The sequence below is a fragment of the Helianthus annuus genome, chromosome 10 (assembly GCF_002127325.2).
Source record: "Helianthus annuus cultivar XRQ/B chromosome 10, HanXRQr2.0-SUNRISE, whole genome shotgun sequence".
Classification (NCBI taxonomy): domain Eukaryota; kingdom Viridiplantae; phylum Streptophyta; class Magnoliopsida; order Asterales; family Asteraceae; genus Helianthus; species Helianthus annuus.
In genome coordinates this window covers 16,761,675-16,833,763 of record NC_035442.2, presented here as the reverse complement: position 1 = coordinate 16,833,763, position 72,089 = coordinate 16,761,675, and the positions used below count along the sequence as shown (strand labels likewise).

The window sequence follows — 72,089 nt, the reverse complement described above, 5'->3', positions numbered from 1 at the left end:
TTTTTTATTTGATGATGATTTGATAAACAAATGTTGGGTTTTATGTTGTATCCCCAATTTGGTATTATGTGTTCTAAAGAATTTGTATCAGTTTGAGTTTAAGGGTATTGAATGAACAGGGTGTAAGAGCTCGGCTTGAAAGAGTATATATTATATCAGGGTCGTCTCCGAAAATCATAAAAAAAAAAAAAAAATATTGGCCCTGTTTGAGATAAAAAAATTTGGGTCTTATTCGCAAATCTTCATATAATATAAACTCATCAATTATTCAATCAATATATAAGGGAATACTAAAAACTTATAATACTACGATAATTGTTATGAAATAGATAAAACAAATTTGGGTTCCATTCGCTAATCTTCTCACTGCTGCCGTGCTGCGACTCAATCACTGAAAGTCTGAATCACTGCGAAATTCCCTGATCTGATCGAATGATTATCGACGTTTTGTTTCCAGTTTCCCTCGTCCCAATTCCCTGTACGATATACTATACTGTCTGCGACAGTGCGACGTTTTGTTCCCTTTTCCTGATCTAGCAGGCCCTTATTTTTGTTTAGACTAGTCAGTTGGGCTTGTTAATTGGGCCATTTTTTTAAAACTTTTAAATGGGCCCTTATTTAAAAACTTTGGATCTTTTAACAGGCCCTTATTTATACAAACATCCAGAATATATATATATATATATATATATATATATATATATATATAATATATATTTTAAAAATCTTTCGGGCCATATATTGATTTGGGCCTGATCGCAGGCACCTCCTGCACCCCCTGATAGACGACCCTGATTATATGTATTACTCCCTCCGTCCCATTTTAAATGTCAAAATTTCCACTTTTGGTTGTCCCAATTTAATTGTCATTTCCAAAAATGTAAATATAATTTCCAGTTTTGCCCTTACCATTACAAACTTCCATTTTTTGTTGTCCCAATTTAATTGTCATTTCTAAGGACATTATTGTCATTTTACAACTCAAAAAATAAAATACTCAAATATTTCTTAAATTGTGTGAATGTGGGTCCCATGACATCTAAAATGGGACGGAGGGAGTATTTTTTTACAAGTTTCAAAGGTGATTCTTTAACGAATAAGTTTTAACTTAGATTTAGAGTTAAATGCCTGGTTGGTTCTATGTTGTTTGAAGAAATTGCACACTTGGTCCTAAGGCTTCAAGCTATATCTATAGATCCCGCCATCCCGAAGTTATAACATTACTATACAAGTATGATAACGTAAAAACAAAAAATAAATAAATAAAAAATTAATTTAGACTTGTGTATTATTTTTGTGTTTTCTTATTTTTAAAGATAGAAGAGCATATAAAAAATATTATATGTATTATTTTTGTTTTTTTTTTCATAATTTTTATATATTAGTTAATCAATTAAACTTAAAACGGTAACACTATCTCCTCCAACATATTTTAAATTTTGAACACCTCTATGTAAGGTTAAGATGCTTGTTGCAAACTCATGTTTACACTTTATAGGATACTAAGTAATTGAAATTTTATGAAAATATTTGCATTATGAAAATGTATTTCTATGAAAATATTTGCATTATGAAATGTTTGCATATGGGATACTAGGTAATTGAAATTTCTATGAAAATATTTGCAAGGTATCTTAATGGCTAGTGTATATATTGATATGTATGATTAAACAATTTCTATGAAAATGTTTGCAACTTGCAAGGTATCTTAATGGCTAGTATATACATTGATATGCATGATTAAACAATTTCTATGAAAATGTTTGCACATCAATGTAACACATAGTTAACGATGATAATTATCTATTTATTGGTTGGATTGTCTATCCTAAAGACAAAATTAAGGTGTATTTTCTGATGGGAACATATAAACTTAGAAAGCTTTTTGACCAAAAAAAACCACTTTTGATGCTCGATTTAAATACTTAGCGTCCTTATTTAAGAAAATACAAGAACTAATAATGAGACTATTATAATTAGGTTCAAAATCATTAAGAAATGATGAACTGATGGTAATTTACTCGTGATAAAGTAAGCTATTGATGATGGTTGGTGCTGACAAGAGTTGTAAGCTAAGTGCTAATGTGAGATTGTTGTTGATGAGTATATGTCGCTAATGGGTGTTGTCGTTGACAACCGACTTACTACCGACATACAGTGGCGGACCTAGGATTTTTTTTCAATGGGGTCCACTTTTTTCGGTGTTCAAACTTTTGACAAACAAAAGTTTAAATTTTCGGGTCATCGTCGTTTGGGTCGGGTCGGACATAAGGCACATAACACTCAGCAATTGGGACAAAGGTCGGTTAGTGCATGTACCCTTTTGTCTTTTGGTTATCAACACCACCACATGATGCATGATTTACCGTCGTCGCTTTTAACATTATTTTCACGAAATTAGTAAAATAACGTTAAAATTAGTGCACGTATCTTTTTGTCTTTTAACTAACATATTCACAAACAATGTGAAAATCAATAATATGATCATGAGATTCATACGATGATGATACGAATAAGAGTAATGTGATTCTAAGTAAAAAGTCAAAGTTGATTGGAAAATATTTGCTGTCAAAATTTACAAAGATAAAGCCAGTGACAAATTAAAATTACCTTATGTGTGGATGATAAAACTTGTTCCAAGTAAATGATTTAAAATGAGATTAGATGTTAACCTGACTATATCTCACCTTTAACATAATCAATCTAACTATATCTTATTTATGCGGTTAAACTTAAAAAACAATGTTCATTCATATACTATATATGTTGTATGCAAGCAACACTGGTAATGGTTAAAACAATTTATTGTATTCGTTAATTTTTTTCTTTTTTTATAGCAGCACAGGTTCTAGTTTATTTATTTCGCAATACCAAATATGACTCCATCCTTCAACACAATTAACTTAATTCTCATACGGTAACCACTACATTAAAGCCCTAGAAACACCATCTTTATCACTATCATCTTTAATTATTTGATTAAAACTATCCAGCATCGGATAATCTTTATAGTAACCTAATACAAACCTTTATAACATCGAATACAGATTTCAATATCACAGAAATACATCAATTACCTTGTGCCCTAATTGAAGGTATATACAAAGCTTCATAGCAAAAATAGCAAACCTTAAAAGACTAGATATATACCAAAATTGAACTTACCAGTGGAGGCGGATAGCCGGAGGAGACGGCCGGAGGCGGAGGAAGGAGGGAGGCCGGCGCCGGAGGAGAAGGAGGCCGGAAGCGGAGAAGGTGAGGGTTTCTTGATTATGGTGCGAAGGAGAGAAAACATCGCAGTGCGTTCTTTTGAAAGGGTATTAAAATACCCAGAATTTAAAAAAAAAAAAACAAAAAACGGAGCAAATAGGTTTCGAACCCAGGATGTTTTGTGTGGAAACAAGGGGTTTTACCATTGCACCAAACTCACTCTCATTATTATGGGGTCCAACTAAATTATTTTATGGGGTCCATAGAAAATTTTATATACCGCTTCTACTACTTTTTAAAAAAAGATTGGGGTCCGGGAACCCCGTTCTGCTTAACGTAGATCCGCCCCTGCCGACATAGTAATTTGCTACTAATGACAAGTTACCTCTAAAGAACACTTGTCATTGATGAAGATGATCTAGTGCTTATGAAGATTACCAATTAAGATGTTGCCACTAAATTAAAAAAAAAAAAGAAACTAAAGAATCCAAGGAGCTAATACAAGTTGTTACTAAGTAGTATTAAGGGCCCCTACGTTGCGGCGGGGGCATAGACCGTGTCAAGTAGCACTAATGCTACACAATACCATCAATCAACAACACTGGAAAAGCTTGTAAAAAATAAATAAAAAGGAAAAAAACACCGAAGAAAAAACACACGTAAAATCGTTGAACCACGTATGCCCGTTGCGACATGTTAATGCGAAAAAGTTAGACTGAAATGTAAAAATAGAAAAGACTAACTAAGTCGATCTAAGACCACGCATGTTGCGACGAACCTGTCTAACATTGAAAAATAGACGCGTTGTGTCCTATCAAACAGGAAAAAATAGTCGAAAAACTTTGAAACCCACACGTACGTTACGGCGTGTTTACTTGCAAAATTAGAACGAAATGTAAAACGAAAAATTTGCAAAAGATGAACAATACGTAGATCAAACTTGAAAATAAAAATGTATTGGGGTTAAATTGCAAAAGATGAAAAGTTTTGGTTTTAAAGTAAAAAACAAAAGGGTTAAAATGCAAAGAATAAAACTGTGGAACCGTCTAATTATAATGAAGCTGCTAAGGATCCTAGGTGGGTAGAAGCTATAAATAAGGAGATGGAAGCGTTAGAAATAACACTTGGACTCTTGTTGATCTACCACCTGGTAGAAAACCTATAGGCTGTAAGTGGGTGTATAAAGTTAAGTACAAGTCTAGTGGGGAGGTTGAAAGATTCAAGGCTAGACTTGTAGCAAAAAGGTTCAACCAAAGGGAAGGTTTGGACTTTGGTGAGACATTTTCACCTGTCGTGAAAATGGTGACAGTTAGATGTATTGTTGCACTTGCTGTTCAAAATGAATGGTCTTTATTCCAACTTGACATTAATAATGCTTTTTTATATGGCACTATTAATGAAGATGTTTACATGAGTCTACCACAAGGGTATTATTCACAAGATGAGTCTAAAGTCTGCAAGTTAGTTAGGTCTTTATATGGCCTAAAACAGGCCCCTAGAAAATGGAATGAAAAACTAACTGGTGTGTTGGTTGATTATGGATTTATGCAGAGTAGATGTGATCATTCTATGTATGTGTTGTCTAGAAATAATGTGTTTGTGATTTTATTAGTTTATGTTGATGATATTGTGGTCACTGAAAACAGGGTTGAAGAAATTGATAGAGTTAAAATGCTTTTAAATACCAATTTTCAAATTAAAGACTTAGCAAAATTGAAATATTTTTTAGTTATTGAAGTTTTATATGATAATTGATAAGTCTGGAATTTGTATGAATCAAAGGAAGTATTGTTTGGAGTTGTTAAGTGAGTTTGGGTACTTAGGTTGTAAACCAGTTTATACTCCGATTGAACAAAGTTATCTTGTAACTGCTAAGATAATTAAGGATCAAAAGCCTTTAAAAAACATTACAGGTTTTCAGAAATTGATTGGTAAACTAACTTATATGTCTCTGAGCAGACCTGACACCAGTTATGATGTGCAGTTTTTGAGTCAGTTTACGCACAGCCCAACTGAAATACATTTACAAATTGCCTTAACATTGTTAAGGTATCTTAAGTCTTGTCCTGAAGTGGGTTGTTGTTTAAGAAAAGTGATAAGTATGGTTTAGTTGGGTTTGTGTACTCAGACTAGGAAAAATGTCTGTCCACAAGAAAGTCAGTGACTGGTTATTGTATTTACCTTGGTGATTCCCTTATTTCTTGGAAGAGCAAGAAACAAAGTACCGTTTCTAGATCTACTGCTGAGGCTGAGTATCGTGCTATGTGCTCAGCAACCTGTGAGCAATGTTGTAGAAGGCGCCAGGCGCTAGTCGGGCGGTGGGGTACCGCCTAGGGATTAATCGGGATTAATAGGGATTAATCGGATTGAGTTTTCTATGTATAAAATTATATATAAAAACATTAGTTTTATACTTTCTATCTACAAAATTGAAAGTTTAGGGACCAAGTGTAAACTAGTGAAAATAGAGAGGGGCTAAATGTTAAAACTCCTAAACATTATTAAACCTAATCCCACCATCTTTCTTCATACGCCGTCTCCCCTGTCCATTGTTCATCAGACCTCCGATGAATGTTGCAGTCCGGTCAGAGAAGACGACTCAAGGTCCCGTCATTCCGACGTTGGCGATGGACGGCGGTCGAATTTATAAGTGTCGGACATTGATTTAGGTAAGTTTCTTTAGAATCTTGACTGCTGAATAAATTAGGGTTATAACTTATAGCGTGTAACCCTTTAAAACCATCGATCGGATTTTAAAATCAGCTTAAATGAGAAAAAATTCCAGGTCCGATTAGTCCGATTTCACCCGATTAACTCCGACTAGGTCCGCCTTGGTCCGATTTTGACCGAATTTGACCAGGACCGATTTTTTTGGCCGATTTGTCATTTTTAGGCGACAAGTAACCTATTAGCGCCTAGGCGCCGATTGTCACACCCCAACCGATGGCGGAATCATCGGGGCATGGCACTGAGCGAAACAGATTGTCCAGAAGTTTCCATAACAATTATCATCACTATTTAGTTTAAATTAACACGTCCCATACCGTGTCCCAAATAACAAACAAATTATTACAGATAACAACTAGTCAAATATTCTGTTCCGACAACTCAGATTTAAATAAGATAAATAAATATTGTTTAAATGCTCCTAGAGACCCAGCCTGACAAGATCTACAGACAACTATGCTCTAGTTGCTCTTTCCTGACAGACAACTATTTGTTGGGGGCCTCTAGAGCTTTATTCTAGCCTCGCTTTCCTAGCAAGCAAACATCTTAAACACCTGTCACATACGTTAAAATAAGGTCAATACATATAATGTAAAGGTGAGCATACAAGTTTGATAATAGCATATAGAGTTCGAAATAGTTTACGCATAACCAGCACGTACACAGAGGAAAACGAAGCATGTTAATTATCGACATAGACCTATCGATACCAATGACTGCGGGTTGACCGTCCGAGACGGTTCGCAATACATGATTACCACTGTAATCCATGCAAGTAATTGTCCTTAACAACCCCCGTGTGAACGGGTGCTGAGTCCAAACTATAGTACTACGTCGTTAAGGCAGGTAAACAGCATTCCACGTGTAAACACAATCAACAAGCATTCATTTAGTCACGTAATACATGTGATTCGGTTAGCGTTCGAATAATTGAGTAGTGTGTTCGATAGTGATTTTGATAAGTAACGTATGTAACACCCAAAAGTGCTAAAAGCAAAAAGGGATCGAGTATATTCACAGCGATTGATTGATGGATTGAAGGGAGCGCTTGGGAGTAGGGTTAGCCTGAACAGTTTGATAGCATAACGATGAATAACACGTAGAATGGAAACAAGTGTAAGTGGGTTGGACAGCCTGGTCGATCGAACAGTTGGTTCGATCGAGTGGGTTGCTCGTTCGGCTGGAAGATCCGTTCGGACAGCCTGTTCGATCGGATCCATAAAAACCGCGGGTGCGTTGGTTAGACCAAAGGGCATAACAACGAATTCGTAGTGGCCGTATCGAGTGCGAAAGGCTGTTTTAGGTATATTTTCCTCTTGTATGCGCAACTGATGATAGCTTGAACGTAGATTGATCTTCGAGAAACACTTGGCACCTTGCAGCTGATCAAATAAGTCATCGATTCGAGGCAAAGGGTAACGGTTCTTGATGGTCAGCTTATTCAATTCCCGATAGTCGATGCACATCCTGAACGACCCATCCTTCTTTTTGACGAAAAGGACTGGCGCGCCCCAAGGAGAGGTGCTCGGGCGAATAAAGCCTTTTTCAAGTAACTCCTGGAGTTGGTTTGAGAGTTCCCTCATTTCGGATGGCGCGAGTCGATAAGGGGCTTTAGCAACAGGGTTAGCTCCAGGAATAAGGTCGATACGAAAGTCGATATCACGACTTGGCGGTAGTCCAGGAAGATCATCAGGGAACACCTGAGGAAATTCACGAACCACTGGGACGTCTTTGACTTCAACCTTCTTTTTCTTTTCCTTCTCCGTTACTACAATGTTGGCCAAGAAAGCACTGTATTCCTTGCGGAGATACTTGCTAGCTTGGATGCATGACATGAGTTTAAGACCCTTCGAAGCTGTTTCACCGTACACACATAATAGATCACCGTTCGCGAGCGAGAATCAAATCATCTTTTCAAAACACACAACTTCAGCATGGTTTTCGCGAAGAAAGTCCATGCCTACTATGACGTCAAAACTTCTGAGTTGCATGGGAATAAGGTCGATTGGAAAGATGTGATTGTTGAGCTCTAGGGTACTATCATGAAGAACAGAGTTAACAGCGACGGTTCTTCCAGTAGCAACTTCGACTTCGAATGACGAGGGGAGATAAGAGCGCTTACGACTAAGGAGCTTCTCGAATTCAAACGACGCAAAGCAGTTATCGGCTCCAGTATCAAACAAACATGATGCATAAATACCATTCACAAGGAACGTACCATTAACCACGTTGTTGTCAGCCTGGGCTTGACGGGCATTGATGTTAAAGGTTTTGGCACGGGCTGCTTGTTGTTGCTGCTGAGGCTGTTGCTACTGCTGCTGCTGGGATTCTTGTTTCACAACCCTGTTCGGGCACATGTTTGCAAAGTGGTTAGGGTCACCACATGCAAAGCAGACTCGAGCATTGACCGCGGGTGCTTGAGCTGTTGGTTGGCCTTGAGGGGCTGGAAGTAGAGCTTGATGAGCGGCGGCTTGAACTGAGGCTTGACGGGGACCATAGCGACAATTCGCAGTGAAATGTCCGTAAAGGTTGCAGTGGGCGCAGAAACGACAGGCGATTCCCACCGGATGATGGTATGAGCATGTCGGGCAGAGCGGGTGGGGACCTGTGTAAGCGCGCTTAGCTGGCGGCGCATTGATCACTGGAGCTTGCCGGTGGTGAGACTGCTGCTGAGCCGGTATGGCTTGCAGAGGGGCAGCAGTCGTTGTCACGGCACAGTTCTTGTTGCTGGAGCTGTTGTTGTTATGCTTCTTCTTTCTTCTTGACGACTTGGAGGGTTGAGCAGTGGTGGTGTCGACGGTTGACGTGGCGGTGGCTTGGTGCAGAGACTTGGTATGCTTATCCCAAACTCCAGACTTTACCCGCTTGTCATTGATCTCAGCGGCAAGCAAGTAGGTCTCTTCAATCGATGATGGCTTGGCGGCATGAACGAAATCGGCAACACAATCGGGTAGAGCTCGAATATACTTCTTGATGGCCATGTCTGACGTCTTGACTTGATCGGGACAGATGATGCTGAGCTGTTTAAAGCGTGCAGTTAAAGCAGCGTTGTCTCCATCCTTCTGCTTGATGTTCCAAAACTCGTCCTCCAGCTTTTGGCGTTCATGGGGAGGGCAAAATTCGTCCATCATAATTGCCTTTAACTCCTCCCAAGTCATCTCATAAGCTGCATCATTTCCGCGCTTGTTTCGTTCGGCCGTCCACCAGTCTAGAGCTCGGGCCTGGAAGACGCCTGTAGCATTGAGGGTGCGGAGATTCTCAGGACAGCCGCTTTGGCGCAGAGTGACTTCAACTGAATCGAACCATTGAAACATGGCGGTAGGGCCATCTTCTCCGGTGAATTCTTTGGGTCCGCATGCTTTAAACTGTTTGAAGCTGAAACCAGTCTTGTTGGCATCCTTAGGAGCATCGATTCGCGACTCTTCAGACGACTTGCTGGCGTTTTCAAAGACATCGCTCACAGCTTTTGCCACACTCTTGGCAATGATAGTAGCGAGACGCCTGTCTCTCTTCTCTTGGCGAGTGAGTGGGGTTCGGTGTCCAGATGACAACATGGTCTGCAACAGACATCGTCGTATGTCTCAGACACAACAAATCGAATCTCACCTCACACGTCTACTACTTACTAAAGCTTAGGAATACGTCGAAACACGCATCACATAAACATGTAGGCACATAACCACAGATTCACGTAATCACAGAAGCACATAAGCACGTAAAGCACAGAGACACGTAAGCACAGAAGCACATACACATTTAAACACAGAAGCAGTCAGAATACAGAAACCTATCATTCCAAGTTCGCATGTCGTTCGTATAGCATAACGTGTAGTATCGCATAATCGTATAGCATGTCGAGTATAGTATAGTATAGCGTATATCCTAACATAGTATCGTCTAGGATTGCAGCGACTTGTTACCGTTTTGAGATAGAAGAGCAATACGAGTCGTGTGTGTCGATCGATGTGATAGCAAAAATCGAACGAATCATCAAAATAAAACACATAAACAGGTAATCACACATAAAACACATAAAATCAACGAATCATCAGAGTCTGCGGTTGCGGGCTCGGAATCGAAACACATAAAATCGAGAAATAGATTGTCTGCGGCTACTAGACATTGACTACCCAAAGCGATTCGACTATTCACGATAGACTTGTCGTCACTTTCCAACTTTCGGGATCGCGTTTCTGCCTCGATTCTTGGGCATTCAACACGTATTCCCTAAGTCATACTCGTGAGTTCAGGTTGTTGGAGTCCGTCGAGGCTTTGGTGAGATGAGTAAAAGTTGGAATAAGTTGCCAAGGTTCGGGTTTCACCCCTGGCTTAGCAATTTCTTCCTTGTTTTAGTAAAATTTGAGGGGATTATTCATCAAAATATGGATTTCACTCCTGATTTGGTATAGTTCTCCCCGTTTGTTATCGAAAATAATGAGAAATTCATCGGTCAAACAATTTAGTCGAGAGTTTGCGGCTTTCACACCTAATCCCGACCAAATCGCTTGACTCTATTTGGAAATTCGGGTGCAGTGATAGCGAGGAATATCAGAATAGGGCACATAAGCTTGGTCTGTTGGTTCCTAACTATAGTCTAGGTCTCTAAGACAGCGACCCGAACTAGGTCGTGTCCTGCCTAATTCCCTATAGTTATGGCTCTGATACCAATCTGTCACACCCCAACCGATGGCGGAATCATCGGGGCATAGCACTGAGCGAAACAGATTGTCCAGAAGTTTCCATAACAATTATCATCACTATTTAGTTTAAATTAACACGTCCTATACCGTGTCCCAAATAACAAACAAATTATTACAGATAACAACTAGTCAAGTATTCTGTTCCGACAACTCAGATTTAAATAAGATAAATAAATATTGTTTAAATGCTCCTAGAGACCCAGCCTGACAAGATCTACAGACAACTATGCTCTAGTTGCTCTTTCCTGACAGACAACTATTTGTTGGGGGCCTCTAGAGCTTTATTCTAGCCTCGCTTTCCTAGCAAGCAAACATCTTAAACACCTGTCACATACGTTAAAATAAGGTCAATACATATAATGTAAAGGTGAGCATACAAGTTTGATAATAGCATATAGAGTTCGAAATAGTTTACGCATAACCAGCACGTACATAGAGGAAAACGAAGCATGTTAATTATCGACATGGACCTATCGATACCAATGACTGCGGGTTGACCGTCCGAGACGGTTCGCAATACATGATTACCACTGTAATCCATGCAAGTAATTGTCCTTAACAACCCCCGTGTGAACGGGTGCTGAGTCCAAACTATAGTACTACGTCGTTAAGGCAGGTAAACAGCATTCCACGTGTAAACACAATCAACAAGCATTCATTTAGTCACGTAATACATGTGATTCGGTTAGCGTTCGAATAATTGAGTAGTGTGTTCGATAGTGATTTTGATAAGTAACGTATGTAACACCCAAAAGTGCTAAAAGCAAAAAGGGATCGAGTATACTCACAGCGATTGATTGATGGATTGAAGGGAGCGCTTGGGAGTAGGGTTAACCTGAACAGTTTGATAGCATAACGATGAATAACACGTAGAATGGAAACAAGTGTAAGTGGGTTGGACAGCCTGGTCGATCGAACAGTTGGTTCGATCGAGTGGGTTGCTCGTTCGGCTGGAAGATCCGTTCGGACAGCCTGTTCGATCGGCTGGTAGGCTCGATCGGTTGGACTGTTCGAGTGGATTGTTTCTTCCTTTGTGAAGGATGTGTTTGTGTATGATGGCTTGTCCTTTTGAAGTTTTCGTTGTAGTATTTGAGAACACTGAAGTGTTCTTACCTTTCAGGTCGATCGATCGAACGATTAGTTCGATCGGTCGGCATAACCGATCGGTTAGGAACTTCAGTAGTAGTCCTCATCAGGATGTCACTCGATCGAACAGCCTACTCGATCGAATAGCATGCTCGATCGGGTGACATTCCTATACGACAAACGAATTGAAAATCGACTAAGTGTTGAAGCATAGTATCTAATGATCCGAGGAGTAATGTTGACGAATAGTACCTCGTTCAATACCATACTTCATGAAATTGTCAAAGTTGTGGGGCCATATGCTAGTCGATCGGCTGGCCCGGTCGATCGGCTGGAATGTCCGATCGGTTGGGCTGCTCGTTCGAACAGCCTAACCGTTCGGCCAGCATCCTGACCTGGTCGGCCTGTCCGTCTAACATTTGACTGTTCTGATTATTTGACGTTATATTAAGGTAGTTTGACAACGAGCTTAACCAGGGAACCTTCGTTCTTACTTGTTTCTCCTGCTCGGACAGGAGTCACCCAAATCCGGTCAGTGAACGGTTCGGAATGGTGATTTGACGTTTAACCCGGTGTCGGTGAACCTCGTGGATAGAATCCAAATCTTGAACCGCACAACCATTAGAGTGTTTGGTGAGTTGGCTCAAGCTCCGTTTCTACCGGTTTGAAGGCATTGAGTGTAAAAGAGTTGAAAGAAAGTTGGAATTCCTTCTTTCAATCCTTCACCTCGTGTAAATGTTTAGATCTTCAGTAGATCTTAGCTTGTTTATGTGGAAATCGGTTAGATCCAAGCTATTCATGGTGGATTGAAGTCAGAACATGGTGTTCTTCAAGAACACCATGATGACATCACCCAAGAATGCCTAAATCTTGGTGATTTCACGGTTAGAAATCAAAAATTGAAAGAAAGAAAGGTGCGGGAGCATGTTTTGATCAAGAAAGTACAAGATTTAGGATGGAAACTTACCGGAATCGGAAGAAATCTGAGAAAAGAAGGGGGAGCACGAGCTGGTCGGTCAGAGCTTTCCAAAAGTGGTAAAGAGTGACAATGACAGCCCTATTTATAGGCTCCAAAAGAGGAAAGGACTGGTCGATCGGCTGGCATCCCGATCGGACAGCCGGCTCGATCGAACAGTCTGTTCGATCGGCTGGGCTGTTCGATCGGCTGACAGCCTGATCGATTAGCAGCCTGGTTCGAGTGTTCGGTGCGACGATTTTCAATATTTTGATTTCGATTGAAGACGATACGAGTACGATAGAGTTTCCTATTCAAATTACTTTCAGTCCCGACTACTATATCCAACATACAATCATCTATACTTCGCCCTATCCCACTTAGACCTTATTGGCCATTAATAATCCCACCTCAGAATATTCCCCCCACCAGCCCCACCTTTCACATATTTTTCCTACAATGGTCCCCCGTTAAAAAAACTTAACGGAGTTAAGCTTTTTTCCAAATTACAAACAGAATTTTTAGGGCTTTTCATAAGAACGGCAATACGAGTCCATTGATGTAAAACTTGCCTCGAAACGATGCTCCAAACAAAGAAAATGGCGCTTCAATTCGGGTGTTTAAATTTCCAGTTAACCAAAATCAAGTCACTTGAAGCACCATTTCGAAGTATGTTTTACATCAATGGACTCGTATCATCGTTCCGATCAAAAGCCCTAAAAAATCTGTTTGTGATTTGGAAAAAAGCTTAACTCCGTTAAGTTTTTTTAACGGGGGACCATTGTAGGAAAAATATGTGAAAGGTGGGACTGGTGGGGGGAATATTCTGAGGTGGGATTATTGATGGCCAATAAGGTCTAGGTGGGATTATTACAGGCCAATTCCCCAAATATAAAAAAGTGTGGCTAAAAACAAAATATAAAAAGTTTATTATAGTTAATGATGTGTTTTAATATATAGTATAATTTCTATATTATTGACAAATAAAGCTTAATTTTTTCGGAAAAAAAAGAAAGATGTTATGCACTGTTTTCCAAAGTACTAAATAAAAAAAAAAAAAATAGTTATCACTCGAGTAAAAGAATCATCACTAGTGCTTCAGTGGTGGCTATTTAAGTTCCACCTATAGTGGATCTGATGAGTTTTTCCCTCTAGATTACGGGTTTAAGTTTGGATGATAGGGGTTTAAATTAAGGATCTATTATATGAGAGGGCTCTCTAGCACAGATCCAATTAAAACAACATATAATAGATCTCTCGATATTTACGAATAATTACACCTTTCAAAAGAAACAAATAAATAACTCAAGTGACAGGAATAGATGGTTAATAATTTGCATAGTATGGAAGAGTACATTTACCAACTACTTTTGCTTAATTCATAAAATTATATTATATTATATTATATACTGTATAATTTTCAACATTTTGTTGAATTAAATCTTTTACATCAACTTTTTAGACGTATTATGCATCTTATAGTTGTGCCCAATATGAGCTTAAAGCTTTGAGCCACAAGAGAGTACACGTGATTATTGCGTAGGGTGCCCCATGATAACGTGTGAGTCTGTAGCAAGCATAAGACCATGTATAGTAGGGCTTGAACTTCAAGCTCCTCACTCAGGCATTATCCAACATGTGGTTCCTAGTATAGATATAATTTGTAACACTTGTTGTATGCATTAAGCTATTGTATATCATCTTTTACATTTTAACCTCACACTTTTTTACTTTCAACTTTGGTCCTCTATACTTTTCATTTTTCGCAAAATTTTCGCTTTACGTTCCGTTCTAAATTTTGCGAGTTAACACGGCGCAACGTGCGTGTGTGTTAAACATTTTTACGTTGTTTATTTTTTTCCGTTTGACAAGTTCATCGTAACGTGCGATCGACTTAGTTATTCTTTTATATGTTTTACATTTCGGTTTAATTTCTTCGCATTAAAACACCGCAACTTTAGTGTTGGTGGTCGTTGAAAGTAGTGTGACATTGTTGTTAGCCCCCGCCGCAACGCGGGGGTTCTTAATCCTAGTTTATATACTATTAATTTGAAAGATGTTTGTGCATAGTGGGTTTCTTTTATATGTTTTACATTTCGGTTTAATTTCTTCGCATTAAAACGCCGCAACTTTAGTGTTGGTGGTCGTTGAAAGTAGTGTGACATTGTTGTTAGCCCCCGCCGCAACGCGGGGGTGCTTAATCCAAGTTTATATACTATTAATTTGAAAGATGTTTGTGCATAGTGGGTTTGTACATGATGCTTAATGAGTTTTTTGTGCATAGTTGTGTTGTACATGATGCTTAGTGGTGTTGTACCCCATGTTTTGGGATTTTTCAAAAAAAAAAATGATGTTTCACTTTAAATCCAAAACTACTTGATTTTGTAGTTTTAACCCAAAAGTTTTTAGTTTTTCCAATTTAACCTCACAACCTTTTTACTTTCAACTTTGATCCCCGATGTTTTTCATACTTTGCAAAATTTTTCGTTTTATGTTTAGATATAAATTTTGCGACTTTACACGGCACAATGTGTGTGAGGTTCAACGATTTTACGTTTTGTTATACGCTTCGTTCTAAATTTTGCGAGTTAACATGTGGCAACACACATGTGTGGTTCAGTGTGTTTACGTCATCTATTTTTTCCCGTTTAATAAGTTTGTCACAACGTGCGAGTCCAAAATCGAGTTAGTTATTATTTTCTCTTTTTATATGTCGGTCTAATTTTCCACGTTAAGACGCCGAAACTTCAATGTTGGTGACCTTTGGCTATAGTGCGGCATTGGTGCTATTTGTCATGGTTTTACACCCCCGCCGCAACGCGGGGAGCTTAATACGATAGGTTATTTATATGGATACAAGTCATGTAACGTAGTAATTACGATACCATTAATTGTATTGAGATTATATGGTGAATTACTTATTTGTATAAGATAGTAAGACTGCATGGTGTGGGAGCCCGGCTTGGATCGTCCCCCACCGACGCTGGTCCCCTCTCCATGTCACCCCACCCCAAGCGGCGTCCTTGTCACACCCCAACCGATGGCGGAAACATCGGGGTGAGGCATTGAGCGAAACAGATTGTCCAAGAGATTCCATAACAACTATTTTTACCAAATATTTAATCATTACGTCCCATACCGTAACATATAAATTAACAGAGTTATTACAGACAAATGTTCTCAAAGACAGATAAAACTGTTCCGACAACTCATAAATTGTTTATTTCGGTTTCTAGACTCCCCTAGTCTTGATTCCACAAGCAAGCAAGACACAATCATCCTAAACACCTGTCACATACGTTAAAATAAAAGTCAATACACATAGTGTAAAAGGTGAGCATACAAGTTTGATAGTATAATAGATAGCGAAAGCGGTTTACGCATAACCAGCATGTAACACATAGTAATGTGAAGCAAGTAGGTTATCGACAATGAAATATGCACAGACATGACTGCGAGTTATAGAATATGCAACACATATCACCACTGTGACACGTGAAGAAATACCCTTAACAACCCCTGTCCACGACAGGTGCTGAGTCCAAACTATAGTACTATCGTTGCTAAGGTGTTAAGCAACAATCACTGTGTAAACATAACATACAAGCATTCATCGAATAACACGTATAACATGCAGAGACGGTTAGTGTATAAAAGTGTTTGCTTTGTCTGATCGATGTGATTTGATATAGGTAACGTATGTAACACCCAAAACTGCGTAAAGCAAAAAGGGATCGAGTATACTCACAGATCGTGTTTAACGAATAAACACAGTCTTGGATTGAAGGGAGCGCTGAGAGATTTGCCTGAACAAGGTACGACAGTATAAGCGTTGAACGGCGCGTAAAACGGTGCGTTGGAGTGACGTGGGATGGATTGTGATCCGATCGGATGACCTTCCGAACGGATGGTCATCTGGACGGATGGCCATTCCCTCGGAGGGTTGTCCGTTTGGGATGGATGTGTTTGTGTATGATGTGACTTTGAAGTTTTCGTTGTAGCATTTTTTAAATTGAGAAATGTTTCTGCAATTCAGGTCATCCGGTCGGATGGTCATCCAGACGGATGACCGTTCGGTCGGACGACCTTTCGTCTGAAACTGATCTCCTTTGAATTTCTGTGAAAATGTTCAAGTGAAAAGTCACAAGTCATCCGGTCGGATTGTCGTTCGATCGGATGGCTATCCGATCGGACGGCAGTCCGTTCAGCAACTTGTTCGTCTTTGAAACTTGTAAAAATTCGTTAAGCTGTGAGGTTTGGCGTTTGAACCGAGACGATATGACAACGTGTCAACAACGGGAACTCCACCAAGTCCAAGTCATTCGATCGGATGGGAACCACCCCGCCCGATTAGTTAACTGTTCTTGACGGTTGTTCGTGTTCAACCCGTGTATCGGCTGTCTCTTTGATAGAAACCCGTTCTCAGACCGGCACTTCACTAGGGAATGAGTAGAAGGCCCGAACGAGGTCAGATTCTATCGGTTTTTGGAATGAAAAGTTAAGAACATTGAAGAAAAGTGGAAATCAGTTGGAAAATGTTCAGCTTATGACGAAATCAGTGTTTAAACATGTCGAAATCTCTTAGATTTGAGTTGTTCTTGGTGGAATGAGGTCACACTTTGAAGTTCATGAGAACCCGTGATGACATCACCCTAGAACAGCCCAAATCAACTGATTTCATGGTAAAAAGTTAAGATTTGATGGTGAAATGATGAGAAAGTGTGTGTAGATGATATAAGTACAAGGTTTGAGTTGAAACTTACAAGAATCGCGAGAAATCGAGAGAAAATAGCCCAAGTGCGTCCTAGTCGGAGGAGGAGCTGTCACATCACATGAACAGTGATGTGACAGATGCTATTTATAGGTGAGAGGAGAAGAAGCGGTGCAAAAGTGACAGATCGGAGGGCCTTCCGATCGGATGGCCATCCGGACGGATGACCATTCGATCGAATGGTCCTTCGATCAGATGGTTTAAGTGGGTTGGTTTCCGAATTTTTCGTTTCGTGCGTTGAGCGTTGCGATGCGTTGCGAGTAAGCGATGCGATAGTATTAAACAATACTTACACAAATAACCTAACTAACATACAACCACATAAGTAACCTTGTGTTTCGAGTTCGCGATGAGATTGCGTTGCGATAGTGTTGCGATTGCGTTTGCGAATAATCACCACAAAACAAATATAATCATGCACAAGTAACACACATAAATAGAAGACACACGTAAAACAATATCCATAACATGCGATTCGAGTTGCGATGCGATAGCGGTGAGATAGCGTTAAGTAGATTAGCGATAAACTGCGGTTATTGCATTTACTCCACATAATACAACTGAAGTAACATAAACTAGAGTGTCGATTGTCAAGTCAAAGAGTACAATCAATAATTAAGCAAGGAATGACAGATCGAATTAGCAATCTTTTCTTCCTTTGACTTTAACTTTGACTTGTACTTTGACTTCAAAAAGTCGGTTTGTTACAGTCCTCACCGTCCACCTGCGGACGTTTCCGACGGGCCACAAAAAGACAAAAAACAGCCCTCATCCTCTCTCACACACCTATACACACAATATATATATACATTTTAGGTCCATCCCCCTATTTCCATACGTCCATCCTCTTTGTCTCATCCTCATACCCATCCTACGGGGCGGATCATCCTCCAAAGGAGGACCATCACCATACCGCATAGCCTAATACAGACTTAACCGATAAAAACATCTTTAACACATTGTAAATATGAATCTGATCAACAACATGTCAATTTCGTTGCCCGCGGCGCAACGCGCGCGGATCAATCTTCTAGTTTAGTTTAATTTAAATGTAATAAAAAAGACAACTTGGTATTAGTAAGTTTTATTGTAAATTATAAAAAAAAGTAATAAAAAAGACAACTTGGTATTAGCAAGTTTTATTTGGACACAACAGGTCCGTTAGGTTAGAGCTCTAATGAAAGTTGAGATGATTAGATGAAAACTAATTTTATCTTCGGTTTAGATATAATTAGTTGCGTTACAAAAGCATGAACAATTGACCTCGGTTCGGTTGGAACATAAAGAAGACTAGAAAGGCGATACAGTCGCGGATTAAATTACCGCTACAACAAAACTAACAAGTTACCAAATTTGTAGTATACACTTACTCCACAACCCATTATTAACAAAAACTTCTAAATGCAACCAATTTAGTGTACATAACGTATATTCACAAACTCCACCAAAACCATGCGTGCAAGTAACTAATAAACACATTCAGCTGTCAGCAGCTCTGAACACGGTGAGCAACGCCATGAAGAGATTAATGACATCAAGATACAAAGAAACCGCAGCCCAAATGTACTCGTCGTATGTGTATCGTTTGATCAGATTATCAGTGTCGTACACTATGTATCCGCAGAAGATTATGGCCGCTAAACACCCGTATATCATGACTGAAATTCTACCTAGAGGAAAGAATATCTGCCAAAAAACAATTTATCAGATAAAATTTTGGGACCATAAATTAAAACGAATGTTGGACCGGACCAATTGGTCAGACAGTGGACTGGAGTATACGGGTTGAACCAACACTTGCTGAACCGGTCAGTTTATAACCGGTTGATGTTGGTCAGACCCGTTCTAGATACTTTTTTTTAATAAAAAATCCTTTTAAAAAAAGTTAAAAAGTTTTGAATTTAAAACCTTAGTAGCTTAAATGCTCTCTTCTAAAAAAATATTTTCTATATTAACTTTTTAGAAGAGTATGGAACTATAAAGCATACCATTTAAGTTTTATATACACATTTTTTAATTAATTATGTGTCACCCAATTTAACCAATTCAACCAATCCGACTAGTAAACCAGTAGTATAACCCGTTACGGTTTGATTAAAACTATGCAAGGAGGAAAACAACGAACCTGAATAAGGGCAAAGACGAAAAGCACCATAACAGCGCCAAACAAGAATGGACCCAAGAAATTGAAGTCGTAACCTTTCTTGGCGGCCCAAAATGTGAATAAAGTGAGACTCACAACCACCACTGCTGTCAAAATTACAGCTTCCAGTATCACCTTACCTGCAATATCACCAAACTTGATTAATTTGTGCTGTTAATAGTTTCATTCAATATATGCTTATTTTCTTGACCAAACAAATAAATAAATAAATAAATAAATAAACATGCGCAATGAATATGTAAAACATGAATTGACGGATAGTAGAAGGCTTACCGCTAGTGAAAGCGCATGTCAAACCGACTGCGAAAGCCAGAGTGACAGTGAAGATGCCTAGAAGGATATAGTTGACAGGATGACGCTGGTGATAGTAATACAAGGGACATAATGCTGCAAAAAAAAAAAAAAAAAAAAACACATCAATTTAAGGAGTAGCATGTAACGAAATTATAATATAAACCCTAGCGAATTCATAATTACACAAGTTTAATCAAAACCAGAATCACACAAATGCTATAAATCAAACAAGTTTGTTTATAAAACAATTGTGCACAGAAATAAAACACAAAAACACCAGCAAATTCACGATAACACAAACAGGTAAGAACCGACACACATCTTATTTTTTTATAAAAAAAATATAAACAAAATATTAAGAGGTTAGTCCATGTATTGGTTTGGTACCCAGTTTTATTGATTTTGGTATTCAGTACTTTCAGTATTTGTACGGGTACGAATTTTATATAGAAAATTATAAGTTTTTTTTATATTATGTTTTATTTCATATTAGGGTATTTATGATACTCGTATTGATTTTACCTATTTGGTACGGGTATCGTATTAGTACTTGTACCAATTTTACCTATAGAGTACCGTACGAGTACTCAAAAACTAAAATAAAAATACCAAAACGAATACCGTACCGAAATACCTATACCCGTACCATACCAATATATATGGTGAGTATTTTCGATACCGGTACGGATACAAATACAGACATGGATACTGTACCAATCCCATCCCATAGTACCGACACACATGTTATTGTATCGACCTATTTAAGATAGGAAACATGTTAAACCCAAACACGAAACCTGCTAACTCCATATCTTTTCGTGCCATGTTAATATATCCGTGTTAGAAATTGCCAGCCAGCACGAATATTTAAAAAAATAAACCAAAACTGATAGAAACAAACTTACTAATAAAGGGTGCGATGATGAGAAGAATATAACAAGCCAATCCACCGCTAGTAGTGGTTAAGAAAGTGACAATAGGATGATAGGATACAACAACAGCAGCAACAGCGACGGTGAGAAGCAACTGTATGGAAACGATAGAGTAAATCTTCCGAATAAACGACCACCGGAGCTCCGGCGACTCCAGCATCATCGGGTACAGCCTTCCGGTTGGTCCAGTCTCCAAATCTGTCTTCCCAAACGGCGGTTGATTCCACATGTTTGATGAAATGTTTGTGGCAATTGGTTTCAAATTGAAGAAATTGATGAGAGGGTAACTGAATAAATTCTGAACTTAGTGATGACGGAATTATGGATTCGGTGGGAGTTTATATACAGGTGATTGGTAGACGAAACGAGAAACTTCTTGACTTATCTTCACGTGTAAGAATATAGGTTCTCCACTATTATTGTCCAGACTTCTCTGGCTGACTCGTCACTCGTCTTCATTTTTTTCGTTTTTAATAAAGGAAAATGATAATAAAAGAAATTAAATATTGAAGTCAATGTGATCGCATAATTTTCTTGAGAGTTAAACGTGATTTTATTCTTTATATATCTAATTCTGTTAACTAGAAGGACAATTCAACCATATACAATGATTAAATTGTTATTCTTATTAACAGAAAAAATGGATAAAGTTAACCCAGTGGACTAAAATGACAAAGATGAAACCTTATTGGACCCATAGACGAAAAATGAAACCTTTGGACTAAACTAGTAAAATGCCTTAAACCACGGGAATTAAAATGGCATTTAACTCTTTTCTTGAATACAAAAGATGATTTGTGGTGCTCATGACCGCAAAAACAATCGAGCCCGACGAATACCCCGCAGTCTGAAGCATTTGCGACGGGTATAATTGATTACTGATGGATATTAGGTCGGGTATAGAAAAAAATATATCGCGGGTATATGACGGGTATGAGATAAGATTAGATTAGATGATCTAACCTGATTATCCGAAATTATATACCCGTTTACTAAAAACATATAGCGAAAAAGTTTTAAGTATTCATATTTATTAGTATTGTTTGATTTTTGAAACATATATTTAGTAACATTATTCATATCTATTATTATAGTAACAATTCAGAATATGTAGAATATTGTAGCGAATGTCATTTAACTTTTGTTTCATTTTTACCTTAATGTTTAACTTTTAGCAATGACGCTTACACCCACTCGAATTTTATGTGCTTATTTTTTATATATGTGGTAAAATATAATACGTTTTCGTGCTTATTTTTATGTAAGGTTTCAGCTGGTCAACGTTTTCAATAGGCAGTAAATATTCAAGTTACTTTACGTTTCGATGTCGTCGCAACGCGCGATACCATTATTTAACTTGAAAAACACAATGTTCTTGTGTGTTTATTTTTAAGTTTGTTTCGGTATGAATCAAAGTTGGTTTACATTTCAACGTAAATTTTTCTCAGTAATGAGTCAGGTCAAATATTATAAGTTTTTGTGCTTATTTTTTTGATGGTATAAATTTTGTTTAAAAACGAGTCAGGTCAAATTGGTCTACGTTTTGAGGTAAATTTTGTTTAAAAACGAGTCGAGTCAAATACTTGACGGTATAAATTCAAGTTACTTTAAGTTTCGACATCACCGCTGCAACGCGCGGCGAGGTTAAAATACTAGTTTGTATGAAAAGCAAAATTATTTTTTGAAATAAATATTATAATATATATAGATTTTTAAATATATCAAATATTATTATGGTGAGGATGATATGTATGTTATTTATCATAATTTAATATATATTATATAGATTTTTAAACCATAAAACTATAAAGGAAAGTAAAAAATATATACATGAAAATCCCAACAGGTATGCCTGATACCCGACAGGTAAATACCACCAAATACCCGACGGGTAATGAGACAAGATTTTACAACCGAGTACGGGTATGGGATTAGCCATACCCGGCTCATTGCCATCCCAACCTCACTTCTCCGTTTCACACTGAACTCTAGCGGACTTTCAAGCCTCATCCAGTTACATTGTGGCAGACATACGATACGTTTCGAGTCCGCGGGTGGGGTGGTGACTGGTGGTGGTTGGAGTGTATATCAGTAATTTCACACATAAATAATAGAAAAGTTAGCAATGTTAAGATCCAGGGACGTAACATGTAGAAAGATCAAACGTCAAGGACGAGAGGTGTTGAGGGTGGACAAAGCATGCAAATTAGCGCAAACCACAATGACGGAAACAGCAATTTACTCTTGATGGAAAATATCAACATGTTTAGGTCTCTAATTAGGTTGCAAATGATCAGAATAGTTTTATGTTGAAGCATGTGGCCAAAACCAACTCAACTAGTTTAATACCCGTCCGGTGGACGGGTTACGCTAACAACTAGTTTGCTTCTCCTTTTCTTCTTTTCCATCTCCTATTTGAAAAAGTTACAATCATCTAACTTTTACTTTTCTTCTTTTCAAACCACTAAAACTCATTCTCAAAACACATTCCGGACTGCCAAGTCGCACATCCTGTCTCCAACATTCACATTCCGGACTGCCAAAGTCGCAACAGTTGGAATGCTCCCGCTGCAGGGCCTCCAAATGAAGTAGTTAACCTTCGGTATTGCCATTTTACTCTATAAAAACATTGAATTACTTGCAGCCCCATCAAAGCTATCATACAGGCTAGAGCACACTTAACCGAATACTCCACCTTGTTGTTACCTGTTTTCCACAGCCACATATCGCTGTCGACATTTATGTTTTGCTTAAAAACCTAGAAAAGACTTTGGGCCCCAAATTTCCCCGTTCTAATTTTAAGAGAAAATAGACTTATAATGTATATTATACTTGCTTTGATCATATATTGAAATAATAATGTGACTGTAGTCTCGTGGTAAAAATTGTGCCCAAATTAAATTAACCCCAAGAACATGAAATCGTCAATAGCCAATGCTTAAAGGTCAATTCATTACAATTAATCTATTAAAAAATATTGGGCAAATTCACATATATTGCGTATATGGTAGGAGACACTAATTCATAGCATAATCTTAGTCCAATGTATGCATCTTATATATTTTTATACTCATTAAAATGAAGAGACCAGTAAGTACAATGACTAAGGGCTTTATGCTCATATTCAAAGAACCAAAGTCCAAGATATATCCTGTTGACCATTGATGCTTTTCCTATATACTGATTTATAAAATTTGTGAAGAGAACATCCATGTGCATATTGACTACTGTTAATCCTGGTGACTTCCGTTGACTGTTGTTGACTTTCCTTGCATAACATCTCTTATGCAAATGTACTTTTTGAATATCTGTTACACCAAAATCCTCATTATTTATTATTTGATATATTTAATAAACTCAGGTACTCAGTTTACCTACAGCTTAATCCACATCCAAGAGTTGATATGGCTGGCTGGGCATATTTGACCCAAAAAAAGCCACGCCACCTCACACCCAAAAAAAGCCACGCCCAGCCATGTGGAGCCCACCTCTGCCACATGTCAAAGCCAAGCCCCACTTTTAAAGTTTTGGTTACAGTCTACATCTTGTCTAAACAGTCTTAAGCTTTCCTAACAATAACACGCATTTTTCTCATGTACTCAACCTCATCCCTGGTGCATTATTATTAGCAATGATCTCCTAACCTGTCATACAAAAAGATGACATAGCATTTTAGAACATATCATCACTATTGATTCATTGGGATTAGGGATGAGCTCGGTTCCAACCAGTACCGAGGTACCGGTACCAAAAATCCCAAAAAAATGAGTAAGGGTACTGAAAATGCCTGGTACAGTACGGTTTGGTACTGGTACAGACCACTATTTGAAAGTAAAAACCGGTAAATACCACCGGTACTGTAACAGACCAGTACCGAAAAAACTAAATGTTGGAACCAAATCAGTACCGAAAATTGAGTCGGTTCGGAAAATTCGGTACCGGTTCCGAACCGGATACCGGCACCATTTTCTCATCCCTAATGGCTTCTTATTCCCATTCTACTCTATATTTGGCTTTTAGCAAGCTGTACACATATTAATATTTAAGAAAATACACATACTATAACTTTATAAATATATGTAAAAAAGATTTTAAAGAAGTACCGACCTTTATTTCATTTTCCATCTCTAGAGTAAATCATTATTAACTGCAACATTTGACCTGGATCACAAAATATTTAACAAAAAGAGCAGTTAATATATTATAATATTAATTTCAAGACGAACGAATAAAAAGGACCTATTTCGTAGCTTACAATCTCATCTTTGCTAGTGACTCGCTCAACCTTGCTATAGCATATAACTGTCCTACAGTTACTGATACCACAATTTTTTTAAAACAACCAAACAAACTTTTATTAAACTAACCCAACTACAATTATAATTGAAGCCCAGCAAGGTGCTAACTAAAATTTCACCCGAACCATGGAGATTACAAACTTACCAAAAAAAAAAAAAAATACCACAACCCAAGACACCAAAATTACATAGCCCACTATAGAAGTTGTGACCACATTAAACTTAACTAAACAGAGGCGATGAAGAAGGGGAACTGAAATAAGAGCTACGACTGACCACCGACTAAGTCAACTCTAAGAAGTAATAAAGCAACAACCAATGATGCATTGAGTAATAAAAAAAACACCACATAACTATTGTCTACAATGAGATAGAAGCCAATACAATCACATACTTAGTCAAGACTGGGGAATAATGGAACATCAACCAAGGACCTTTTCAAATCTTTAGTGAGCATTGAACCGTTTAATCCGGCTTAAATCCTTGTGAACCTGCACATTACGGTTAATGGGATAAGGTCAAGCCAAAGATATTGTGAAACATGAACTAATAATTTGATTATAGCGCATACCTTATGGGTGATTATAATACGCAGCCAATCCTGAACATACATGTTTGAGATATAAAAAAAACACCTTCACATAAATATGACATTTTCTAAAGCAACAACTACATAGAATATGCAGTAGTATTATAATTTACATGCACAAGATGTCTAATGAACTTTATGCAATAAACATTTGTAAAGAATAGGGTAAATTGCATTAATCGTCCTTCAAGTTTCAGCAGGCGCTGTCCTTAACTAACAAAATTACACCGGATGTCCGTTATGTTCTAATTTCTTTACAGGCGGTGTCCTTTCTCCCTAAAAGATCGCAAAAATAAAGGACATCTGCTGTAAAGAACTTAAAACATAAGGGACCTCCGTTGTAATTTCGTTAGTTAAAGGACATCGCCTGAAATTTAGCTGAAACTTAAAGGACGTAAAATGCAATTTGCCCTATAGAATATGCAGAGGTGATATATATGATTACAAAAACCAAGACTATTAAAGAATAATTTGCTTTTTGAACAGAACGATTTAAGGCATTTTTTGCATTAAAAATAGACTTTAAAAGGCTTTCGCACTGTTTCCTTTTTAGTTATTGGTTTTTACCCGTTTGACATGTTAAGAGATTAAAAAACCAATGCTTCAGTAAATAGGTTGAAATTGCCACCTATAAAGAGAAGAATAGTAACTCAATAATTTATCTTTTACGTACAAGATGTCTTAAACGCTCGAATTCTCCTGCAAGAACAGCTCCCGTAAAGTGCTCAACTTCAATCTGACAAGAACACATGTTTTAAATATAAGTGGATTATGTTGATGAATTTAAACTTGGTAGGAAAGGTGAGACTGAAAGAATGTAGGTCGGTCAGTCATACTTCTTTGAGATGCATGCAGTCTCGTAATATCATAACCTCCAGATGTTTTCCACCACCATTGGCACCAAGGTTCATGTAATCCAAACCTTTAATTAATATTATACAATTAAAGATGGCAAAAACAGGCAAGTTAGGACTCAAAAAGTTGGTAACGGGTCAAAACACGTAATATCAGCACGGGTCGATGTGGTTGGGTAAATTGGCCATATTAACCCATTCATAAGTAAATGGGCCATATAAACACCTCTAATCCAACAGACAAATAACTCATAAGTATCATTTAGTAATTGGAGTATAAGGTTCTCCTTACTTCAAAAAGGCACCCGTGAATGAATAAGGCGTTGAGAAATCAACAATTTTCAATTTGCGAAGCCCCTGAAACATAGATTAACACATTAGACTTGAACTTATTCACAAGTTCAAGCTCTTTATCAAAAGAAAGTTACTGTATATAAAAAAGAGAGCGAACAATGTTAATTATATGGCAGAAATACTCACTTCTGTGATATTTGATCTACTTTGATGTACTTTTATCACAAGTATAATCAGATATTAAGATATAAAAACATTCATAGGAAAAGGAAATCCAATTAGGGAAGAAAGTTCCGGAAACATACCTTGACCAGCATACGGGCCTTGTAACCATGCAACTTGAATCCTTTTATTGCCAAGGTTGTTATATTAGGGCAACTGTGCACGAATTCATAGCAGGTTGGGTGTTTCAAACCATCATCTCTACCTGTGTATCATAATACAAATTACACATCATTAAACTTAAAACCAAAGCGCCAATTTCCCTCTAGATTTCGAAGCATTCTTTCGCACAACATATTCCTTTAACCATTTATGATATACTAAACGCTTTTATAGTGCCAAAACTGATGCTAAAAACAGAGATTTTAAATACAAAAGGCTATTAACGTGTGACGGTTAATACCTAATTTGATTGTAATACGCCCTCGCGCCGGCTTAATGCCAGTCCTGAACATACATTAAGCAATACAGAAACTTAAGTTTTATGGTAGATTAAGCAGTTAATCGCAACGGAAACTGAAACAGACCTCCGTATATGTTCCGAATGATTTCCTGTTGTTTCTCCACCGGCTAACCTTGCATTTGACATCACAATTGATGATCCGGCAGTTTATAGATATAGAGATAGATATTAGGTATACAATAACAACTGATTGTTGCGGTTTGTATAGATGTGGAGATGAAAGAGAATTGAAGAACCTGATAGTCGTAGAATTTGACAAGGCGAGGCTTGCCTTGATCGTTAATTACAATAACCGCTCGTATCATCGCCGGCGATTACGTCACTTTCCGGTGAGATATTTGTGTTGTGGACTCGAGGTTTGACAAGGCGAGGCTTGACTTGATCGTTAATTACAATAACCGCTCGTATCATATCGCCGGCAATTACGTCACTTTCCGGTGAGATATTTGTGTTGTAGACTCGGGGTTTGTTTGGAAGGGGATGTTAACGGAAAAGGACGCAATTGGATAGAGAGCGATGGAGGGGAATGGGGGAAAATGTATGTTTGAGATACATCAGTCTCTTTAAAAGGAAGTTCAGGAACGTGGGGAGGAGACGACGTGGGAGAGATTAAATCAGAAAACCGTTCAAAACTTCCTATTTTTTTAGGAGAGAAAGTCTAACTTCCTTGAACTGCCAGTATTACAGTTTTTTATTTGAGTTTAAAGGGTCAAGATCAAAAGTTGATGAGTTTAGATGGCTAAGATTATCCTAAAAGTTGGTTAGACTTAATGGGTTCCATATATATATATATATAATTGAACACTAAATCATGTTGGACCTTTTATGGTAGACGAAAACATGAACAAAGTGAGGCTCACAACCGCCACGCTGTTGGGATAACCGCTTCGAAGATGGCTTTCCCATGGTAATTGTCGAACAACTAAAGTATCCTCTTATACATTGCGAGTCAAACACGAAGTGGTTAAACAAAATCCAGGGAACATATGATTATAACACAAAAACATGAAGAATGCGTGACAAAAGCTAAGAGACAACATTTTTATTAATTTTTTTTAATATATAGATCACATCATCAATAAGCCTCGCGATTACATAACCGGTTTTTACTTTCTTGGCTCAGTATAAATCATCACTTTATCAACCTAAGTGAGAATTTAAACCAAATTTTGTACCACTTCACCAGAAAAGTACATTTCGTACACAAATCACGTGCCTTGATATATACATTATATACAGAACGTATGAAACAAACATTTACAACGGGGGGAAAGAAAACGTGGTCTATATCTATCTATATGTGACATGTTTGCCTCTTAAACCATGAACCTGGAAACAAAATAAGAGAATAAATAAGTAAATAATAAAGAAAGAGCTAAAATTTTCAAGTATATTCAAATGTTCACAACTTCCTAAATTGTATTCCTCATTTAACTATTTTAATCATAGTTTTTAATCATATTTGGTTTTATGAAATTACACATATATAGAGAGATGCATTCCTTACAGAACCAATTAAATTTAAGTAAAGAACCGCATAATGCACCTCTACATAGTGCTTGACATATATAATGAGAGTTGGAACGTGACTAGAGTAGGCGATCACATTTTAAACAAATGCATTAAGCAGTCCAAGCGGATCACACAATTCTCTATTTAAAACTGGTTCTGTAATGAATTAGCCGCCTATCTTGCTAACTATAATGAAAGCAATGAATATAGTGATGAGCGGAAAACAGTACCTGTTAAACATCGTGTTAATCATTGTGTTGTATGGTGCGTAAAATAAGGATGCCTCAAAGCATCATCAACAGTCAATCGATCCTCCTGCAGTTCAATTTTTTTACAATTATCGTAGTGAAATTCCAATATAAACACATATACAAAAAAGTGGTGTTTTAAGATTGCTTATTAAAACTGTTAGCATTCTTAACTTTTGATATTAATAAACCTTTCTTTCTATTAACTTACTGGATCCCAAACTAATAGTTGGCGTACTAATCTCAAAGCCCAAACGTTTGGAAACCTGCTTAGGAAACGAACAAACAAGAAAGAAGAAAACCATAATGTGAGTAGCCATTGTTAAACGCTTAAACATCTGTAGTTATATTATGAATCATGATAAGGTTCTGGGACCCGAACAAACCCTATTTTAAGAGGATCTCTGCTCTTAATCTGACTCGCAAAAAATTCTTCAGAGCATTTCCATGACGCTGGTGAACCCGAGCTCTAAATCCAAAATGTAATTAGTACACAACTTTATTGACTTTTTTTTTCGAAATGCGTGTAGACAGTGTTAAGTTCCAAAAATAAAGGATCAACTAACCTTCCCATTATGACCCCAACTATAAAGATGTTTTGAGGAACTTCCGGGAAGCAAAATGCATAATTCCATAAATGACCTTAGCCTGCCATCTCAGCAGATAACCAACTGTCAAGCTTAACAAGAAAGTGCAAAAACATATCCAACATTTGGAAAAACGAGCGATGCAGATAAAGGGTCAAAAAGATGACGTTTGTACATGTCATCCTGACCCAAAAAAAAAAACTTTTTTTCCAAACTTCTGATTTTTCTATATATAATTGTGTGTGTCAAATATGATTACAAAATCCATATCAATTCAAAAAGGTGAGCCAACAAATCAAAAGGTTTTAGCATGTCCAAGTTAGGGACTAAATGCGTTACAAAGTTCAAACCACATGGACCATGCATGTACTTTAGGGAAAAGCGGGGGACTAAATATGTTACAAAGTGCAAAGTTAGGGACCAAATCCATAATTTTGGTAAACCACAGGGACCATCGACCATCTGTGTACTTACTCTTCACTAAAATATATTGAACGACTTCCAACCCCCCTTTTGAACGTTTTCCGTTTTAGCTAACTTTATAATTCATGTTACCTCTTTGACCATAAAATAAAAACTTATAAGTTTAATTTATTTGTTATATGTTAAGTTTATTTGTGCTAGATAGAACTTACTTATAAGCAAGCTCCTTCAATCCATCATTCCAACCTTCAAGATGTTGATCCAAAAGAGCACGTGTTATAGCATCTATTTGAAACACATTTGGCGATCCTATAATCAACTCTAAGATCACAACACCGATACTCCACATGTCATACCTATCAACAATTCAACATACGATTTAAATAAAATGAAATCGGGACTTTTCTTCTTCATAGGACTTATCAAGACAAAGGGAACTCATTTTGCAAGTTCGGAAATTTTCACAAATAGATCAACGTCTATACATTAACCATTTTCACATTTTAAATAAAACGTAATCCAAGTCGACCCATTTACTAATTAAATGGGTCGAAATTGCCACGTGTAATTTTCGCAATGATGAGATATAAGAGGCATACTTTGTAGTTATGCTTGATGGCCCATGATACCAAGTAGCATTTAGAAAAGCTTCTGGAGGCATGTACTCGTAAGTTTGTTCATCCCTAACAATTAACAAAGATTAAAAAAAAAATAATACAATTTCTCCATAAAACGACGTAAAACAAAATTAAAATGCCACAAGAACAAGGTAAAATAAGAATACCTAGAGGGTCCAGCAGCCCCGTATAAATGCTTTATGGTAAATTCATCCATTGCACTACCGAAGTCAATAATGCGCCTTGTGACCACAAGGAGAAAGAACAAACGATTAGATTATAAACGTCATCATATACCATGGGTCAAAGTCAACATATAAGAAATATGAGTTACTGTGAAATACATTTTAGTGATATACGTTTCATTTCCACTAGGGCTTCCTTTTAGGCATCTTCCAGAATCACGATCTTCAAAGCAAACGATCATATTTTCTTGCAAAAAAAAAAAAAAACAAGGCATTCTAAGTCAGAACATACACTAAAAGAAACATAAATTAAAGTATTATACCATAAGATGTAATAGCAATAATTCAGGTTAAAAAAAATAAAAATTAGAAGTCATGTGAATAAAATGAAAAGGATAAAGAAAATGCATTGACAGTAATATTCTCACCGGGTTTAATATCCCTGTGGGTGATGTTACGGTCATGACAAGCTTTAAGTGCCGACAACTGACGAAAATAAGAAAACGTGTAAAATTTTGGATCAGTAAATAATTTAGAACGCACAAGCTAAAACCTTGCAACAACGATAAAAATAAGAGTAAATTACTTTTTGAGTCCCTGTGTTTTAGTGGTTTTAACCACTTGAGTCCAAAATCAAAAAGTTTAACGCCCTGAGTCCCTAGCCATTTATTTTATAACGTTTTGAGTCCAATTTTGTTCATTTTATAACGATTTGAGTCCAAAAAATTGGACTCAAAAGGTAAAAATATGGACTCAAATGGTTAATGAAAATGCTTATAGGGGCTCGGGTCGTTAAACTTTTTGCTTTTGGACTCAACTAGTTAAAACCACTAAAACACAGGGACTCAAAAAGTAATTTACCCTAAAAATAACTAAACTACTTCAATTACAATCTAATTTTATTGATCAAAAATCTTTAACAACAATTAGCAAACATACCAACTGCCATATAAGATTTTTCATTTCCTCTTGGCCCGCTTTTGTGGTCTTCAACCACCGCCACCATTTCGATGGATGTAGTATACGAACATGTTTAACGTGATCATCACTATCATTTGTTTCGCCATCACTACTTCCAATATCGTCTGCAGTATACAAAAGTTTCGATAAAGAAACACCTTCATGGCGAAACACAAGCCATATCTCACTGGACTTTGACTCAAAAGACTCGATATATCTTGCAATATGCTTCAGCCCTTCTTCATAAGCAACCTGCGGCTGTCTGTTCTTTCTTGACGGTATATGCTCCGGAGTAACCGATTCATCCATTCTTAGCAGATTATAAGGGTGTGGGTAGGGGTAGGGGTATGGGTATGAATCCGTTACTGATAATGTACCACCCAAATATGAAGACGCGTTTAGAAAAAGTTCACCGAAATACTTCTCGCGTATACCGCTTAAGTAAACTGTGTTACCCTTTTCTACCTGTTTTCAGTTTATGACATTTCATTAATTCTGAAATCATCAAAAAACAAATGAATCGAATAGAAGTAGGGGTGCAAACGAGCCGAGCGGCTCGCGAGCTACTCGAGATCGGCTCGAGAAAAAGCTCGAAACGAGCCGAGCCTTATCGAGCCCGAGCCGAGCTTGAGCCTAAAATAAAGCTCGTTTGCTTATCGAGCCCGAGCCCGAGCTCGAGCCTCGCATGTGAAGCTCGTTAGGCTCGTCGAGCCTTAGTGTAAACGAGCCGAGTCGAGCCGAGCTTATTCAAACGTGTTTACAAGCCGACCTCGAACCTAAAAATAAGCTTATTTAGTAAACGAGCCCGAGCCCAAGCTTCACTTATCGAGCTCGCGAGCCTAAAAAGTCTAATATATATATTATTTTTATTTAATATATTAATTAATAGATAATAAACGAGCCGAGCCCGAGCCGAGCTTGAGAAAATACAAACGAGCCAAGCTCGAGCCTTGAAAACAAAGCTCGAATCGAGCCGAGCTCGAGCCCGAGCTCACATAAGTTAATCGAGCTCGAGCTCGAGCCTGGTCAAGCTCGGGCTCGGCTCGGCTCGTTTGCACCCCTAATTTATAGAAGTAAATTGGGTTACCATTATACGCTTTAAAATGAAAATGTTATTATCTGAAGGACCGGAAGTTCCATTTTCAGTGCCGAGATGAGTGCTATGAAATTGAAATTTGTTTTTCGCATGTTGTTCTGTATCGTTGCTTTGTCGGAGATAATTCGAATGAAACGCCACCCAAACTTCTCCATATGATCCACGGTCAAATCTTTTTTTCAGTATATACCTAGAAGAAGTTATTTAAAAAATATTGTCAACCACAAACTGTTGAAAAGAGCCGTAAAATGCCATTTTCGTCCCTGAGGTTTGGCCAGTTTTGCGACTTTCGTCTAAAGGATTGTTTTTCCGCATCTGGATCCAAAAGGTTTGAAGTCTTGCCATTTTCATCCGGCTCATTAACTCCATCCATTTTTCTCCGTTAAGTCAAGGGTATTTCCGTCTTTTTTGTTAACTTAAAGGGTAATTCGGTCTTTTTCACTTTATGTACAAGTATTTTCAAAATACCCTTACTAAATAAAAAACAAAAATAATATAGGTAAAAACACGAAAAACACCCCTGACTTAATGGAGAAAAATTGTTAGAGTTAACGAACCGGATGAAAATGACAAGATTTCAAACCTTTTGGATCCAGATGCAGAAAAAACAAACCTTTGGATGAAAGTCGCAAAACTGGCCAAACCTCAGGGACGAAAATGGCATTTTACTCAAAAGATTAGATAATCATGAAAAAACATAAAAGAGCATCAATTATACAACTTTTTTTGCATGCGAGAAACAAAGGGTTAGATCCCAGCATCAGCATGCAGTGGACATTTTCTGTTCAGAAGAAAATCTAATAAGAACAAAAAATATAAAATAGAAACCTTGTGTTAGGAGTGGCACGCTCAAAAGATTCATGATTATGTGTCGGGAGTGATCCTAAGAAACCCAAAAAACTTGCGAGACCCTCGGGATTAATGCACTGATCTCTATCTCCGGCACTAGACCTCCCAAAGTGTAAACACATCATCTGTTCACGGTACAAATTTAAAGGTCCACCTGATTTTACATAAGAAATTATAAACTGATTATAGCATCCACGGTTATAGTTCAAGGAACTTATTTAAAGGAACTGGACTAACCATGATTATGATTAGGTATGTCAGGTAAGGCTTGCAGTGAACCATGTATCGAATCCTGCTCATCCTTTGAAATCCAGAACGTGGAGTCATCGTTTTCATTTAGACTCTCCGATAGATAGAAATATCCGTAAGTGTCATGCTTTCCTTCAACCTAGTGCAAAGTTAAAAAAAAAAAAAAAAAAAAAAAAAAAAAAAAAAAATTATCATGATTCATATTAATCAATAATCACTGATATGAATCATTCATAAAGTTGGCCTTATAAATCTATTTTGACAAAAAAAAGATTCGCAATCCTTATTTGGATATTATCAGCTTATTCCTTTCTCAAATGAAGTTCTAGATAGAAGTGGCAAAATGGGCGCCTTTTGTTCTGGCCACGCGGGGGTGACGTAACACACTTTTGTCCAAAATCATTAAAATTTACTAATAGCTAGACCAGTTAAAGATTAAACATGACTTGAATTGACCCATTCATAAGTAGACGGGTCAAAATAGTCACAACAAATTCCAAATCTTCATGTTATTTCAACAAAGAACTAGCCATTACTACAGAAGTTGGTAGCATAACTAATACTTAATAATAGAGTTCGAAACAGAAGGGGCTTGCTAAATATTAGAAATTGCCATGATAGTGTCTTTATAGGACTGGATTAGAACCAAATAACACAAAAGATATAACCTTACCAATAAACGTCCAAACTTGTCAATAACTGATTCACCATTCTCCGACCCTACAAAGAATAATTGGAATAAGAAACTGGAAATTCCATATAACAATGTAACACGTGGGGATAAAAATCTATCGTAGCACATAAAAGAATTGCGGTGAGGTTTGGTTTTATAATGTGCGCATTATGCAACCGATGCACTGATGAGAGCACCACTACAGCTGATGTGTTGCGTTTACGTGATGCGAGAATATTGCGCCAATTTCGCATAATGAACTCCGATGCACGCAACATTGTGTGTTATGTTTTTCAGATTTTATGAAATGGGTTGGGTTTTTTCAATAATTAATAGCTTAGTATGCTTGATTTGAACCAAAAAGCACAAAGTCTTATCTTCTTATTACGTCATTTTTTTAGTTTAAGTATGTTTTTATATGTTCTTATGTATAAATATTATTTTAGTATTTTTTATAAAGAGCGCATTGCATACGTGATGCGCTCGCATCGTGCATCAGATTTTTGGACCAAACGCATCGGGCGCATCACGCAATTTAACCCATTTACTTATGAATGGGTCGATTCATGTTATGTTTCATCCCTATTGGAGCAAATAGGCGGAATGTTGCACAAAGTGTAATATTAACTCATACAACCTACTAGTTAATTTTACTTGAAAAATAAAAATTATTGTACTAATATATTTTTTGTGATCATATAACTTACCCATAATTAGACAAAATGTGTTTCCAGTCAACCCAACCCGTTATAACATGTACCGAAAATAATTACAAATGGTTTTTAACTTGAACCATTCACCAACGCCGGATGTATAATAAAAATTGAAAAAAAGTGAAAATAGTAAAATTACCAGATTCTCCCTCCACATAATTCTGCAGTCCAACTTCTCGGGATCGTTCAGTAGGCAGAGGTTCCAACCCAAACGGAACGACAACAGCTGCCACATTATCCATACTGCCTTTTTCAAGAGCAGTATCCACAATGCAATCGGCTAATGAGTATGAACATGAAGGACTGTAATGTAATTCAAGGGGGGCATGAGTATCTAATTCCCAGAATAGATCACAGACATCCTGTGGGCCCAGCTTTTCAAGAACACCGTCAGATGCAGCCACCAAATAACTATCGTTAGCTGTCAGAGGTTGCCAGTCTGTCACCTCAGGAACAGATATAACACCAAAGCTGATGCAAAACAATGAAAATTAAAGATCAGCTGCCACATCATCATTTTGACCAAGTAAGCAGGTCAAATTACCTAAAATCATAATTTTTAAAGAGTAAAATGCCATTTTCGAGGTTTGACCACTTTTGCGACTTTCGTCCAAAGGTTTGTTTTTCCGCATCTGGATCCAAAAGGTTTGGAATCTTGCCATTTTCATCCGACTCGTTAACTCCATCCATTTTTCTCCGTTAAATGAGGGCCGTTTCCGTCTTTTTAGACATTTTTATTAAAATAAAAAACACTATAAGAAATAAAGATCCACCTCTGTTGATTGTCTCCCCACCCAAACCCTTTAATCATCACAAAAAAAATGTCTAAAAAGACAAAAATACCCCTGACTAACGTTAGAAAACGGATGGAGTTAACAAGTCGGATGAAAATGGCAAGATTTGAAACCTTTTGGATCAAGGTGCGGAAAAAACAAACCTTTGGACGAAAGTCGCAAAGTGGTCAAACCTCAGGGACGAAAATGGCATTTTACTCATTTTTAAAGTTGGTTACCTTTTTATGGGTGAAAACAAAGATGGTTACCTAAGACAGAAACACTAAATCACAAAAAAGTTTTATTTTTTTTTTGTTTTTAAAGTATTAAGATTTTCAACAAAACTTTTAAAAGTTAGTTTCCTTTGTATGAGTGAAAACACCAAAATACAATTAATCAGATCAAAGTTTGTAATAACTTCAAGTACTTTCATAATACATTAATAAAAAAAAAGCAACAATAATATACGGGTTCAATAGTCATCAAAAAAAAAAAAAAAAAAAAAAAAAAAAAACTCACCTTTTAAAGGGCAAATCACCAATAGCACGTGAAACAGCCAAATGACCATTGACTCGGGATACACCGCCCCATTCAAGGACATAACCACCAGCCTCTTCTACTCGAGACCGTTCGTCAACCCTGTCGGGATGATGGTCCCTGGTCAACTCCTTGGCGGCAAAATGGGACAAGCCGTCAGATGCCGCCAGTTTATAATTTCCATAATCTTTCAAACGTATAGAAGCACCATCACTTCTTCTGTTTCTGTATAATCTCAATAACGTAGCTGCCATTTACAAAAGCATTCAGTTATCAAGCCTTTCTGATTTTAATATCAAGGGAAAATTGCATTTCACTCTAATTTAACGACTTACACGAGATTTTAACCACAAAAAAAAAAAGAAACATTCAACTTTCCAAATATTTGATTGAGTAAAGTACACGGATGGTCCCTGTGGTTTACCAAAATTTTGGATATGGTCCCTCGCTTTCCAAAAGTACACAGTGTGGTTTGCACTTTGTAACGCATTTAGTCCCCAGCCAACAAATTGGAAGGTTTTAGCATGTCCAAGTTAGGGACTGAATGCGTTACAAAGTGCAAACCACAGGGACCATTCATGTACTTTAGGAAAAAGTTGGGGACTAAATGCGTTACAAAGTGCAAACCACACGGACCATCGGGTGTACTTTTGAAAAGCTAGGGACAAAATTCAAAATTTTGGTAAACCACAGGGACCATTCGTGTACTTTACTATATTTGATTTAAAGTAACCTGATCTGGTTACCTAGTCAGAAATGATGACCGTGTCGGTAACTTGGACCGTCTTGACTATTTTTTTCCAATGTGAGTAACCTTTTCAAGTGCAAATGTATCCACTAATCCATGTATGACATAGTTTTAAAACTTTTACACTTTATTTACAATAAAAGTATAAAGATAAATGTATGCCCTAATCTATGACATAGTTACACGCCTTCATAATCATATTAATGTCTCTGAAAATTATTAAAAAGGTCCACTTTCTAACCTTTGGCCTCAGGAGGAGATTGGAACGTTTCAGAGCATAAGAAAGCCTTTGAGTCTCCAACATTGGCAGCTAGAATTTGACTATCAGCTATTAATATAACTGTCGCAGTGGAACCAGAGTGGAAGTTGTATCTAGAAGCTTCCTTTACAAAGTAATAAACAAACATAAAACTAACAATAGACGCACACAAAGACAAGAATGTATAGAGGGAGAAGAGAGAATATAAAAGGAAAAGCAGCAGTTACCGAGCCTAACACTAACCTTACAAAATGATGCATCAATATCATCAATCGCCTTCAACAAAGATTCCTTCAGAATTTCCAAGTGGAAATCTCCATTGAAGATTGTTGACAATGTAAACTTAATCCTGCTAAACATAATGTCACAAGGTCAATCCACAGAATTTTATATGTTTTACTGGCATGAGCATGAATTGTATAACAGTAATTACATGATAGACCAAAATAGTCGATTTGACTACTCAAGATTATAGTTATGAGTATACAAGATAGTTACAATTCATAGCTTTCGAACTTTAAGCAAAAGGCAATATACCTTCATGTGTACTTGTAAGTATAATGCCTAGCATGTCCATGTGTTTTGCCCCCATGATTCACAACATGTGTGCACCACACCCACACCAAATTCTTACCTACAAGTAGGCAAGAGAAAAAAACACTTTTTAACGTGTGTTGCGCAAAACTTTAAGTCAAACCAAGATAAAACATATTTTGTATGCATAATACCGAGCCTATCTAAAATAAACAAAAAGAGGATGTTGTGTGGGGAAGTCGACACATAGCGTATTGTAGTCAATGTGGCAAAATAGAAAATTACTAATTTCCTACAATTACACATTGCCACATTGGCATTTCTTTTTCATCCGTGCAAACATATCACGACCTCAAAACTGTTAGTGAAGCATTCTCCTCACGTTTCAATGCAATCCAATATTCCAATCTATCACGGTTGAAATACAATTGCTTAGGGGGGCTGTGTGGTGCATGCACATGGGATAATCATGTGTGCCATGAAGGGAGATTGTAAGTGTGAGTGTTTGTATCTATAAGTGATTTTGAGAGAGAAAGAGAGAGAGAAAGAACCTTCCGATATGCAGCACATATTCACCAAGTTTCTCATCCCAACCAAGTACTTGAGAAGCATAATCATGTTGCCCCTTATTTGGTAACATTCCTTTTGATACCTTGGACAGAAAAGAATATGCGGTATCAAGAAGAAAAAAGGTATGCAGCGTGAAGTACTCGAATAACAGCTTTGAGGCCATCTCACTGGCTTCTGCACCATTATGTCCATCAAAAACTGCCACGATGCCAACTGACGTATCTCTTATGCCATTAGGGCCTGCAACACATGAGAAATCATTCGTATGAAAAAACATCCTTAATGGTTATGAGAAACACAATACTTCTATGTAACTTCATAGTGAACTAATGACTTGAAATAGCAAAAATGGTTCCTAACATTGCTATTTTATGTCATATATTACGCCAACTACTAGATTCTAGAAATGCATTAATTATCAGTATAATCATTAGACAAGTTTAGCACTAACTTATTATTCCAAACAATGTAACTCCTACCAAAACATAGATCATATCACAGTTCAATTTGAAGCATAGAAGTACAATCACAAACAACACTGATAATGATGAATGATACAAATCAATGAAGAAAACGAAACACATACATATATTATCATTATTATACCTGGAAAAGGAATCCGAATATCGAGAGTACAGAAAGTGCGATCTTCGTGAGATTTCCGTCGGCCCTGACGTGTGGCAGATTGACATCTTCCTGATGTGGATCGTCTACGAGAATCGTGTTTCGGTAAGCTCCATCTAGAACATTTTGGTGACTGGAACACCGCTGGTGCACCGCCTTCTTTGTACAACGCTAAACACGTCGACGATTCGCCGGAGGTAATGCAGATTATAAACCCTAATACGGTAAAGATGAAGACATATTTGGCCATAGGTTTCGTCTGTAACATATTGCACTTGATTTTGAATACTTGAAGGAAAGAATTATCGAACGCCGATCATTTGAAGTAACGATTAAACCTACAAGAATTAAGGTGTTTAGAGGTGTTGCGGATAGGTTCAATAATTAATTAGCAGATTATATACTTTGATTAAACAGGAAAATAAAATAAAATTTAATTTAGAGTAAAAGATTTACGTCCCGACGTCTAGGGCTGTAAATAAGGGTGCAAATGAGCCGAGCGACTCGCGAGCTTCTTGAGAAAAAAAACTTAAAACAAGTCAAGTCTTATTGAGCTCGAGTCAAGCTTGAGCCTAAAATAAAAGCTCGTTTGTGTATCGAGTTCGAGCCTGACATGTTAAGCTCGTCAGGCTCGTCGAGCCTTAGTGTAAATGAGTTAAGCCGAGCTTATTTAAAGTTGTTTACAAGCCAACTCCGGACCTAAAAATAAGCTTATTTAGTAAACGAGCGCGAATCCGAGCTTCACATATCGAGTTTGCAAGCCTAAAAAATTATTATTTTTAATTTTCTATTTAATATATTAATTAATAGATAATAAACAAGCCGAGCCCGAGCTTGAGAAAATACCAATGAGCCGAGCTCGAGCTTTAAAAACAAAGCTCAAATCGAGCCAAGCTCGAGCTCTCATAAGTTAATCGAGCTCGAGCCTGGTCGGGCTCGGGCACGGCTCAGCTCGTTTGCACCCCTAGCTGTGAACGAACACAAATAAAATCAGTGAAAGTGATGGAGGCTAGATGGGGATGATAGAGAGAGCAACTTGAAGCCATAATCGTGGAATGGAATTATCCATAAACACGATGGGAATAAGGTTTTCTATTTTAATTGTTAGGGTAATAACCAAGCAAACATGAATCAATGTTCACGAACACGTTACCGAACGTTCACATACACAATCAAACGAACAAGACCCATGTTCATGTTCGTTCATATAACTAATCGAACGAAACTTCTTGTTCATGTTCGTTCCTTTATTAAACGAACGAATGTAAACGAACTTCATGTCGAACGTTCACGAACTATTCGTTGAACGTTCGGTTCATTAAAAGCCCTACCTACGTCTTAAATCGCAGGTTTAGCCCCTAAAGTTAAAATCTTACCATCTGAGTCTCATTGGTAATCCCAAATTAGATATAAGGGGAATATTTCGTTAGATAACAACAAAGACTGGTAAGGGTGGGGGTGTTTTCTTCTGTCACCAAATCTCAATCCCTATCAATTCCATTAAATTCTGTGTGTAGAGTTTTTATAATACAAATAGTATAAAAAAGTGGTTGTGAGTGGAGGAGTATATAATTGGGGACACTGTTCACTCTTTATAATTTTTTAATATATTTTGAAAGTGGTTGTGAGTGGTGGAGAGAAAAAAAGTAATGATAAAAGTATAAAAAAAATATTATTTAATTGAAAATAAAAGAGAAAATATAGTGTTTTTAGTGTAATTTAAGGTGAAAATATGGTAAAATAGATGTAAATGCTCTAAAACCCCAAATGTGTCCCCTTTTCACCAAAACTTCATCTTCATCACATGCATTCAACCTCTGGTCACGACCATATCTCCATTATATTCATCTTTATTCTTTCAATGTTAACACCTTTCTATATCCAATTAAACTAGCAATATCACCTGCGGGCGATGCGTCGCGGGCCCGTTGCAAAATCAAATTGATTAGTTCAAGCGTTATGTTATGCGTTAATCATATGAAAACGCGCATTCCTAGGTATTTGATTTAACTCAATTTAACCCGTTGCGGTTAGATCAAAAGGTAAAGTAAATTAAATTTATATTGTACAATCATAACGTATTATATATGACCTAACTCACACATAAGAAAAGTACAAAAAAAAAACATAAAACATGTATAAAGGAAAAACCAACATGAGTAATCAAAAGAGATTAATTAGAGATTTTATAAAAGAAAAAAAAACACCAAATGACAAAAGAAAACATATTGGATAAACATGAGAATTTTGCAAAGTTAAAGGACCAAAGTCGTGACTCATGAGGTGTAACACGTAACATAATATTACTTTTACCCGTCGCGTGTTGCGACGGAGTCGAAACTTAAAGAAACTTTAATTCATATTTGTCGAATGAAACGTAGTATCTTTGACTCCACTCGGTTTAGAGCAAAATTTTCGTCAAAATGTAGACCAATAAAAAAACATTTATAAAATAAGTATGAAAACGTATTATATTTAACCTTACTCAGTTCTAAAAAAAATTTACGCCGAAAATTATATTTAACCTGACTCATTTCTAGAAAAAAAATTACGTCGAAATATTGAACAACTTGAATTTATATACCTACGTACCTAAAAATACATACACAATCATGGGCTTATCTAACTAAGGTTACGTATAATATAATGTATCAAATCATGTATCTTATTCCATGTGTAATTCTTTGACACAATATATTGTAAATGTTGGGCAAAATACTATGTGACCAAACACCCCTTATGCTGAAGTAACATGCAAAAAAAGGAGGGTTATTCATGAAAAAAAGTAATTTAGACATTAACGTCGTTATGCATAAATTTAAAAAAAATATATTTTAATGTATGATATACTACGGTCTAAAATCGTAAAAGTCATTCAAATAAAATAATAGATCAACTTATTAAGTAGAAAAGTTTGGTGGATCAAAGCTATTAATTATCAAAAGTTAGAAGTAAATGTATAATTTACTTAAAAAAACATGGATGTAGGTATCAATTTATAAAGTGTAAGAACCTACTTTTATTTTTAAAATCCAGACCATAAATATTAAAGTATGTGTAAACAATTAATCTTAGATTTTTTTAAAATCCAGACCATAAATATTAAAGTATGTGTAAACAATTAATCTTAGTAAATCAAAACTCAAAAAAAAAAAAAACTGCAGGAGTCGAACTCTTGTCATCCTATTTAGCTTGAGGCAGGTGAACCAGCAGAGCAAACTCCAATAATAATATTTTGTACTGAAACATTGTTTATATATAAGAAAGGCGGCGGCTGCACCGACTTTCTTCTTTAAGAGATAGTATAGTATAATATAATATAATATAATATAATATAATATAATATAATATAATTCAATCAAAATTCAAAAACATTCAACTTTCCACTACAGTCGTTTCTTCAACCCACCATATATATATTGCTCATTTTTTTTATCTAAATTATTACATTCTTCCAAAATGTTAACACTAATATAGGTATTGAAACATGTCTAATCAAGGGTCAAGAAATATATACCAAAGGGAAACCAATGATCAAGAAATCAAAGGTTGGAGTTTTGGCTTTTGAGAATGTTGGAATCATGCCCAAGCTCAATCACATGTGGCACAATCTTTTAGATAAAAATATGATCTGTTTTCGAAACAAATCAATATGCCTAGAAGGTGTTCGACGAATTGTCTCAATCGACAATGTGTTTCTTCTTAACTTAGCATGTGCGGTGATGGTTGAAAACCTAAAGGTGTTATCGAATTCGGTTTCTATATTGAGCAAACGGTGTGAAGACTTGAAGGCTCGGTGCTTTGAGATGATGTTTGATGGTTTGCTGATACGGGTCGTGATCCGCATTGTTGGGTTTTGAGCTAGAAAGGAATGGAGGCCAGGATCAAGAAGATAAAACAATATGTCGCAACCACTGATACGTTTCGTTGAGAGGTCGATGCACTAACTGTTGTAGAAACAGTTTGAAGAAATATACGTAGTGTGATAGTAAAAAAAATATCATGCTATGAAGCAACATGAGATTCTTGATTTGGAAAAAAAAGCTTCAACGGAGAAAACAAAAGATTAAGGAGGCGTTTGGTTCGCACGAATTCAATGGAATTTAAGGGAATTGGAATTTGTATTCCATCACTTATGATGTTTGGTTCACAGAATTTGATGGAATTGGAATCACAATTCCACTCTTCATGTGTTTGGTTGACAATAGAATTGGAATTAGAATTAGGTATGAATTCCTTCAAATTCCTTTAACTAAAGGAATTCAAAATCCTTCCTATATGTGAAGGAATTAAAGTAAATTCATTGGAATCTTTGACCATTTAGACCCGCACCATTTCAACCCGTACCGTTTCGATCCATACTGGTTTTGATCCGAACCGTTTCGACCCGTACCGTTTCGACCCGAACTGGTGGTTGTGGGTGCCAGGGTGATGGATTCCAATTCATTTGACAACAAAACACAACAAAAATGGAATTGAGATTCCAATTCCAACAATTTCTAATTCCAATTGGAATATTTAAATTCCAAATCCAATCCCTTCAAATTATAATTCCTATACAAATTCCAATTCCAAATCATTCCGCGAACCAAACGCCCCCTAAGTATATACAAGAGAAATCTTTATGGAATATAACTTATGATACAGTAACTTTATTACTTGCAAGATCAAGCTTCCCCATTTTTTCAAGTATAAATGGAGGATGTGTGGTGTTCCGATAGTAGATATGGTGGTTGTATGGTGGAGATGGGTGATGTTTATTGAAGGGGGTGAGGGTAATTTTATCATATTATCATAAATCTAAAGGTGTCTGACGGTTCAGGGGTGAGCAAATTAACCGCCATAACCGATAACCGAACCATAACCCACATAACTGAACCAATTTTTAACCCATAACCAACATAACCGATGGTTATGGTTACGAAATTTTGGTTAGCCGACTGACCAATCGGTTATGGTTATGAAGCTTTGGTTAACCGATGTAACCAAAACCAAACCGAACTTGTCACGTTAAGTCTATAATTCTATATAATGGATTTATGTTTAGGGGTGCAAACGAGCTGAGCTACTCGAGCTCGGCTCGAAAAAAAGCTCGAACGAGTCGAGCTTAAACGAGCTCGAGCTCGAGCCCGAGCCTAAAAAACAAGCTCATTTAGTAAATGAGCCCGAGCCTGAGCTTCGCTTATCGAGCTCGAGCCGGCTCGCGAGCCTAAACGAGCTTTCTGTTTATATATTTTTATTAATATATTAAACATATATTTATATAATAATAATAATAATTACCATTTATATAAATATAAAAAATAACTTAATTATATGTATAATAATAATTATAAATAATATAAATTAATTAATATATACTAAACGAGTCGAGTCCGAGCCGAGCTTGATGTGCGTAAGTGTGTATATATTTTAGGTGTATATTTTAAGCCCTTTTTACACTTTTTAGCCAAGTTTTAAATTTATAAACACGATATTCACTAACACTAAACACACATATGGGCAAGTGCACCCATCGTGGACATAATATAGTGTTGATAAGATACCGAGGTCGTCTAAGGACACAAGAGCTTTTAGTACCGGTTTATCCTCAACGTCCAATCAAATCAAAATGTTAGAAAAAGATTTTTAAACTAGAAAAATAAAACTAACTAAAATGCTGAAAAAGAAAATAAAAGTAAAAACAGATAGACAAGATGAATCACTTGGATCCGACTCGTGTGTAGTGTAACCTTTGATTATTTTCGCACTTTTGCACTTGTTTAAGAGATTATCTTAGTTATTGTAGTAGGCCCCTCTTTTGAAGATGGCGTTACCCTCAACCCAGTAGTTTGAGTCAGCAATGATACAATCCTAAAGGGTCGGATTATTGAAAGATAATTAATTAACTTATTAATGCATAATGTGGTAGGCCCCTCTTTTGAAGGTGACGTTACCCTCGGCTAAGTAGTCTAAGTCAGCAGGGATACAGTCCTAAATAGCCGGGTTAAAGTTTTAATAGTAGTTTAACTTACGAGGGGATCAAAGAGTTTGGACCCCCGCCATCCAATACCTTTGGGTATTGAAGGAGGTCCTACTAAATTTGACCCAGGTCCTTTGCAGGATCTATACACTGAATAATGGCAAGACTCTTACCAAACCGTTCCCTTAACCCCCGAGCAGGTAGCCAACATACCTCCATATAGACTGTGGAGATATGAATGGTGAAAATCTTTTATTTTATATAAACAGTAAAATAATGCCAAGACACCACGGACAAACGATAAGGAAGAATCACCTTCAACATAAGAAACTAGTAATTAAAGTCATTAATACAAAACCAATTAAAAAATGCAAAAGATTAAAGATAAAAAGTATTACACTAAACACTTGTCTTTACCAAGTGATGTAAGAGACTTAGGCAAACATGGCCTTTGATTGTCAAGAACTCTTATGATCAATCTTGGATCCCGAGACGACTCACACACTCTATGATGGACAATGGATGATGGTGGTGGATGATGGTGTTGTGATGGTGGTGGGTGAAGTGTGAGAGAGGTGGTGTGCCAAGGGATGAGTTGCAAGAGCTCCAAACACTCCTATTTATAGGCTGAACAGGAGCCTGGGCACGGACCCGTGTCCATCCGCGTCTCTCTTTTCATTAATTGCAATTCGCAATTGCAATAAATGCGTCTGCATGAAGTAGACCACGGCCCCGTGGTGGGCAACAGAAGCTTCTATGAGTTTGTCTTATCTGCTGACACTTGGGCACGCCCCCGTGCTCACTGAGCACGGGGCGTGTTCAGCCTTCTGTCTTCTTGTTTTGCTTTGCTTTGGGAGGATGTTGTCGGGAGGCCGGGCATGCCACGTTTGTTCCTTTTCTTGTATTTATGTTAGATTTAGCTGTATTTTTGCTTCTTTTGTTCATTTGAGCTCATTTAATCCTGAAAATACAAAAGGAAGACAAAAGCACACTTTTTCCAACATTAGTACTAAAAAAGGGTTAGTTTTATGACACATTTGATGTAATTTATATGCTGCATTTTGTGCACATCAAATACCCCCACACTTGAATCTTTGTTCGTCCTCAAGCAAAACTCTTTATAATGTGGCTTTTTCACTCCCAAATGGAATGGGTAGAAGAGAAGGTTCTTGGACTTGTCATAGAGTGTCGGGATTTCCAAGATTCTTTACTTAAGTTTTATTTTTATTTATTTACACTCCTATTCGTCATGATTTATTAAAAACGTTTCATAAGATAAATTACTTATTAGGGCATAACATGCCTTTTTAAAATTCCATTTATATACAAGTTCACATACCTCACGGGGGATCACTCAACACTCGGCCGAAGGTGTATTTTTAGTGAATCACTCGAGAGCGGCATGGAACTTACTCCTACCATAGGCTTGCCAAGCAATCTATCCTCCTCCTTTTTAACTATATACCTTTGTAAATATCAAGAGGACTTTTTGGGTGAAGGGTTAGGCTTGGGCTAAAGGTGGGTGGTTGGGTTAGTGGTTAGTAAAAGGGCGAAAGGCGTAAAAAGCATCGGTTTTTTAAAGACTTTTTATTTTTCACAATTTTATTTTTATTTTGATGAACCATTTCTTTCAAATAAGGTTATTTGTGAACTTATTTGTTTATTTGGTTTCATCTACTATAATAATTTTTTTTTTGAAAAGTCATGAGAAAAACCGAGCTTTGTTACTAAAAGAAAGGGTTAAAAAAAGGTTTAGGTGGGTAAAGAGGGTGATTGTTTTGGGTTAAGAAATGAAAAGGTTTAGCCTCAAAGGGGTTAACTAGGGGGATTTTGGGTAGGTGGTAAAAAAATGAAAAATAATGGTGTAGAAAGAAAAACGGTTAGTCCTAATGCCCCCATCGTTTACTTACTTGGGTTTAAGTTGGTAAGGACGGGGAATGTATTGTCATGGCAAGTTCTAGAGTCGTACGAACCAAGCGGCTATTCACACAAGAAATGAAAAATGAGCATTTAGTGTAAAGATATGTATTTGTATGCTCAATAAAGGCTCAAAACTCACTTATGTGGGAATGAGTTTTTTATGTGATCAAGTATATATAATCAAATTTTAACTAAGCTTGTCATGTCGTTTCATAATTTTCTTATGTTGGTTCTTTTTATCACGACGCTATCGGTTGTAAACATGTAAAAATATAACTTTGTTAGAACTTGAATTTCCCAACTTAAACTTGGACAAGTAGAAAAAAATGAAAAAAAAAATTGAGAAAAAAATTTGGGGTGATTAGCGGTTCCAATAGAGTTTTGTGTAAGGCTTGTTAATTAGGACTTGCAAGATTCAAAGTTTTAGCACCCCCCCCCCCCACACACACACTTAAATTACACATTGTCCTCAATGTGTCCCAAAAATAAGTTTGTAGGTTGATTGAATGTGTAAAAAGGGGTGTTAAAAGCAAAATTTTATGTTACTGGCACTCTGAACACGGCCCCGTGGTAACCGGGCACGGCCCCGTGTTCAGGTGCCAGTGACAAAAATTAATAAAGAGAAACAGAAGCCTGGACACGGGGGCGTGTTCAGTGAACACGGCCCGTGTCCAGTTACCTGAACTGGGCGATTGCTGCAGAATGTGCAGCACGGGGCCGTGTTGGGCGGACACGGCCCGTGCTGAACTTGCTGTAATGAAGAAATTGTTGTCGGATGGCCCTGTTTTTGTGCATGGGGTGATGTTTCTCATTTCCCTTGTTATCCTTCACCATCCCGAGTGTGTTTTATTTATTACAACATCATCCAAACCTTAAAACCATCATTTCATTTAAATCATAGAGAGATACATAATCCTAGAAAATTAAAAACAAAGAAGAAATAAAAAGTTAAAAGTCCTAAATTAGATAGGTCAAGTGATACATAAAATTATCATAAGGAGTCCTACTTTTTCATTAAGAGCCAAAATCCCGGAATTAGTTTTCCGGTATTGAGGAGTGTAGTAGGACTCTTAGCCGAGGCTTATCTTCCTAGATGTTGTTAAATCCATTCTTCTATCTCTCTAGGGAGGAAGAAGGCGGCTTAGTTTTCTTCAACATCTTGCGGAGGAGGTGAGACACCAACCGGAACTCCTTGTAAAATGTCTCGAGGAGGCTCCGGGTGCATGGTGTACCACTCGGTTGGTATGATGACTTCAGGCACCACGTTCCATGCCCTTTGGGTTATTATAGGTACCAAAGGAGGAGATGCGAGAATGTTCAACCTCTGGTGCAAGAGGTTGACCTCCCGGAGACACCCTTCCAGTCCCACCATCAGATGGTTGATACGGTCGACCAATGCTTCTTCCACCAGCTTCTCTTAAGGCGTAAACATAGTTTACAAGAGAGTCTTCCGCCGTTGATGACCTCCTCCCATGTCGGTTGTTTCTTGATGAAGACGTTCTGCTTGTTCTGCTCGCCATTCTGGGAAAACAGACTGAAAAGAGCTCAATTTTTACGAAACAGTCCCTCGGACACGGCCCCGTGTTCAATGAACACGTCCCCGTGTCCAGTCCTCTGCAGGTTTTCAAAGCGAGGAATCTTGGAGTTTTAAATTATTTTCTTGGTTCATAGGTTAATTTTAAGCATAAATAATTCAAAAAAAAAGTTGCACAACTTATTTTAAACAAGATTCCTTGAATAATAACCTTACAAACACTACAATAAAGGTTGGAATCATGAAGCTTCCAAACTTTAATGGAGGTAGTGATTGAAAATTGAGGAAGAAGGCAATGAACAAAAGTGGAAAAGACAAGATGGTTCTTGAGAACCTTCTTTTAGAACATACCTAGGATAGTATGAGTGAAGTGTTGGTGCATTCATCTGTCGTCTTCGTCTTATATCGAGTCTCGGTTTACTACACTTGAAGCTGAAAGTTTGAAGCTGAAAGTTTGAAGCTGAAAGTTTGAAAGGGTTTAGTTTGAAAGGGTTTAGTTTGAAGAGGGTTTAGTTTGAAAAGTACCCTGTCCGTTTGAAAGTGTCATGTCACTTTCAAACTAAAGGGTCCCTCCTATAAATACCCTTCAAACTTTCATCATTTGTAACTTTCCGGCTAGAGCAACGAAGTGCTGCCGAAGTGTTGTCAGGTTGTAAAACGTCTTTATATCAATCATACAACAGTTTATAGTGTGAATCTTGCTGAATTGAACTCTACACGTCTGTTTCCGCCTTTCGTTTAGAGATAAACTCTTCTGATCGACTCGTTTGGGTCTGAAATCGATCCTACATGAAGATCTCAGGAATCTCTGTCTTTTGAAGTGGTCCAAATGAGCAGGAATCATGCTGCATTTATAGAAAACGACAGCACGCTGGACACGGCCCCGTGTGCAGACAGAATCCTGACACATTTTTGTCCGTATTCTGATAAAATCAGAAGAGAATCTTTTGGTGGACACGGGGGCGTGTTGACCTGGACACGGCCCCGTGTCTGGAAGTTGTCTTATGGAGTTTGCCTATTTTAAGGAACTTATCCGGATCCGGTGGTTCCTTACTGGATGGAACAACCCTAAAGTGCCTAAGATACCTTACTTGCTCTAGACTAAGACGAGAACGCAAGAGGTTGTCGGTGAGGGTGAAACCTATGCTAAATGTAGGTGGACAAGTCCAACCCTTTCCCGGGCTCTCGTTAAAGAAGGTGTATGCCGAACCGCTCAGGTCTATGTATGCATCGAACGAAGTCGATGGGGAGTCCTTCACGGCAAAATCGGCACAGGGACGACTATCGTCCAAGTCTTCGCTAGGGTTGAAGGTATTATTGGGAGTAACGAGGTTGTTTGAATGCGACCCCAATTCTTCTTGGTCATCGTCTTTACATGAATTAAGGAAATCCATCTTAAGTTCTTTTAACCAATTAAGAACCAGATCTTCTAGTTGAAATAATTCATCAAGAAGCATTTCATCTAGAATATCCAGCTGGGCGCATTTGAGGGAGAGATAAGGATTATTTTTACTTTTGCCCCTCTTAAGGCTACTGGCAAACGATGAGTCTATATAGTAGGGCTTATAATTTAGAAAATAGCATTCTGATTCTTTATGACCGCCTCCACACAATTGACACCACGTACCATAAGAGTGCCGAAAGTAAAAAAGATCATTATCACTCATTTTTGTGTCAGAAATTACCAACCGTTGGGATCTTACGGTTCTGTTTTCAGTAACTGAATCTTGGGCACGGGGTCGTGTTGAGTGGGCACGACCTCGTGTTCAGTTTACTGTCTGACTTAAAACAAGATTGCCAGTTCCAATGATTGGGCACGGGGCGTGTTCAGTGGGCACCACCTGTGCTGAGTTCTGCAGAAACTGAAAATCTAAGAAAATCCTAAAAAAATAAAAATAAAATAAAAAAATGATTAGGCAGCTGATTCCTGACTTTCTTAAAATGCTTGTGTCCCACGCAACGGCGCCAAAAACTTGATGTGCGTAAGTGTGTATATATTTTAGGTGTATATTTTAAGCCTTTTTTACACTTTTTAGCCAAGTTTTAAATTTATAAGCACGATATTCACTAACACTAAACACACATATGGGCAAGTGCACCCATCGTGGACGTAGTATAGTGTTGGTAAGATACCGAGGTCGTCCAAGGACACAAGAGCTTTTAGTACCGGTTTATCCTCAACGTCTAATCAAATCAAAATGTTAGAAAAAGATTTTTAAACTAGAAAAATAAAACTAACTAAAATGCTGAAAAAGAAAATAAAAGTAAAAACAGATAGACAAGATGAACCACTTGGATCCGACTCGTGTGTAGTGTAACCTTTGATTATTTTCACACTTTTGCACTTGTTTAAGAGATTATCTTAGTTATTGTAGTAGGCCCCTCTTTTGAAGGTGACGTTACCCTCAACCCAGTAGTTTGAGTCAGCAAGGATACAATCCTAAAGGGTCGGATTATTGAAAGATAATTAATTAAGTTATTAATGCATAATGTGGTAGGCCCCTCTTTTGAAGGTGACGTTACCCTCGGCTAAGTAGTCTGAGTCAGCAGTAGTCGGGTTAAAGTTTTAATAGTAGTTTAACTTATGAGGGGATCAAAGAGTTTGGACCCCCGCCATCCAATACCTTTGGAGGTCCTACTAAATTTGACCCATGTCCTTTGCAGGATCTATACACTGAATAATGGCAGGACTCTTACCAAACCGTTCCCTTAACCCCCGACCAGGTAGCCAACATACCTCCATATAGACCGTGGAGATATGAATGGTGAAAATCTTTTATTTTATATAGACAGTAAAATAATGCCAAGACACCACGGACAAACGATAAGGAAGAATCACATTCAACATAAGAAACTAGTAATTAAAGTCATTAATACAAAACCAATTAAAAAGTGCAAAAGATTAAAAATAAAAAGTATTACACTAAACACTTGTCTTCACCAAGTGATGTAAGAGACTTAGGCAAACATGGCCTTTGATTGTCAAGAACTCTTACGATCAATCTTGGATCCCTAGACGACTCACACACTCTATGATGGACAATGGATGATGGTGGTGGATGATGGTGTTGTGATGGTGGTGGGTGGTGGGTGAAGTGTGAGAGAGGTGGTGTGCCAAGGGATGAGTTGCAAGAGCTCCAAACACTCCTATTTATAGGCTGAACAGGAGCCTGGGCACGGCCCCGTGTCCATCCGCGTCTCTCTCTTCATTAATTGCAATTCGCAATTGCAATAAATGCGTCTGCAGGAAGTTGACCACGCCCCCGTGTCCACTGGGCACGGCCCCGTGGTGGGCAACAGAAGCTTCTATGAGTTTGTCTTATCTGCTGACACTTGGGCACGCCCCCGTGCTCACTGAGCACGGGGCGTGTTCAGCCTTCTGTCTTCTTGTTTTGCTTTGCTTTGGGAGGATGTTGTCGGGAGGCCGGGCATGCCACGTTTGTTCCTTTTCTTGTATTTATCTAGATTTAGCTGTATGTTTGCTTCTTTTGTTCATTTGAGCTCATTTAATCCTAAAAATAAAAAAGGAAGACAAAAGCACACTTTTTCCAACATTAGTACTAAAAAAGGGTTAGTTTTATGACACATTTGATGTAATTTATATGTTGCATTTTGTGCACATCAAATACCCCCACACTTGAATCTTTGTTCGTCCTCAAGCAAAACTCTTTATAATGTGGCTTTTTCACTCCCAAATGGAATGGGTAGAAGAGAAGGTTCTTGGACTTGTCATAGAGTGTCGGGATTTCCAAGATTCTTTATTTAAGTTTTATTTTTATTTATTTACACTCCTATTCGTCATGATTTATTAAAAACGTTTCATAAGATAAATTACTTATTAGGGCATAACATGCCTTTTTAAAATTCCATTTATATACAAGTTCACATACCTCACGGGGGATCACTCAACACTCGGCCGAAGGTGTATTTTTAGTGAATCACTCGAGAGCGGGATGGAACTTACTCCTACCATAGGCTTGCCAAGCAATCAATCCTCCTCCTCCTTTTTAACTATATACCTTTGTAAATATCAAGAGGACTTTTTGGGTGAAGGGTTAGGCTTGGGCTAAAGGTGGGTGGTTGGGTTAGTGGTTAGTAAAAGGGCGAAAGGCGTAAAAAGCATCGGTTTTTTAAAGACTTTTTATTTTTCATAATTTTATTTTTATTTTGATGAACCATTTCTTTCAAACAAGGTTAATTGTGAACTTGTTTGTTTATTTGGTTTCATCAACTATAATATTTTTTTTTGAAAAGTCATAAGAAAAACCGAGCTTTGTTACTAAAAGAAAGGGTTAAAAAAAAGGTTTAGGTGGGTAAAGAGGGTGATTGTTTTGGGTTAAGAAATGAAAAGGTTTAGGCTCAAAGGGGTTAACTAGGGGGATTTTGGGTAGGTGGTAAAAAAATGAAAAATAATGGTGTAGAAAGAAAAAGGGTTAGTCCTAATGCCCTCATCATTTACTTACTTGGGTTTAAGTTGGTAAGGACCGGGAATGTATTGTCATGGCAAGTTCTAGAGTCGTACGAACCAAACGGCTATTCACACAAGAAACGAAAAATGAGCATTTAGTGTAAAGATATGTATTTGTATGCTCAATAAAGGCTCAAAACTTACTTATGTGGGAATGGGTTTTTATGTGATCAAGTATATATAATCAAATTTTAACTAAGTTTGTCATGTCGTTTCATAATTTTCTTATGTTGGTTCTTTTTATCACGACGCTATCGGTTGTAAACTTGTAAAAATATAACTTTGTTAGAACTTGAATTTCCAAACTTAAACTTGGACAAGTAGAAAAAAATGAAAAAAAAAATTGAGAAAAAAATTTGGGGTGATTAGCGGTTCCAATAGAGTTTTGTGTAAGGCTTGTTAATTAGGACTTGCAAGATTCAAAGTTTTAGCATCCCCTCCCCCCACTTAAATTACACATTGTCCTCAATGTGTCTCAAAAAATAAGTTTTTAGGTTGATTGAATGTGTAAAAAGGGGTGTTAAAAGCAAAATTTTATGTTACTGGCACTCTGGACACGGCCCCGTGGTAACCGGGCACGGCCCCGTGTTCAGGTGCCAGTGACAAAAATTAATAAAGAGAAACAGAAGCCTGGACATGGGGGCGTGTTCAGTGAACACGGCCCGTGTCCAGTTACCTGAACTGGGCGATTGCTGCAGAATGTGCAGCACGGGGCCGTGTTGGGCGGACACAGCCCGTGCTGAACTTGCTGTAATGAAGAAATTGTTGTCGGATGGCCCTGTTTTTGTGCATGGGGTGATGTTTCTCATTTCCCTTGTTATCCTTCACCATCCCGAGTGTGTTTTATTTATTACAACATCATCCAAACCTTAAAACCATCATTTCATTTAAATCATAGAGAGATACATAATCCTAGGAAATTAAAAACAAAGAAGAAATAAAAAGTTAAAAGTCCTAAATTAGATAGGTCAAGTGATACATAAAATTATCATAAGGAGTCCTACTTTTTCATTAAGAGCCAAAATCCCGGAATTAGTTTTCCGGTATTGAGGAGTGTAGTAGGACTCTTAGCCGAGGCTTATCTTCCTAGATGTTGTTAAAGCCATTCTTCTATCTCTCTAGGGAGGAAGAAGGCGGCTTCGTTTTCTTCAACATCTTGCGGAGGAGGTGAGACACCAACCGGAACTCCTTGTAAAATGTCTCGAGGAGGCCCCGGGTGCATGGTGTACCATTCGGTTGGTATGATGACTTCAGGCACCACGTTCCATGCCCTTTGGGTTATTATAGGTACCAAAGGAGGAGATGCGAGAATGTTCAACCTCTGGTGCAAGAGGTTGACCTCCCGGAGACACCCTTCCAGTCCCACCATCAGATGGTTGATACGGCCGACCAATGCTTCTTCCACCCCCGTCATTTCATCAATAGCTTCTCTTAAGGCGTAAACATAGTTTACAAGAGAGTCTTCCGCCGTTGATGACCTCCTCCCATGTCGGTTGTTTCTTGATGAAGACGTTTTGCTTGTTCTGCTCGCCATTCTGGGAAAACAGACTGAAAAGAGCTCAATTTTTACGAAACAGTCCCTCGGATACAGCCCTGTGTTCAATGAACACGGCCCCGTGTCCAGTCGTCTGCAGGTTTTCAAAGCGAGGAATCTTGGAGTTTTAAATTATGTTCTTGGTTCATAGGTTAATTTTAAGCAAAAATAATTCAAAACAAAGTTGCACAACTTATTTTAAACAAGATTCCTTGAATAATAACCTTAGAAACACTACAATAAAGGTTAGAATCATGAAGCTTCCAAACTTTAATGGAGGTAGTGATTGAAAATTGAGGAAGAAGGCAATGAAAAAAAGTGGAAAAGACAAGATGGTTCTTGAGAACCTTATTTTAGAACATACCTAGGATAGTATGAGTGAAGATCTCAGGAATCTCTGTCTTTTGAAGTGGTCCAAATGAGCAGGAATCATGCTGCATTTATAGAAAACGACAGCACGCTGGACATGGCCCCGTGTGGGCTGGACACACTAAACACACATATGGGCAAGTGCATCCATCGTGGACGTAGTATAGTGTTGGTAAGATACCGAGGTCGTCCAAGGACACAAGAGCTTTTAGTACCGGTTTATCCTCAACGTCTAATCAAATTAAAATGTTAGAAAAAGATTTTTAAACTAGAAAAATAAAACTAACTAAAATGCTGAAAAAGAAATAAAAGTAAAAACAGATAGACAAGATGAATCACTTGGATCCGACTCGTGTGTAGTGTAACCTTTGGTTATTTTCGCACTTTTGCACTTGTTTAAGAGATTATCTTAGTTATTGTAGTAGGCCCCCTCTTTTGAAGGTGACGTTACCCTCAACCCAGTAGTTTGAGTCAGCAAGGATACAATCCTAAAGGGTCGGATTATTGAAAGATAATTAATTATTAATGCATAATGTGGTAGGCCCCTCTTTTGAAGGTGACGTTACCCTCGGCTAAGTAACCTGAGTCAGCAGGGGTACAGTCCTAAGTAGCCGGGTTAAAGTTTTAATAGTAGTTTAACTTATGAGGGGATCAAAGAGTTTGGACCCCCGCCATCCAATACCTTTGGGTATTGAAGGAGGTCCTACTAAATTTGACCCAGGTCCTTTGCAGGATCTATACACTGAACAATGGCAAGATTCTTAACAAACCGTTCCCTTAACCCCCGACCAGGTAGCCAACATACCTCCATATAGACCGTGGAGATATGAATGGTGAAAATCTTTTATTTTATATAGACAGTAAAATAATGCCAAGACACCACGGACAAACGATAAGGAAGAATCACCTTCAACATAAGAAACTAGTAATTAAATTCATTAATACAAAACCAATTAAAAAGTGCAAAAGATTAAAAATAAAAAGTATTACACTAAACACTTGTCTTCACCAAGTGATGTAAGAGACTTAGGCAAAGATGGCCTTTGATTGTCAAGAACTCTTACGATCAATCTTGGATCCCGATACGACTCACACACTCTATGATGGACAATGGATGATGGTGGTGGATGATGGTGTTGTGATGGTGGTGGGTGGTGGGTGAAGTGTGAGAGAGGTGGTGTGCCAAGGGATGAGTTGCAAGAGCTCCAAACACTCCTATTTATAGGCTGAACAGGAGCCTGGGCACGGCCCAGTGTCCGCTGGGCACGGCCCCGTGTCCATCCGCGTCTCTCTCTTCATTAATTGCAATTCGCAATTGCAATAAATGCGTCTGCAGGAAGTTGACCACGCCCCCGTGTCCACTGGGCACGGCCCCGTGGTGGGCAACAGAAGCTTCTATGAGTTTGTCTTATCTGCTGATACTTGGGCACGCCCCCGTGCTCACTGAGCACGGGGCGTGTTCAGCCTTCTGTCTTCTTGTTTTGCTTTGCTTTGGGAGGATGTTGTCGGGAGGCCGGGCATGCCACGTTTGTTCCTTTTCTTGTATTTATGTTAGATTTAGCTGTATTTTTGCTTCTTTTGTTCATTTGAGCTCATTTAATCCTGAAAATACAAAAGGAAGACAAAAGCACATTTTCCAACATTTGTACTAAAAAAGGGTTAGTTTTATGCCACATTTGATGTAATTTATATGTTGCATTTTGTGCACATTAGAGCTCGAGCTTGAAAATTAACTTCGAGCCGAGCTCGAGCTTCAGAAATAAAGCTCGAATCGAGCCGAGCTCGAGCTCCAGCTTTCATATGTTAAACGAGCTCGAGCTCGAGCCTGGTCGAGCTCGGGCTCGGCTCGTTTGCACCCCTATTTATGTTTTACAATAACCATGTAGAGGTGTTTTACTAATATAAAAGTATGTTAGTAACAAAATGATATTGGTGTAGATGTCATTTATTTTGATGAAGAACTAAGTTGTTATGATTGTATGAATCTTCTGTATAACATTCACTACATATTTACTTTATTAAAATGCATGACACATCTATAGTTTAACCAAAAAGTGTAGTCTTGGTTGTCTTGTAAAAAAAGGCCCAAGCTAAGTCCAACATGGCGGGTTTCATTCTTAGTTTGTAGGCCCATTGCCGAATAACTTTTAACTTTAGCTGAAAAGTTAGTTTTAGTAAAAGATTTTGGTTAATAACCAAAATTAACCAAAACTGAACCATAACCGACTTCATAATCGATTAACCATAACCGAACTCGATTATAGTTAAAAAAAATCCATAACCGAAGTTAGCGGTTATGTTTATGATTAATGGTAAAAACCGAACCAAACCCACCCATGCGCACCCCAGCTGACGCCAAGGATGCAGAATGCAGGAAAATGCAATCATAAGGACTCCGATGGTAATATTTTGGCTTTAGGGATTCAATCTGTGATTTAAGGTAAACCACAAGGACGCAAATTGTACTCTACTCTTTGATTTAATATGGTTAGATTAAGAAATTGAAATTTGACAAAAGGATTTTGAATTTAAAGGAACTAATATCTATTAATGAATTTTGAATTTGTAGTTGGGTGACAAAACAATTAATAAAAAAACTAGAAACTATCACTTGCGGGGTTCACATATGGTTCGCACTACTATTGCTGATGCAACATTATCGCCAATCCACACCCCGACCACCTTAGGCTCCGTCATCACAACCATTTACTGGTCGCCAGCATCGCCACCCCCAACCAATTGGGTACCACCGCCTGCACTGCTTACTATAAACCACAACAACCATCGTCGTTGTTGCCAACAATTGCATCACCACCGCCCGACAATGGTAAGGGTGGAAAGGCTGAGTGCGACAACTTAGATGGTTAGTAGGGGTGTGAAAATTTAGTCCGGTTATGTATGTTTAATCATAATCAAGCTTTAGTTACGGAAGATTGCTAAACCATAACCATAACCGATGGTAAGTTAACTATTTGATAGGGTTAGAACAGATTTACAGGAGAAGAAGCTAAAGAGAAGGATAATTCACCAAATCTGATCTGATTATTCCTTCATACGTTTAAACATAAATAGATATGCAAGTTACAATCATACCCCTTGCATAATAGAAAATAACAGAAATACCCTCAAACTAGAACTCAAAGTTAAGATACTAAAAAACATAAATAAATAACGTAACAATACTCCCTCCTTAACCCACTTTTTGCCCTCAAAAAGTGATTCAAGGAACTTTGTTTCCATCATCTTCAACTAGCTCATTTGGTGCCAGATCATCATCATCTATCACCTTGAGTATGTAAAGTTGTTTGTTCTTACACTTGTGGCCTGGAACAAACCTTTCGGTACACCAAAAACATTCCCCCTTTGCCCTTTTTAATTCAAGTTCATCGCTCGTCAAACGCCTCGAGCTAACCGTTCCTGGTTTACTTGGAGACACGTTTGGAGTTGGTAGCAATGGAAGTTTTGAAGCGTTAACCGGAGGTGTTATTTTGACATCTTTGGGTTGCAGCCCATCATCCACATCGTTGAAACGCTTCATCAAGCATGTGTTGTTGATAGTCTGAATTCTTTCTAACCCATACGCCTCACGTAGTGTTTGAGGCTTGAACATCTTTACCGACCCTTTTATTTCCGGCTTCAAACCCTTTAAATATAGGCTAACAGCATAAGGTTCGCTAACGGTAACCTTGTTAAGCAAGCTATCGAAACCTGAATTATACTCTTGCAGACCCTTGGCGTCATCAGTAAGTTGAACGAGAGATGCAATCTCTTCTATAGGGTCTTCAAACATTGCATTCGAAAAACGAATAGATATTGCACTAACATAATTTGCCCATGGAAAGTTCATCACTGTTACCCCTCTTACTTTCATAAAGGACTGGTGCCATTGTATGGCTTCTCCGTCGAGGTGAACAACTGCACATCTCAGCTTGTGGTTATCTGGAGTTTCATCAAGCGTGAAAAAGTGTTCACAGCGATAGATCCATTCGTCCACTTCTTCTCCTGAAAACCGAGGAAACTCAACCTTCCCGACCCGCATCGGCCGAGTACCCGTCCGTGAATTATCGCTAAACAGCCCCTTATCAGGGCCGCCTCCGCTTAAGCCGCCACCGCTTGAATGCTCCTTGAGTGCTCGTAAGATCTATTCTTGTTGTTTCATCGACTGTTCTTGTTGTTTCAACACGGTGGCTAGGGTTTCTTGGAGATTTGAGATTGCCTTGCCATGTTCCTTGAGAGTGCTGTCAATTTCTTGATTGCGAGTGTTAGTTATGGTAATCGAAAGTAATTCCGGCCAAAGATCGGAACGGCTCTGATACCCTTGATAGGGTTAGAACAAATTTAGAGGAGAAGAAGCTAAAGAGAAGGATAATTCACCAAATCTGATCTGATTATTCCTTCATACATTTAAACATAAATAGATATGCAAGTTACAATCATACCCCTTGCATAATAGAAAATAATAGAAATACCCTCAAACTAGAAATCAAAGTTAAGATACTAAAAAACATAAATAAATAACGTAACACCATTGGTTATGGGTCAGTTTCGGTTCGGTTATGGTTCGATTGTTGGTTATGGTGATTAATTTGTTCACACCCTAGTGGTCAGGGTGGCGACTGGGACTGAGCTGTCGAAAACGACAAGGGGTGACTAGAGTTCCAAGGATGGCGATGATTGGCCTGATTGTAGTAATGGAGATAATTGAGGGGTGGATGGTGGTTAAGGTGGGGGTGGTAGATTCAACGACAGTGACTAGTTAGAGATTTCATTTACTTTGGTTGAATTCCTTTACATTTTAGAATGATTGTTAAATTCATTTACACAAAGAAGATTTAATGAAATAATTCTAATTCTAAATCATTTCCCAATTAACACGCGTTAAGGCACACAAGACGCCCCTATGATGAATGATGAATATCGTAAAAAACCGCCGCAAGTGATTGTTTCACGGTCGTGATGTTAATTCTCGTGACAACCATCGCGTGCATGAAAGGATGATGGGGATTGGTGATGACCTTCTTTAATAAGAAAATCATGCTGAAAGGAGAGGATATCGATTTGCAGGTTTGAGTTTTGTGGCAACAATGGTGGTTTTATGGGATGAAGAAGACGATTATTTACAAAATTAACCCCTCAAATTTTAATAAATTAATACCTCCAACTTTTTAAATCAACATTACTAGCCACTTTAGTTTAAAACATATTTTGTTTTTTTTTTTTCAGCCATTTTAAAATTTTTGTAAAATTATAAAACATCTCTATATGTTTTTTTTACATTTTTATATTCTTTTAGAAAATTACAACATTTCTATGTTAATAAAAATTTTTCTTAAAATTTTGTTTACTTAGCGTTTATATTTACGTTTGTGTAATTTAATAATGTTGGTTTTTTATATTTTATTTAAAAAAGAAAAAAATCAGTGATGAAACGCGATGGTTGTTGCAAGTGTGATGACTAAATTTGATGGAATGTGAAGTGAGGTGTCAAACAGTGATCGGGTATGATAGAAAAAATTAGTGGTGGTTGTGATGGGTGCTCCATCCACCCTTCTAAATGAAATTAAGATTCTAATTATAATAAATTTTACGAAAAGATTAACAAATAAAATTCATATTTAAAAAAAACCAATATATTCTTTGCAGGTTCTTGAAGGGATAGTCTGATGGTAAAGTTGTGTATTCCTCAACCAAGTAGTTGTAGGTTCAAATCCTGCAAAGAGTAGTTGTTGTGTGGTTTTAGCAGTTAGAAAATAAGAGTAGTTGTGGTGTGGTTTTAGCAGTTAGAAAATATATATATTCTTTGCATACAAATTTAGAAAAAAACCACATATCTATACAAACTAGTTTTATGTCACCCCTGTATTGCGGGGCGCTAGGCTGAATATTTGTCAACCAACCAATTAAAACAAAAGACTACCATAGTTTTGCGAGAAAAAAACTAAAACGATGGCAAGACTGTAATTTTGAGTTGGTGGCAAAGCTGTAATTTGTCAAGACGAATAAGTGAGTGCTAGACAACTGCCAGGCATGAATAAAATATACACTGAGTCAACCAATTAAAATAAAACACTACCATAGTTTCGCAAAAATAAAACTAAAACGATGGCAAGACTGTAATTTTGAACTAGGGAAAAATCATGATTTTGAACTGGAGGTAAATTCGTAATTTATCAAAAGCTAAAACGATGACAAGACTGTAATTTTGAACTAGGGGCAAAATCATAATTTTAAGCTAGGGTAAAATTGTAATTTTTTCGGGCCAATGGAGAAGTGCTAGCCCTGACATGGCCTTTGTATATATAAAATATGGGTATAGATCCAGTACAAAATGTCCTTAACCTAAGAAGTGTAGGAAACCGGGTTAAACAAACTCCGATTGAGCTCATTCCAATGGCGTTGGAACCGGCTCATCGAAACCTAACCAGAAACCCGATAGATATAGATATAGTATCTGTATCTATCTATACATATACAATATAATAAAACAAAACAACTTTATCCACGTTGAAAGTTCTAAGGTGATGTAGTGAAAATTACATCTGTTTTTGTGTATAGTTTGTATTATTTTTCAAGTCGTTTTGTGTCTGTTTTATCCTTGATTTTGTATAGTATCGAGTCTTGTGTGTTTTGTAGGGTTCCGGAGGAGAAAATAGTTGAAAATGAGTCAATATGGAAGAAATCAAGCCTCCGGGTGAGTCGTTTGTGATCTGGAGGATCATTGGAGCAGAAAACGAGGAAAAATGCTTTATCGCGTGGTGCGACAAGGAAAGGAGAGGTTCACCGCGAGCTAAAAGTAAAAAGCGGTCAAATGTCATCCTCGCGTCGCGTGGGCATGGATAGATAACCCGTCGCATGACGCGGTAGATTTAAATGTCACAAATATGCAGATTAGGGTTTGGTATTGCATGTTTATGATATAAATACGAAGTTAAACCTTAAAAATAAAGAGGACAGACAACCCTTGACGAATTTGCAACCAAGAAAAGGTGATATTGGAGATTAAGACACCAAAAATTGAAGACTTTAAGCATTGAAAGTGAAGATTCATCGGGTTACATCATTCGGTTTCTTTGTTTCCTTATCTTAATTGATTCAGTTATGTCTCGTGAACCTAGTTTAGAGATTGTTATTGTTTTCTTAACTATTTTAGGCTAATCTTCTATGCACTGCCTAGGAATGATGAATACACTTTTTTTGATAATGTTTCTTTCGGTTTTGGATTTACTATATGGATTTAAATATTAAAGTAACGAACTTTGGTTTCAGTGTTCTAATGTATATGCGTACTTGATCTTGTTTTAACTTTTCATATTTTTCATTTATGTTCTTGTGCATGTCTTCCAGGTATGAATGCTAGTTAGGTTGTGGACTGTGTTAGCGGCTAGCTTACGGTTAATAGTATATGATTTACCGTAGAAACTATGATTAGGGTTTGAATAGGATTGAGTGTTCTACAATTTCGATACTTGTGAGGTGAGAGGTTGTCGATTAATCTCGAGTGCTTAGGTTTCTAGGTTAGATTCTTTGTGAGAAGATCCCTTAGTTCACGGTCTCTGTCTGCTAGCTGAGTTAGATCACAAACCTTAGTTTCCCTAGACTTTCGCGTTGTGAGGTAGAGTGTCTAAGGGTGTTTTATTAGCACACTAGGATAGCATGTGAGGGAGTCCTATAGACCGGTAGTTCAACAACTCATTAGGTTTCCATAGGTGTCTTCTTGAGAAGGGTCGAGGGTCCCGTTCGGTTAATCTATAAGTTAGAATCGTTAGAATATGTCATGCATGTGTAGGATTCAAACATAGGTAGTGTGTTTCTCATCAACTGATCACATTTCTAGTTTAGTTAGTGTCTTCATCAGTTTTAATTAATTTAGTAGTCTGTTAGAAAACCCCCAAACAACAAAACAAATTAGTCGAGTCAGTTTAGTAATTGGTGATCGAGTCTAATAAACGTAATTAGAGAGTCTAGTGGGTTCGATAATCGGACTTGCTTAAGCTATACTACATTGACCAGTACACTTGTCGGTTTTATGGTTTAGGTTTTAGAGAGTCTTAGCTTTTATAAATTTAAAACTTATAGTATCTAGTTTAATGTTAAAATTTGCTAGTTTTAACTCACCACTAGCACATCATAAGGGTGTCCGGGGCACCTTAGGTGACCCCTTTAGGTGACTCCATTCACCTATTAGGTGAGCATTGCCAACACTTAGGTGAGTTAGAGAGAGAGTAGAGAGAGAGGGTGAAATAGGTGGGGAGTTGCCGAGAGAGGGGAGGAGAGAGGGAGGAGAGAGGGAGATCTTGACCAATCAAAAATTTTCTTTTCTTTTTTTTTTTTTTTTAAAACCAACTCCCCTAATAGGTGAGTGCCGCCATCAAAAAGGGGTATTAGGGGAGTGTTAGAGGGGAGTTGACGTGGCTTATTCTGGTTGGTTGTGTGTAAGAGGGGGGACTCACCTAAGAGGTGAGCACCCCTTACACCCTAAAGCCCCTATCATTGCAAAATGGCGCTTAAAATATTATAACTTTTAATACGTTTTTCCTTTGGATCTGCTACTTCTCTCTTTCCTTAATTTCCAAGACGTTCCCTCCTTTCCAAGAGGATATCAAACCCTAAATCTTCATCCTCGCTTAATCGATGCCTCCACCACCATAAACTCACAAACAATTTCTTGTGAATCTTCTCTTTCATCTTGTTGCTACACTGATTTGAATCAGCAACACACACACACAAACATACAATCAATTGAAGGTGCGTATATCCCTATCTATTGTATTTGATTACTAATGTGTATTAAAGATGAAATAGCAGAATTAAGAAAGAAAAGAAGAACAGAAGTTGAGTTCGAGAGGCGCTATTTTGAATCAAATATGCATGTCATTAATCAAAATGCTTATGACTATTATATATCGCCTACATGAAGTAAATGTATACGGAAATAACTGAGCACTAGCCCACTAACCTGTTACATGGAACAAACTGAATAAAACTAAAATAATGCAAACCAAAGGAAACATGCACGCAGAAAAGTAAACGTGGGTGATGGATGCATGGGCTACGTGGGGTGGAACATATCAATTACGTATGAATGATTTGATTAGGTGGATGTTGACACTAATCGCCTTAATTGTACACTGATTGTATTCCCCTTTGGTTGATTTGGAGTCTATTCACGGATCTAAGATAAATGTGTCTTTATGGATCGAATCAATCAACACCCAATTTAAGAATTGCAATGCAAGTTAATTTGAATTTTGAGTGTAAGATTAAGCAAGCTCGTCCTGATTATATGTTGTCTGACGAAGCCTAAAACGAACTTTAAACCTAGCATTTTTATTTACTATAATACTTTTGTTTATTTACTTTTATGTTTTTTTATGTGTCAAGCCTATAACTTAGTCTATGTTATATTATTTAAACTTCAATGCATGTCCTAAATCAATTCATGAGATAACAACTCACGAAGTTTTTTAGGCATTTATCAAAACAACTGGTCAGTATAATAATTTATAGTGGCGGAACTATGTTTTTTTTTCTGTAGGGTCAATATTTTTTTTGGTGCTCGGATTTCTGATAACCCGACATCATAATTTTTGGGTCGGTTGGGTGACATGATAAAAGGAATACCATAATAAATTGCATTAATGTTACGGGAAGAACCCAACTTGCGTAGGACTTTATATGCCATTTGCTATGGGGTTAATATTTGGCGTCAATATATTTTTTCTATCTCAGTAGGTCTTTTGCAAAATAACAAATCATAGAACTTTATATGCATAATATATTGTTTTTAAGTGGCTAGCAAAGTGGAAAGATGTTCATGGAATGAACATTAGTATTTAAATTCTCATTTTATCATTATTATTATTATTATTATTATTATTATTATTATTATTATTATTATTATTATTATTATTATTATTATTATTATTATTATTATTATTATTATTATTATTATTATTATTATTATTATTATGGGTAAGGATAGTGTAAAAAGGGCCTAAAGTGTGAGAAGTGTATTATAACACTATATATAATAATATATAACACCATATAAACACCGTATAACAATATGTAACACCATATAACACTATGTAACACTATATATCATTATATAACAAATATAACACTATACATCTATCATAGACATGCTATCAGACAACCTATAGTGTTATATTTGTTATATAATGATATATAGTGTTACATAGTGTTATATGGTATTATATGGTGTTACATATTGTTATACGGTGTTTATATGGTGTTATATAGTATTATATATAGTGTTATAATACACTTCTCACACTTTGAGCACTTTTTACAAGATCCTCTACCTTATTATTATTATTATTATTATTATTATTATTATTATTATTATTATTATTATTATTATTATTATTATTATTATTATTATTATTATTTTGCTGATTGTTACTTGCATACTTTGATGATTTTTTTTCCAGTAAAATACAGTAAAAAGAACCACCAAAAAAGGGAGAAAAAACATAACAAAAAAAAAAAAAACCATGTTAAACAATATTCCTCAATTGGTCCGTTGCTCACACATCCAAATAGGCTATCAATAAGTGGGCCGGATGGGTTGCGCCGTTGTGTATCCAGTAAAAATTGACATCTCATAGACCCATACAAGTTTGAAAGAGAGAGTTCGTGTAAATTCTAATCGTGTTCATTCAGCTTTAGCTTTATTTTTGTCTACTTTTTTATTATTATTTTTATGGATAACGGATTATTAAGTGATAATAAACCTAAGAAATTCAGAAAAGGAGTAAAACCGAACAAAATGAAAACAAGATTAATTATGATGAAATGATTTTTAATCAATATATTTCTTATAAACAAATCACTAAATGTCTACTTGATTTCATGTTCCCGTGCTCGACAGTATGCGTTTGCACATGTTTGTGTATGTGACTACGTAGGCGACACATAAGCAAGAGACTTTATCTTTTACTTGCACGATGTGAATAACTGAATATATCATGCCTCATATAAAGCCCCTTTTAACTATATTAAAAACAAATAAACAAAAATCAATTTTGATAGGTTTAAACAAGTGGGCCCCACCCCCTTCTTCCTCTAACGCCCGCTAGGGCTTTGGCGGAGGCCAAAGATAGCACCCCTTATGGCTGACGTGGGGTGGTGTTGGGGGCGTTGCCCCACACCGTCCGGTCTTACCATGACAAACCTACCTTTATAAATCTCATATCAACTTTTCTTTTATATAGATTCTCATATAAAATGTTCACCTTTTAAAGTTTTTATCATGCAAGCAGTCAAAACAAATCATAACAAAAACGAATGATTATAAACATATTTTAGCACATCGATTCTTGAAACTTTGTTAAGAAATTTAACATGTGTTCATCCTCACATGGGTAATTCTGTCTACATTTTTTTCATTGTTGTATGTTTTCATATTTTGTGCATGATCATTGTTCAAACGGTTGGTTTTGACTTTTCGGTCAAACTACATCTTATCACCTATCTTGAATTTTTGTCATTCTCATTGCTTTGACTATAATGAATAATCGAGTTAGTTATTTGAATGATACAATCTTAAAAAAACAATATATACAAATTAGAATGTGTATATTGCAAGTACTATAGCTTTGAATTGTTTGAAAATTAATTGGTTGGGAAAAGGAATTAAAGATTGAAAGCAATAGGTGTGAGTTAAAAGAAAAAGAAAAAGGACACTTGTGTGACCAAATTTATCAAGGACCACCCTACAAACTGGGAGTGGGCACCCTATACTCTGATCATTTACAGTTAAATTTTTGTTTTTTTATGTCCAACACATCTCTTATGTTTTGTTTTCTTATTTATGGAGTTTATATTAAGCTTATTTTCGTGCGAATGAAACAAATTAATTCATTTTTCTGAAGGTAGGTGGCCCATTCAGACAGGAATGTGAAGTGTTAAAACCCCAAAGTAAATGCCATTAAATATTTTGCTTTACGTGTTTATTTTGTTCATGATTATCTGGTAGCAAAATGGAAGAGTATTTTTTTGAACGGCAAAAACAATCTAAAATTAAGGGGAGTATATAATAGTAACCTTTAAGTAGGGCTGGCAAATCGTGTATACCCATACACGATAAGACACGACACGATAATACACAATAAGACACGAAATCTCATACACGAACACGACACGATAACTTATCGTGTCCTTTTTTTCAAACACGAACACGAACATGAACACGAACACGACACGATATACATGAAAATTACCTGTTAATACCTGTTAACACGATTGTTCGACTGTTATACACGAAAATTACCTGTTAATACCTGTTAACACGAACAAAAACACGAACACGACATTGTATCTGAGAGTTAAAGAGGAAGTTTACGGTTTTATTTTTTTTTTCAATTGAATGAGGAATGAAAATAGAAAGGAATTAAGGAACCCACACGCACATGGCTGATGAGTTTTATTTAATTTAATTTCTTATCGTGTACTAACATGTATTAACAGGTAAACATGTATTTTACCTGTTTATACACAAAAATTAACAGGTAATCTCGTGTCTACCTATTTGGTACACGATACCTGTTAAGGCTATACACGATACCTGTTAACTTCGTGTCATGTATTTGTGTATTCGTATAAAATTGTCAGCCCTACCTTTAAGTGAGCTAAACGGATTGGGTCATCAATAAACTCATGAATTAATCAAGTTTTAATTCTCTTATAATAAAGTCACTTATAGTTTTTGTAGCTATAAAAATCAATAAGTTTTAATACTGTTCAATTAAAATAAATAAATAAGATTTTACTTTTTTTTTTGAATGGCAAGGAATGACGTGTCAACCACCGTGACACCAGGCGCTATGGCCAAGGTCGACTACTCGACCGCCGCCAGCCCCTTGGCTCTCCAAGATGCGCGGAAACCCGACCTCCACCGCCCGAAGGCACGACAGTGGAATAAACGGTAAAACCTCGCTTCCCATCAAAGACGAACCTACGCCACCCGTATTCGTCATTCATCTGGATGCCGCAGAAAATAATGGGGAGAGTGGGAGTCAAACCTGAGTCACAAGGAACACCAAGTCTTTCCACAACCACTTCACCACAACTTCATTGGCAAAGAAGATTTTACTTAATTATCAAAATATGTAATTCAATTTTATTTTGTATCACATCTAATTATTCATTTTTTGAGCATATAATTATATTTTGTATCACATCTAATTATTCATTTATTTTAGTGATATACCTCAAATTTCCCACCAAGTATTTTTGTCCAAACAATACAAATAGCTGGGAGGCCTATACATCTTACTATTTTAGTAGCTTTGATTGGAATAGATGAAAGAGTTTTGATATGTAATTTGTTTCTGTTGTTGTTTTTGCCTAGCTAGTGACCTGCTAGTGTTAGTGTGTTTTAATGAAAGGGTTGTCAAAAAAAAAAAAAAAAAGTTAATTACACATGTATTACAAGATCTTGTAATCAATATTATTATTTTTAAACGGGCTAATTTGTTAATTTGGTCATGTGATAACCAAATTTATGAAACCTTTTAAAATGAGGTGGTTTTTAGGGCTGTAAATGAATCGAATGAATACTAACGAGGCCTTATTCGTATTCGTTTATTAAGGAAATAAATGTGTTCATGAACGGTTCATGAACACTTACCGAACGATATTTTATGTTCGTGTCCGTTCATTAAAGAAATGAGTGTGTTCACGAACGGTTCACGAACACAAATAAATTTGGCAAACTCGACGAAGGATAAAGGTGTATGGCCCAAAGAGTAGCACTGGAAATTGAATCCCTTATTGTGGAACGGAGGTTGATCGTATTCGTCGATGTAAATAATGAGAAAGGAAATGGGAATGATTCATAAACAAGGTGAAACATAGTTTCCTAATTTACTTGTAAATGTAATAAAATAAATAAAAATATAATAATATAAAAAGTATAGATAAAATATATGAAAGTACAAAAATCTTTAATTAAAATACAAACAAACATATCATCATCATCATACTAGTAAATCCTACCAATAGCAAAACTAAGGTAGGGTCTGAGGAGAGTATGATGTAGATAGCCTTAGCTCTATCTCATAGGAATAGAGAGGCTGCTTTCAGTGAAACCCCCGGCTCGATAGTAGTTTTGTATCAAGCCTTAGACATAAGACATATAACACTCAACAATTGGGACAAAAGCCGATTAGTGCATGTACCCCTTGTCTTTCGGCTATCAACGCCACCACATGATGCATGATTAACCGACCCTCGCTTTTTAACGTTATTTTCACGAAATTAGTAAAATAACGTTAAAATTAGTGCACTTTCACTTTTGCCCCCTCAAGGGCCCACACATATTTACATTATATGCGCATACTCTAAGTGTACGTAAAAAAACCAACATAAATGAACGCAAATGACGGAATGTTCACGAACACCTTACCGAACGTTCACAAACACAATTGAACGAACGAGACCTCTGTTAATGTTCGTTTATTTAACTAATCAAACGAAATTTCATGTTTATGTTCGTTCATTTATTAAATTAAACGAACGAACATAAACGAACTTTTAACCGAACAGTCATAAACTCATAAACTATTCACTGAACCTTTGATTTATTTACACCCCTTAATGGTTTTGTAACTAAATATCAAAATAATTTCATTAAAAATAAAATAAAAATGCAATTATTAAACTAGCTCGTTTCAAAAGGAACAACTGCCAAACTAGAATATTATTTGATGTGATGCTTCGTCACATCAATATTTTTATATGGTGACAACGCTAGTTACTTGCACAAATATATATCTAGTTTTTTTTTTTAAAAAAAAAATTCAACCTTCAAAGAAAAAAAAACAACACGGAAGCTATCTCCATAACGGAAAAACATCCCAAACAAACAACACCTTACATCAAATCAAATTTACACCACTTATCCCAACCCATCATAACTTTTTTAAAACAACGTCTATACCATAAAAACTCCAACACTTACACTACCTCTATAACATTACATCTCTTACTTTTAAAAATAATCTCGTTCCTCATCTTCCAAATTCTCCGACACGTAATGATAACGATCCCTTGGAGCACAATCTTCTTAACTTTTGATCCTCCAATACTATTATGAAGCTCTAGTAAATCTTTCACTGAGAAAGCAAAAGTATTCGAAATACGACACCACATCGAAATGCAATGCCACACCCTAGACGAAAAACCGCAAGCCGTGAACAAGTGTTCCGTCATCTTCACATAAAATACAGTTACACCCATCCCCCAAGATATTCCTCCTTCGTAAAGCCACTTTTGTCGGGAGTCTATCTAGTTCCGCGCGCCACATAAAAATTTTACACTTATTCGGGATCCATTTACATCACTCGAAGATGTACCTGCTACTAACATCAATTTTCTCGGCTAACCATTGCTTCGCAGAAGATACCGAGAATGAAGAATCTACACTTGAGTTCCATTTCCACGAATAAACTGAATTACTAACCTGAAAATCTGCCAGTAGCCGTTCACATTCTGTCCTTTCTTGAATTTCTACACCTGAGATCCAATGCCACGAAACTGTCACCAAACCTCCCACCAAACAACACCTATCAGCAATGCTACAAATTTTTTCTTTCTCAAGTTTGAAAACATTAGGATACTTTTGTGGACCTATCTAAGTATTTCGACTTAAAACAGTTGTGGACCCAAGTTAATAGGGGAGTAATCGATGGATTTAACCAAATTTTTATAATGAGTTATTGGAAATGTTGCTTAAAATAACACATTATTTTCAGAGGGGGCAACTGGCCCCCTTATTTAGAGAGTTGGTTTGCCCCTGTTTAGAAACAGTATCTGAACATCAGGGAAACCATCTCACACGTGACAGGGAAATACTGTTATTGATCACCTTCCACGTTAACCTGTCCCGACTTCTCCCCTTTCTAACCTCACGAATTTGGCTCCCCCAACTCTCTCTCTCCTCTCACAATCCTTGCTCTTCTCTATGGCGACTCCCTCTATTCTTTACAATAGACAAAAACTTTCAATGATGGTGCAATGTCCATATGTTAAAAGAATGTATGAATGTAACTATAAAAAAATGAAGCACCAACATATTTCTGTAGTTCTATTGACGATAGCCGTATTAGAAGGTAGAGCTTCCTAAATGAAAACATATATAAACTGTCAATCATTATTGTTTTAAGTATTTAACTAACTTTTACCTCTATATTTGTTTGGATTTTATCAAAATTTAACCTTAAAGTGGTTTGTTATTAGACCATGTGTAGTGGTAAGATGTTATAATGCCCCTACCATGGGGCATTATCCGACACGTGTCATCCCAGTCAGCATGGGGCATTATAGCATAAAGTGGTGTAGTGGAGCATTATTCCAATAACCCCCATATTATTTTTAATGAAAAAAAAGCACACATGGGGCATTCAGCACGTGGTGTCAGACCATGTGGATGTGATTGATTGGGCGTGTATCATTTGTTCCAAAGCAATTGGGCGTTTTCATTATAACGCGAACAACATTTTTTTCAAAAAATAACGCCTAATAACGCCTCGTGTAATGGGGGTGGGGGCGTTTTAGGGCGT

At 37.1% G+C, this 72,089-nt stretch overlaps 3 protein-coding genes and 1 long non-coding RNA gene across 7 annotated transcripts; all 4 read right to left on the bottom strand.

Moving 5' to 3' along the window:
• Window positions 1-18,746: 18,746 nt before the first annotated feature.
• LOC110884081 (protein LIFEGUARD 2) lies at window positions 18,747-21,278 on the bottom strand. The gene is made up of 4 exons (XM_022131744.2): window positions 20,813-21,278; window positions 19,887-20,000; window positions 19,575-19,732; window positions 18,747-19,135 (listed from the first exon to the last, which is right to left on the bottom strand). Exons 1-4 carry the CDS (start codon window positions 21,066-21,068, stop codon window positions 18,929-18,931), a joined length of 735 nt encoding a protein of 244 aa, XP_021987436.1. The 5' UTR covers window positions 21,069-21,278; the 3' UTR covers window positions 18,747-18,928.
• A 2,547-nt stretch (window positions 21,279-23,825) lies between these two features.
• On the bottom strand, window positions 23,826-25,964 carry LOC118483011. The gene is made up of 5 exons (XR_004869455.1): window positions 25,709-25,964; window positions 25,532-25,628; window positions 24,947-25,000; window positions 24,218-24,483; window positions 23,826-24,147 (listed from the first exon to the last, which is right to left on the bottom strand). It is a non-coding gene; the product is annotated as an uncharacterized LOC118483011 (long non-coding RNA).
• Window positions 25,965-26,136: 172 nt separating this feature from the next.
• LOC110880808 lies at window positions 26,137-28,140 on the bottom strand. Of its 2 annotated transcripts, XR_004869454.1 has the most exons (7): window positions 27,796-28,140; window positions 27,624-27,666; window positions 27,500-27,543; window positions 27,180-27,301; window positions 26,873-26,937; window positions 26,563-26,648; window positions 26,137-26,462 (listed from the first exon to the last, which is right to left on the bottom strand). XR_004869454.1 is itself a non-coding variant. In XM_035978589.1 (6 exons), exons 1-6 carry the CDS (start codon window positions 27,862-27,864, stop codon window positions 26,458-26,460), a joined length of 390 nt encoding a protein of 129 aa, XP_035834482.1. In that variant the 5' UTR covers window positions 27,865-28,089; the 3' UTR covers window positions 26,165-26,457. The 2 variants fall into 2 exon arrangements, 1 of the variants encoding a protein (XP_035834482.1); XM_035978589.1 differs by lacking the exon at window positions 27,500-27,543 and having other exon boundaries at window positions 26,165-26,462; window positions 27,796-28,089.
• Window positions 28,141-28,715: 575 nt separating this feature from the next.
• On the bottom strand, window positions 28,716-40,089 carry LOC110884082 (probable inactive protein kinase At3g63330). 3 transcript variants are annotated; one of them, XM_035978587.1, is made up of 22 exons: window positions 39,699-40,076; window positions 39,074-39,332; window positions 38,526-38,622; window positions 38,232-38,340; window positions 37,971-38,112; window positions 36,964-37,228; window positions 35,811-36,142; window positions 34,959-35,005; window positions 34,274-34,424; window positions 34,016-34,190; window positions 33,179-33,377; window positions 32,071-32,556; window positions 31,560-31,617; window positions 31,291-31,378; window positions 31,114-31,188; window positions 30,929-31,012; window positions 30,542-30,685; window positions 29,886-29,967; window positions 29,706-29,788; window positions 29,531-29,585; window positions 29,302-29,386; window positions 28,716-28,888 (listed from the first exon to the last, which is right to left on the bottom strand). In XM_035978587.1, the coding sequence occupies exons 7-21, from the start codon at window positions 35,911-35,913 to the stop codon at window positions 29,321-29,323; spliced, it is 1,896 nt and encodes a 631-aa protein (XP_035834480.1). In that variant the 5' UTR covers window positions 35,914-36,142; window positions 36,964-37,228; window positions 37,971-38,112; window positions 38,232-38,340; window positions 38,526-38,622; window positions 39,074-39,332; window positions 39,699-40,076; the 3' UTR covers window positions 28,716-28,888; window positions 29,302-29,320. The 3 variants fall into 3 exon arrangements, with proteins under 3 accessions (XP_035834480.1, XP_021987437.1, XP_035834481.1); XM_022131745.1 differs by lacking the exon at window positions 38,526-38,622 and having other exon boundaries at window positions 38,232-38,337; window positions 39,699-40,089; XM_035978588.1 differs by lacking the exons at window positions 39,074-39,332; window positions 39,699-40,076 and having other exon boundaries at window positions 38,232-38,337.
• Between the last annotated feature and the right edge of the window lie 32,000 nt (window positions 40,090-72,089).

Coding starts and splice junctions, on each gene's coding strand:
- LOC110884082 (XM_022131745.1), bottom strand. CDS start 39,984: ATGTTACAGACGAAACCTATGGCCAAATATGTCTTCATCTTTACCGTA. Junction 37,229..37,970: donor ATCTCCTCCTGAGGCCAAAG/GTTAGAAAGTGG, acceptor TGTAAATGGCAG/CTACGTTATTGAGATTATAC. Junction 30,686..30,928: donor CCATCAAGCATAACTACAAA/GTATGCCTCTTA, acceptor AATTGTTGATAG/GTATGACATGTGGAGTATCG.
- LOC110884081 (XM_022131744.2), bottom strand. CDS start 21,068: ATGTGGAATCAACCGCCGTTTGGGAAGACAGATTTGGAGACTGGACCA. Junction 20,001..20,812: donor CATCATCGCACCCTTTATTA/GTAAGTTTGTTT, acceptor TTTTTTTTGCAG/CATTATGTCCCTTGTATTAC. Junction 19,733..19,886: donor GACATGCGCTTTCACTAGCG/GTAAGCCTTCTA, acceptor GTGATATTGCAG/GTAAGGTGATACTGGAAGCT.
- LOC110880808 (XM_035978589.1), bottom strand. CDS start 27,864: ATGATACGAGCGGTTATTGTAATTAACGATCAAGGCAAGCCTCGCCTT. Junction 27,302..27,623: donor CATTCGGAACATATACGGAG/GTCTGTTTCAGT, acceptor TATGATACACAG/GTAGAGATGATGGTTTGAAA. Junction 26,938..27,179: donor AGGCCCGTATGCTGGTCAAG/GTATGTTTCCGG, acceptor TCTATGTTTCAG/GGGCTTCGCAAATTGAAAAT.